We start from the raw sequence: 72,089 nt of genomic DNA, 5'->3' as shown, positions 1-72,089 counted from the left end.
AAATGAATAGGAATTCAAAGATATAATTTCAAAATGTTTATAAGGTCAATACCATATGATTCCTTGACAATTTGCTGAAAGATAATCCGAAATGGATTTTCTTTAAAATTGCATAAAATAAGAAGTGAAAGTTTCCTTCCAGCAGTGCATAGCTATGACCTTGAATCACATAAATTAATCACAAATGAAAATGCAAATGAAATCAAACATGGTAAAGAAGAGCGTTTAATTGCTTTATTTCAATCTTCGATTATTTGTAGACCACTCATCATTTGAACAAGTAACGATCCACTTTGGTGTGGATACAATACATGTCTTAACCAAGAAAGCCTGTTATAGAATAATAATGGTTCTGCGGAATTTCCTTTCAAAATGCAAGTTTTTTTAATGTTCAAGTTTGCATTTTTAACTTTATTTATATCAAGTTTAGTTTTAAGACAGTTGAAAAACTGATTAAATGCAACCATGGGTTTGACTAAACTTCTTTGAAAAGTAATTGGAGAGTAAGAAAGTGATGATTACATACAACAAAATAAGTATCAATAGAAGGTAGTTATTCCACGTCACTCAAGCATAGGGATTAGTCCTATATACCAAAGCGTGACACAACATCATTAAAGAGATAAGTAAATGTGTTTTAAGAAAAAAAGATGCAACTCTACCCCCTAAAGCTCTAAGTCATTATAACAATTACAGTCCAATTACTTTGCAAGAATAGAAATAGATTAGCTCTATTGAAAATCCAAAATGTTCACACTATCTGTTAAGACCTATTTGTCATGAGTGAGTGAATCGCTCAGAGGTCAGGCATAATTTTCAGAAGACACGCCTAGATGTTCTGGCAGTGTATGCATTAGCCAGTTTTCTTCAAAGATAAGATAAGGAATAGCATTTGTTTAAGGTGGTATTTTAGCTTGAAGGGTTGTAATTTAAGTGTAATATAAAAATGACTACCGCACTTCAAAGTGATTCAGTTTGCCTTTTCCCCGTTGTGGCATAGATCAATATCTCTTTTTTTAGTATAAGGAGTGACCGTAGCATTTGAGGTTTGGGTTTATGATTGTAAAGTTAAGGTTTGGTTTAGCGTGATAATCAAATTTTAGACAATAATTAAGTTCTAAGATTGGAATTAAAATTTAGCTCGAAATTACACTGGGTTTCTGATCAAGGCCAGAGTTGAAATTATAATACAAGTAGGTTAAACATTAGGTCAAAAGATCATGGGTTTTTAATAATGAAATGGTTTTAAATGATGTACATTGTTAATCAAAGGTTTGAATTTTGAATTCAAACCATGCTTAAAATCAGACAGTGATTTAAAGTCCATTGAGAAAGAGCCGAAAGGCCGACTGTAGGAGTGCTAAGCTGACTACATTACTTCTCTTCCCTGTCAGCTAGCCATGCATAGGTAGCCTTATAACAGCCTGTCATGTCAGTGACCTAGAAACAGCTATCATGGTCAACCCATTCACACTCAATGGGCTTGATATGATGTCAGGTACACTAGTTGAATATGGAGTCATGGCCATTTCAAATCAACAGAAGAATTTGTTGCTAAGATTGGCCTATAATGAAGATCATCCGAAAGCATAAAATGAATGAATTGCTCCTTGGATGCATAAGCAATTTCTAATTCTTCAAACAACCTTTTCTTTTACTGAAAAACATTAAACAATTTTTAAGCAGCGGCAAGCGATGATTATGTTTAAAATGTTTTTTCTATACTCTATTCTCTAACAAGGACGCAATGTTTCCCCAGATTATGAGCTGTTCATACATGTATGCAGGATTATAAAGGATTAGAGACTAATTTCTCTTTTGATGGGCCCTTTCAAGGCTACTCTAGTAGCAAAATAATTGGCTCAAAATGGGTCACTTTTTACTCCTCAAACCTTCCTCTGATTGGTCAATTAAGTAAACAGACTTGTAAACAGGACAGTTTTCTTTTATCTAACTATCCGTCCTTCCTCTAATTTTCTGTCTGGATTTGGGCATGGATAGCAGTTTCCCCCGACAGCATTATGAAAGGTAATTGATGATAATCCACTGCATCTAAGATATTAATACCGGCTAGGGACGAATTACTTTCGATTAGCGATATGTACTACCTAATTGGTATCCCTTTTTTGGTCGGCACACCTTTTGATACTACTCCATAATATGTGTCTCTGAAAGTGAAAAATAAAAAGCAGGTTTATTCAATTTGAATGACAAAAGATGAAAATAACAAAAATAGATCTGGATGAGTACACAATGATTATAACATATTAATGTGGGGATTTTTTTTCTTCAATTCGCATCGGTCATGACAGCTTAGATAATATGCCCTTTTTATGATAAAAAACCTCAGAATAATGACATTAGATAATTTCATATTCTCAACATTCATCTTCTCTTCTTCCACTCGCTCTCTCTCTCCTATTCAAATAATTATTTTCCCTGCCACGTGTCCAAAAATCAAATTATCACCTAATACCAAAGTTATGTTTTGATTTATTTCCGTTAGTTCAGGTTCATGTTACCTAACTGACACAAGAATGAAAAATATGAAATCAAGTATAAAAATTATATTAAAAACTTTGTTAAGATCGGTTGATATTTACATGTAATTATACATTAAGTCCATGGAAAACCAGATACTCATGAATACTTATTGATCTATTTGAGTTACAAGTCAATTGATTTAGAAAGTACATCTCTAATGCTCATCTACCTAGTCATTATGATATCAGATTTAAACCCTTTTGTCTTCTTCTAAATTTTCTTTAGGATGACTTTCTTCAGTAGATGTAGAGTCACTGATGCTTAAAATGCTAATCATGAACCATTCACTGTAGTGTTTTAGCAAACGTAACTTTAATCATTTGTGTGGTATACCATCATCAAGTGTCAACTGTCTTATCTTATTTTTTCAATGTTAAAAGCCTGTGATTGGTTGGAATATAAAAGGTTAGTCCCTGACTTAGTGTAATAACAGCCAATCAGCTTCCCTGCTGTGCTCAGTAAGCATAGTACTCAGTCTAGTAGGGAGCCAATCAAAACACAGTCAGAAACACCATACCAGACAATGTCAACACTTTTCACTAAAAAACAAGAATTTATAGCACTTGTCTTTTACCAAGGCTTTCTGTATTACTGTAACATTGGTCTCCTAAAAAGCAAGTTGATTTTTGCCTAACTATTGACACAATATTTGATGGTGATAATGATGAAGGAATTAGCAATCATATACTTATATTTTACCTATGATGGCCAGTGGTGGTGATGGTGAATGTGATGATGGTGATGATGATGTAAAAGAGAACTGTTGCTCGGCTAGCGCCATGAGCGTCTACTGACGGTGTGCGCGCTCTACAAATATACACTATTATTATTATTATGATGATGATGATGGTGATGAAGATTATGATGATGATGATAATGGTGATGATGATGATGATGAAGATTATGATGATGATAATGATGATGATGATGATAATGGTGACGATGATGATGATGATGAAGATTATGATGATGATAATGATGATGATAATGGTGATGATGATGATGATGATGAAGAAGATTATGATGATAATGATGATGATGATGGTGGTGTCGGTAATGATTTTGATGGCCATAATGACGAAGATGGTGATGATGATAATATGTGGAGGAGGGGGAGAAGAAGGAAGAGGAGGAGGGACATAAAGAAGAAGAGAACATTAATTTTAAATTTGATAAGATTTTTTGTGATGTTGATACTGATGATGGGGTGATGTTTCCAAGAGGATATTGGGGACAATCGCAGTTCACTTTTTCATGACTACCTAAAAAGTTCTAGGCCTGTAAACTTAAGGAAACTCAAAATAACACAATGCAAAAAAGTATGTGACCTTACAACATTTCCATCCATCTGCCATTTACCTCATACATGAGTTCTAAATTACAATTATTTATTAATTCAGTTATTTGTTATCTTCACAGCTGGAATATTATTAAATCACATGTTTTGACCGGAAACCGTGATATTACATCCCATGTTCTAATGGTCACTGCATGGTCAGATGAGATCAGTCTGGTGAACACTTGTTAGTATTTGTCATCATTTGTGGTTCCCTCAACCTCTCCTGCCAATGGTCACCTTTAAAGGTCAAGATTCTCGTTTGAATTATTGTGAACTACTATATGAATGTCCCATTATAGAGTTGATCACATGCTCACAGAGCATTGAAAGCATGTTGTATATCACAAGAGGACAAAAAAATTCTATAAACATAACTGTAAACATTTCTTACTTTAAATACAAAATAAATAGTGTGTGTGACATTATTGGCTCCCTCACGATTTTCAATGTGTAAGGCATGGAGTTTTGATATCTCCTGGTGTAGAACCTACTTCTTTTGTAACAACACAAAAAATGATTTTATGATTCTTAAAAAAGTTAAAAGAGGTCAGGGTAAACTAAATCTAATATTTAAAAATGGATCATTGTAAGACGGCATGGCATTAAAAAAGCTTTTGAAATAATGAAAAGTTACGCTGAATATTCAAACTTGAACTAATTGAAACCATTTTGCTTGTCTTGTACAAGTTATATTAAAGTATTAATGTAACTTAACGAAAAATTACACAACCTATCCTCTTCCCTCCCTATGTTTCACAACAGTTCATTTTCTAATGTTCAACACTATAAATATGAGTACTGTTAATATTATTGTCTCTCACTCATTTTGGTCAAACATAAAAATCTTGTTTTTCTCTTCCTTATCTACTCTCATCAAACATTGGTTTGATACAATGGCCATGAAACATTGCATTCAAACAAAACAAGTCATGAACCTCCCCATGCAATGACCCATGGCTACCCTGCATGACCTACATAACCATGGTAACAGGGTCATAATGGCTTGAGGTCAACCCTTGTCTGGATCTAAAAGGCAAGCATGAAGCCAAGCTAAACCAAAACAAGGATTATGACACCATCCATCTGTCTACCACCTGTCTACATAACCTTTTATAAACAGAGCTAGAAAACTTTGTAGTTCACCGTTTTCAACCAAATATAGCAGTTTTGTGGTCTGATATGAGAAGCTGTGTGCAAGATGAAATATTATTTTGAGCTTTCCTGGAGTTTCTTCTGGGAAGATAGACCACAAAATCTGACTGCTCAAAACAAAATTATAAGGTTTTATTTTCATTTCATAAACCCAAAATAAGTAGCCTAGTGAAAATAAAAATGTATGCAAACCCATCTCACTGAGAAATAAATATGTGAATAAATATTGCAGAATGACAGATGCCCATGCAATGCAACATCATCTACCTCAAATGTCTTTTTCTTTTTTGGGAAGTTATCATATTGTACTATAAAATCACAACAAGATCGTAATCTATGAAATGAGAGCTCTCTTCATTATTGAGTAATTTCAATGAAACCTGAGCTGGAAATATTAGACCCCTGTTACATCTGAGAGATTCCCTACCTCGGGCCGGCCCGGGGCCCACCTCGGGTCGGAAAGAAATCAGATGTAAACATCCCAAACCTTCCTCGGGCCACCTTTTAGCGAACCTACCCGAGACCACATCCAGAGGTAGTCTCGGGTAGGTATCGGGCCGGCCCCGGTCCACCGATTCGTAGATGTAAACGCACACAAGCTTTCGATCTCGGTCCGTTCGCCAGCTGTCAAATTACGTCATAGCGCGCGCTATCCCCTCCCCAGCCCCGTCGTTCTTCGAATGTTTTGCGGCATGCGACATGTGAATTGTTATTGATAAAGTCTTTGATTTGAGGGGGAAAGATGGCCAACCGTCCTGTATTCACAATTGGTCGTAAGTTTCCAAAGTGTAATTGCTACTCTCTTCCGTACGGATATACACTTCCTGAATTTTGTATTGTTCCTCTCAATGTTTGGTCCAACCTCTTGACATAAAAATTCAAAGGTTTTAACATTCACTCTAAAGTTTTCTCTGAAATCTTCAGCTGTAAACTCCTCGTTCACCACTCGTTGCCAGAAATGCCCCGATCGGTACTTGCTCCAGAGTACCCTGTCGCTTGTGCAGCCGTAGCTCATCGCCATTATCAACATCATCGCCATCCTTATTCTCTGCCGACGCCTTTCATCAAACCTTCTCACTCTGATTGCCCTTTCCCGAAGAATTTGCTTACGACTTTCCCGAATCAGGGAATACACATTAACATTTTTTATAATGTATTCGAGGGTCTGTACTTTTCGGGGTTTTAAATATCTAGAAATAACAACTAACCTACGCTATCTGATCGCAACCAAATGGCGAGCTAGCAGCCGACGAGTGTAACGAAATGTAAACAACTTCAATTAGCGCGCGCAAATTATTCAGAGCCTAGATCGAGAGCGCCCTTTGGTGTCAGCAATCGGATACCGCTCAAAACCGTATAGGGGAGGGAATGAACGCTGTGATGTAAACAGACCACATTTCGGACTCGGTCCGTTCGCGAAGCTAATCCACCAATAATCCAGTCAAGGTTGCAAGTGGACTCGGTCGGGTCTCGGGTAGGAAACTTTCAGATGTAACAGGGGTCATACTTTCATGAATAGATAGTCTCAACTTCAAGAAAGGAGGAAAATAAATGGTGAGGGCTAGACACATACAGACATCTGGGCCCTGTAAAGTAAAGTTTGGCGATTGATCATGAGGTTGACTATTACAACTGGGCCCTAAAGAGTTATGATTGATCCAATCAAGCGTATCTCTATGGAAATACATCAGTGTCATAATTTTTTGTGCAGTAAATTTGCAAAATATCCTTTGTAAACAAAGGAGAACACCCCATATTGTCAAGAAATCAATGAATTTATGGATATACATTCTTATCTAGAATTTTTTTTTAACAAACATGCTTTTGATATGTTGACTTTGCTGGCTTTCCATAGTTGCAATTGATCGGATCAATTGCAAATCTTTGTAAGACGGGCCCCTGATCATACACAATAATCGATGTAATCAATCATGAATATCAGTCCTGTGATCAATTGCTGAGCTTCATGTTACTGGGCACGAGACAGATGTAGACAGAGATTAAATTCAGTAATTACAAGACATGTATGATGAAATGAGAGTTGTTGGATTTAATGAAGAAAGAGGCATTGTGAAAGGAAGCAATATCAGAAGGGTTTCTAAAGAGGAGGATAGTTGGTCTATGATAAACTTTGTTTGGGAGACATGATTTACTGGCCTTTTGAAACTTTATTTAAAGGTCAAGTCCACCCCAGGAAAATGCTGACTTGAATAAATAGAGAAAAATCAAACTAGCACAGTGCTGAAAATTTCATCAAAATCGGATGTGAAATAAGAAAGTTATGACATTTTAACGTTTCGCTTATTTTTCACAAAACAGTGATATGCACAACTAGGTGAGTCAGTCGATGATGTCCATCACTCACTATTTCTTTTGTTTTTATTGTTTGAATCATACAATATTTCATTTTTTTATAGATTTGACAATAGGACCAACTTGACTCAAATATATAGTATTAAGCAATGCTAATTCCACATGTTCAGGGAGGAATTAATCGTTGTATCACTTGAAAATGAGGAGAAAATTAAAATATTTCATATTTCATATAATAAAATACAAAAGAAATAGTGAGTGGATGACATCATAGTCTCCTCATTTGCACACCAGCCAGGATGTGCATATGACTGTTTTGTGAAATTAAGCGAAACTTTAAAATGTCATAACTTTCTTATTTTACATCCGATTTTGATGAAATTTTCAGTGTTATGCTTGTTGGATTTTTCTCTTTTTATTCAAATCAACTTTTTGTTGGGGTGGACTTGTCCTTTAAGACAGTTTAAAACACAGTTACATCCTTCATAACTTCTCTTGACGCTGTTAAAACACCAGTTCAAATGCATGGAAAAGCATTTTACATCATGGGGAAAAGGCAAGAGTGGGGTAGGAAGAAATGATAAAACAATGTTACTGAGGCATAGAAACATCATCAAATGGAGAGAATATTTAAATGTTTTCCCACATATTCATTCATCAGATAACATTGCAGCAAAGAAGGGGAGGAGAAGCATTTTAAGGAGGGGGTGGTTCCAGATGAGAGACATGAACCGTCCTTCTCCATCAAAGTTCATTTATCTGTTTGGATAGAAGACAGATGGTGGGATGGGGAAAAAGGAAATCCCAAGAGAAGCTCTCTACAACTATTGATTAAAAAGACTTTAGATGTCATCAAAGATTAGATTATTGGATTATTAACCAAGTGCCAATCACATCAGAGTGACAGGCAAATTGCTAGACATCAGACCTTCTAAAATAAAGATGAACTGATATGTAGAACTGAAATAATAATCTTATAAGGGTTTGTTTATGCTTCCATTGCGAGGACAAAATCAGCGTTTTCAAACGTCGTTTCAGATCGCCAATCGTAAACGTGGTTCTGGGAGTGCTGTTTATACTTAACTTTTCTGAGGAGAAATCACCAGCTATCTTCGCATCGTAATTTTCGTTGAGCAAAAAAGCAAGGTCAAATTGGGCGCGCCCTTTTTCAAAAGTTTTTATTCCGAGTGTTGTTATGGTCAACTATTATTTATAACATCAAACAATTTCCGATATTTTAGTAATTGCATTGGCGTTTTGAAACGTCGTTTAAATGAAAGTAAGCATAGACGCAACCGTGTTTTGGACTAATCACGTATGGAAATGCTGATTATGGCCTGAAAAGTGGTAACATAAACACGCCCTAACTCAAGTTAAAAGAGACTCTCCGGTTTGATATTAATAAGTCAACATTACATCCACACTTCTTGCACCAATTATTTGCATGAAAATACATAACACTACTAATTTTAAAAAATGTTCATTTTTTTACTTTAAAATATCAAAATATGACTTGTATTTTATGAAACAGAAATTATTAAAAGTCTCATGGCAAGGATGTATTCCTAAAAATGAAACAATATTAAAAAATGATTAGCAAATGAAAATCAAGTTCAAGTTAGTATAAATATATATTTTTCAATGGCCTGCATATTGAAATTACACATTTAACAAATTATTTGTCCATTAATGAATTCCACTGTTCATCCCAGTTTTTTTGCATGACTTTCTGAGAATAAAACATTAATAATAATATTCATAGCCAGTTTCATAAAAAAATGCTTGTCAGTCTACTCTAGCAATCACAAGAAATTTCCCAAGGCAATGTAAACATTTAATGTATACATTTTCTCTTACAACATACAGTTATCAGGGACAAATCCAGCATTAAATGAAAAAAAAGTCAATCAAAACAGATTTTGAATTCTTCACATGATTAACATTTCTCAAATTAAAGCTTAAGACTTATTTCCTAACATGAAACTATGGACTGTAATGGTAATTTAAACTTTATTATGTTTCCCAAATGCTCAGTACTAAGATGTTTACTGAAGTTTTTTTCAGTTATATACTTTAATTTGAAAGGTCAATAAACACTCTCCCAGTAGAAAGTTGGCTGATATCCCAGAACAGATACACCTGTGCCTGATTTAAGCTAACCTTTAATGAGCATTAATTGGATTGTCGTAGAGCGTGTAGAATCCATTTTTTCTCAAAAGGATTGTATATCATTAAGAGATAATTGCAGATATTTATATTTGAAAGTGTTTGAACTAAAATTAGCACAGATGATTTTTTTTCATGAAGTGTAATATATTTGCAACCAGTGTAATATATTCAACTCGATTGATCATCCAAGCTGAAAATTCTAAAAAGAAAAAAGTCTTAGACTGGCCAATTATGCTATTACATACATTTTCCATATACCCCAGCCCATACAGACACAGTCTCTTAAAAGAATTTTCTTACAAAAATAGATTAACTTACAGAAATAGATCTTTACAATTTAATTCATTAGCAAATGAATTCCTTTGCAAATCAATGATTGCTGCCTTAAAGATATAATAGATAGCAAACTGTTCTTTAGTGTAGAATAACTGATAGACCTATATAAAGTAACACAACATCAGTGCATTGGCTCTATCAACTCAGGCCTGTATAGTGTACAAAATATTTTCATAATTCTGAAGTGATCCATCCAGGGCTAGAAGGAACTCCTATGGTATCAGCATCTAATCAGAAACTGATGAAGGGTTGGTTTTTCTGGAGGATTAACAGACTGCTTTCAGCCAAGTATTCTCTTCCTCTCTCCCTAACCTCATCCTCTTCCTCCTCCTTCTCTCATCAATATTGGGATCATCAAACTTGTGAAGTTTTCATAGAATTTGTAAAAACCAACAAAGTGTCAACTCAATTTAGCATACTTACACTGATTTTTTTCTTACTAAGCCTTTATTTGTTAGTTATGAACATTATGAAATTATAATCTAAATCCAAAAAATAAAAAAAACAGACAAGTTTTACTTCTTAGTTTGAACATTTTAAATGTACCAGATTTTTAATCATTTCATCCTTCTGTGGTATGAAAGCTGAAGAGAATTTTTGACTTCAAATAATTTTATTGTGCATATTTTGGAAGGATTTCAATAAAATGTAATAATTTTCTGCAGTTATTTATAGTTCTAAATCACATGACACCATACTATCAATTACCTTTTTAACCAAATATATTGATACCTCTCCTCTCAAAGCTATTAAGAAATACTATGTCTATCATGAGACTGCGGAAAACACAATTAGCTATTCAGAATATTCATAAACTCACTGATTTCCTTAAAATCATTTTCTTGAAAGAGACAAATTTACGAGGCCTGAAATCCCCAGGAAACTCTATCATATCGTTAAGGGGTATCTGTACTCTACCCATTGTCGGGGGTAATAATTTGAACCGCTTTTGGGCTTATTTTCAGGAAATGTACAATTTCCTATGATGTTTCATGCGCCAACTATGTCTGCGTCCTTTAAAGTTTCCTAAAGTTTATCACAGTCCATCAATAAATCTAACAAAATTACTGCAATGACAGTAGAAAAAGTAATAGTTTAATGAAATTGGGATCATAAAACTCTTAAATGCTGATGTGTCATACTTCAAAATTAGAAGTACTTTCCAAGATTCTACCATTCTGTTTTTCATGGAGACATAGATATGGATAACTCGAGTGATTGTAGCACAATCAGTCTTATATTTACACAAATTATACAAATGAAAAGATGAAATGATAACGTTGTCGACTAGATAAGATAGATTGTGGGTAAAATATAGCTTTCTAGCTCACAATGAAATGAAAAGATGATAAAACTGTTACAATGATCAACTGGACATGGTCCTCTGTATTGACAGCCTCTGACAGCTGATGAGCTTTCTTGTGACTGATGTCAATATCTCTTGAATAAAAAGAAATTATTTCAAAATATTAAGTTTCAAATAAAAAAGAAAACAGCAACTCACTCAAAGTGACACCTCACACAAAGTATTACTTTAATTTGGACAGAATTTTGACTCCAGTGAATCTCCAAAAGAATATTCAGATAGATGAAACCAAAGTCGCCAAATTTGGAAAATGATGTAAGGCAAAGGGGGATTAAAAACTCACTCAATTCATTTTCCCTGCGTGATACATTAATCATCAAAACATGAATCACATTGCTTCGTGATTGTGTCAAAGTTTTGGACTGAGGCCAGCTTGCCTGGAGGAACAGACTCCATAATCAAAATTAAAGAACACATTTCTACATTCCTGATTTGGTATTAAAAAATGAATAAGTGTGAGTATGCGGTTTTACACATATTTTACCATCATCCAGTCATCACAGTCTAGTCTTGCCCTCACACAATCCATCCACATCATCCACTCCCTGGGGGATATTCAAGCAATGAGCAATCAAGAGTAGGTCAAATTGTTTAGCAAACTAAATTGACATTTTCAACCGCATCTCCTGGTATACCCAGGTAACACCTGGGTGAAGGGTGGCAATTGAAGACTACTGTCTAGCCAGAGGATGCTTCTGCTATAAAGTGGAATTTTGGTTCACAGTCCTCTATACCTCTACAAACTACAGAAAGTTGTACAGCTATAGACTTGCACTTCAGACACTTGCTAATTGAATCAACTGGAGGAAAAGATATGATCTGGAAAGTCAGGGCTAACATCTCTACAGGTGTAATGTAGTCTTAACCATCTTCTTATTCAGACCATGGACCTTCCACGTTCAGGCTCTGTATTATCAAATCAACAAAATTTGGATGTGCAACATCAGGGCGAACTGCCAAAGGGTGACACTGCCAGTGAGAAGTGTTTCCTGTCATTATGTAGAGGAACCATTAATCATCTAGAGAGCCGTCAACACTCTTCAACCTGTTGCTTCATAAACAATTGGAAGGCTACCAAGCTTCATCACATCCAAAAATGTCACATCAAATTAAGAAAAATAATGACCATCATTTTAAAAATCTGTTCACCAATGCCACCCATCTTTATAAAAGTTAAAATTGTGGTAACTTCATCATCCAAGGGTAACTTCCAGTGTTGGAGGTCTCAAGACCAGTATGTTTCTTCTTGGTCTTGGTCTCGAACCCCAGGCTCGAACCCTCTCATCTTGGTCTTGGTCTTGGATGGTCTCAATTTGACTACAACACTGCTGACTACCATGGTAACAATGCTCAACACACAATCAAGTAAGTTTTAACTTTGTTTTCCGAATAGATAGCAGTAAAAGCAAGAAAAACTCACTTGATATTGTAATTTGCTTGAGCAATTGGAAATTTGGTATCATCATTTTCAATTGTTCTATCAGTCATGTGTGCATTATGAATGTTGAGATGGGCTTTAAATGAAAGAAGGGAAATACATCTTTTCATTGGTGTACATCAAATGAAGCTAATAATATGATCATGATGGCAAAAAATTACTGAATTACAATTTTTTTCTGGGATGCACTGTATTTGACAGACATTGTCAGGGACCTGAAGCATAAAGATGAAAAAAAAAATTGTAATCAATACACAATTTTGCCTCAGACTTATCATATGAATGATTTTATCTTTGACATTACATATCGTTGATCTTATTGAAAATGATGCACTTTATCATCACCTACCTGAATGATCACCATGTATTGGATACTGCTGCGGATGCGGTCATTTTGAACCCTCAGGTGCTCTTAATAAGGCTCATCATCTTCAAGGTCTAATGTTATGTAATCAAATGTAATGATGCTCTGTTGTCATGTCTTCAAGACTACGTCAGACATCCAACAATGAGTAAAGCGCAGAAGAGAAAGACAAAGTAAGAAAGAGAGGTGGGTGAAGAGAATCCAAGCTGTAGAAAAGGCAAAAGGTGGATAAAAATACAATCAAACAAATTCTGGAGATTGGGAAAATAATGATTTAAGAAATTAGAGAGAGGAGAAGGATTTGCATAGAAATAAAGCAAGACTGGGAAGACAGGGGAGTAAGAAAGAGAGAAAAGGAGAGAGATAGGGAGAGAGGGATTCTAATTCAAAAGCAAGTAAATTCAGTTTGAAAAAAAACTTTAGGTGCAAGAGAAAATATATATATTTAAATACAGATATGCATATTATTATAACCTAAAATAAAAAGGTATAAAAAATCCCATAATGCCAAGGAAAATCTCTTCCTTGGAAGGAAACCCAATTCTGCAAAGCACTTTCCATAAAGACAAGACTGTATTCAAATCCATACTGAAATGAAAGAGACATAAAAAATACGCTGGTTGTCACGAAAATTTGATGAAGGTTCGATATGAGAAGAAACCCAATCAGAGGCAAATTGAGAAATGGGAATATTTTCATCAAGATGAAGCCTTCATGTTATAAGAGTCTAATGGGTTAAAACCATGCATGGGGAGAATCTTCATGCATAGCAATAAGCATCATCAATACATGATGGACCCATTCACATGCTAAAATTAATCAAACGTTCTCTTTTTTATATGATTGATTGAACAAACATACTTGTAAATCATAAAACTGAGTTTGATTGTAAAAATCTGAACTGATCATTCCTTTTAATCCATTATGTTGCACACCATGATAATGATGATCCTTATCAGAACACACACATCCTAATTAGGTTGGCATAAATCAATGTACCTCCTCTGTCAATAATGGTATGAAGGGTGTTTTTATTTCAAGAATATGAGAAGGTTCATGAAACTACAATTTTGTGAGATTTTTAAAATTGCAATGCCTGTATATTATGACATCAGCTCTCAACATCATATCCGATACTCCAGTTGACACATCGACCTATCCACATTGGAATGAATGATATTTATAATGTGAAGAGGGCAGTGATATGAAACCCATTCTGTGCCCCATACCTATCATGTTATCCTATCATAATCCTTGAAATCATCACAGATTGAAACGAGATGTCACATTGTTATGCATCAATCAATACATCAAAAACATGGTATTCTACAGGAAATCTACATAAAAATACATCTAAAATTTCCAAAGGCCCATGAATGTGATAAACTATACTATGTTACACAGCGATATCATCATTAAAAACATTAATTGGTTGCTGTTAATGAGTTTTTATTTTAATGGAAATGTCAAAATAATATAAAGAGAAATTATTTAGAACAAACGATTTTAGGCATAGAAATGACTCTGAGGATAACAACAAAACAGGAGGGGGTGGTCAGCTTACCACCCCTCCTAAATTTTAGAGTACACATAATGGGTACTTTTTTTTAACACTGAGTGTAAGGAGAGGAGGAGAGTACATTTACATGCAACACTATTTTGTTCTTGCAGTCCCTACACAAAACCTTGCAACATCACTACACAGTAAAAAACAAGGTTTAAAATTTTATACAATGTTGTGAACTTTACAGTATTTGTTAAAAAGTTTGAACAAGTGTTTAAAATCTTCATATGTTTAATATCTTTAATAAATTAGATTGTTTACAAAAGATAGCATTTTATGAAAATTTTCAGTGTTTTTACCGGGGGGGGGGGGGGGGGCACTCAGATTATATTTTGATGGGGTGTGCCTCATGACACCCTGAAATGGGGGTCTAAGGAACTGACTAAAAGTGTAAAATACGGGATCTTGAAAACTGAATATATACCAGGCCATGTGAAAAACAGGGTCTATGGAATGGGATCGCGGTACTGTAGAAACTTTGCACGCTAGCACTGTGCATGTATTTGTGGGCGCTATCCATGCATGGAGCCGATAGCGACTGAGTTGTGAAGCCGTGCTTGGAGCTCGCGCTGCGACAATTTTGGCAAGGCTGGGGAACTGAGATGTTTAGTACCAGAGGTCTTGCAAGCTGGGCGGGGCGGCTTCTGAACAGATTTTTTGTCATTCGGAGTATCTAGAGAACTGAAAATTAGGTCTGAAAAAGGGTGTCATCAAAACGTCACGTTCCCGTACCACCAATGTATGCGAGAGAGCCCCCCCCCCCCAAGGGATTTTATGGTGAAACCTAGCTTCAACAAGACTTTGGATTTCAGTCTAGCAATGATTGGGCTCATGAAACAATCACAATCAGTAGGCTATAGGAACCCAATATTCACCCGGATGGGGTGTGGCAAAATTGAGATAAATGTCTTGCTACAGGATTTTACTGCTATGGCATTGAAATACATCTTTCAATTTTAAGAGATGTCTCTACTATACCTTCTACAGCAACATGATAACATAAGTACTAATTTCATTACATGATCAAATACAGAGAGGGTTTTATCTGTAGCATTGATAGAGATGAATGAGTGTTAATTCTGTACCCCTCGATATATGAAACTATGTACTCTTCACATTCTATAAACGTTTGAAATGCTGAAAATTAATAACTGAAAGCCTTGACTTCATGCATCATTCTATATGGCTTCTCATCATACCTTTATCATTCATTCCATTGAAAGTATAACAGGAGAGGAAACATAACTAGGCCAATACAGCGCATGATTGATCAGAGTTAGGATCTGTTCACATATGATGATACACAAAGATCACTTCACATTAAATATCTGAACATGATAAAGATGATATTAATGATAGACGGTTAATAATGATGTTAAAGGTCAAAGATAGAAGTTGCAGCAAACAATTATATCATGAGAAAGTATTTAAAATCAAGGTTAATTGACAAAATATCATCATATATCTAGATCTGGTACATTAAAGGGCAAGTCCACCCCAACAAAAAGTTGATTTGAATAAAAAGAGAAAAATCCAACAAGCATAACACTGAAAATTTCATCAAAATCAGATGTAAAAATAAGAAAGTTATTTTAAAGTTTCGCTTAATTTCACGAAACAGTTATATCCACATCCTGGCTGGTATGCAAATGAGGAGACTATGACGTCATCCACTCACTATTTCTTTTGTATTTTATTATATGAAATATGAAATATTCTAATTTTCTCCTCATTGTCAAGTGATACAACGATAATTCCTCCCTGAACATGTGAAATTAGCATTGTTTAGCACTATATGGTTCAGTCAAGTTGGTCATTATTGTCAAATCTATAAAAAATAGAATATTGTATAGTTCAAACAATAAAAAACAAAAGAAATAGTGAGTGATTGATACAATCGACGGACTCACCTAGTTGTGCATATCACTGTTTTGTGAAAAATAAGCAAAACTTTAAAATGTCATAACTTTCTTATTTTACATCCGATTTTGATGAAATTTTCAGCACTATGCTAGTTTGATTTTTCTCTATTTATTCAAGTCAGCATTTTCCTGGGGTGGACTTGACCTTTAAAGTAAACTTATCTTTGGGAAATCACGAAATCTTAGCTCAAAACTGACAATTCTGATGATCACTAACACAGAAATGCATATATGTGGGACAGTGTATTGCGTTGAAAAATACCCGACACGTGATGGAATTCAGTGCTTATTTGCTGATTTCTCAGCAATTAGCATTTTCTTCCAGAGCCACTTGGCACATATTTTTTATCCATACATACATGTACAAACACTTGGGTGGTAATTTCATTGGATTCTGTTCGAACTTATTTTGAGATCGTTACCACAACTGGTATTTATCTTTAATGTCTTAAAGTATTTTCCTCTATTTTCCATTCAATATACATTGAAATACAAAAAAACATAAAAATATAAATAAATCATCAAGGACTAAGTATTCACAAACTTAAACTATCAACTCTACCTTCTTTTCCTATCCTCATAAACTCATCTTTATCATTACAAACAATATCTTAAACCTCACAGTATTGATAAATTAATTAATTCATTGTTTAAAGTTCATTTATTCAGTCATTGCTAAAGTTTAGACCCTGTAATCATTTTGTTGCTGTTGTTAATTTGCTCTGAAGCGCTTGGAGCATCTTATTGACGGAAACTGTGCTATATAAATCTTATGCATTATTATCATTAATGTTATTACAGCAAACCTAACCGTAAATGGTTAACTGTGTTTTATGTGAACAAGCCTTTAGTGAGCTCTTCTCTACATGATATAGAGATCGTTCATCAACCTCTTCACTATGGTTCATATATCCATTACCTCTATTGGCCAACATCCATTCTTCATCTCTCTCATCATCTTTCATACTCAGCTCATTGAACATTAACCAGAGCCAACCTCCCATTAAAATGCTTGCTATGTTTGCATATCAGTCGAGACTGGAAAAAACAGTGCTGTTAAAGCCTTCTGACAAATGTACATACACCAATTCTAAATTACCGTTATCTAGTCAGTGTCATCTTTACAAGTAGCAATTTGTGGGGGAGAGGGAAGGGGGTGGGGAATATTCAGAAGATAATCTACATGCTGTAATCTGGCTTTAATGAAAATTTGAAAATGCCATGTGAATCTATGATTACATATAGTGATATGGGTTCATTAATTATGTCCAAACCAAGACAATGCCCTGACTGATAAAAGGCAATTAGGCTTTGCTGAATACTGAGGCTTAATTGATAGAGATTATTCATCCATCTGTAGCAATGGATGGTCAACAAACACAATGGAAATCCCTGCATATCATATTTTTATGATGGCATACAAAACTAATCAAACATGCTACCAGGAACATCTAGGTGCTTGGGAATCTACACCAAAAATGTAATAAAAATATCTAAATATCAGGTTAAAAATGAAAAATCTCCAGTAATTTGCCAGTGTGTTGAATTTCACCATAAGGAGAAATGTATCCTCATACAAAAGTAACCAAAATATTAATTTTCCCTGCATGGTACATAATAGTGAATGCTCAACCTTGCTAGGGGAAAAGAGAGACATTGCTACATAGGACTTCCCTTAGTCTACCAATTAATAGCTTAGAACTTCCCATCAATATGATGAAATTCAAAGTTCAAGTTATGTTCTACTCCCTTCCTTCCTCTCTACTTCTTCTCTTACGCTCAATCTGTCAGTATGCATCCATTCTTTGACTCTAAAAACTTACATCATCATACATTCATTACCGGGATAATGTGCAGAAATGTTAAGTCCCCCTCCTGGTATACATACTCTAACTGCTTATGATCTTTGAGATGAGAGACATGACTGATGGTCCATCATGTCGCACCAAGCACATCTATAGAGTCATATATGATTGTATGCTTTATAAATATCCCTCTCCTTTTCTATCCCTTTGTTTTGACCCTCTTTCCTCCTTCTGTCTGTCCTGATCCCCCCTCCCTCCATCTCTTTTCTTTAGGATACCTCACCTTCTTGATAATAAAGTTGTCATCTTAAGATGGACTTGTAATATTCTCTTTCTTTCTTACTTCTACAAAAATGTTTTATGTATCATCTCCCCTTACACCCTCTTCCACTGGATTTGTTTTCTTCTCTTGCTTTTCCTCATCCACAGTATAACCAACTCCAATTTGAAGAGGATTAATGATTTCACAACTTTCATAACTTTTCTGCAACTGCAAATCTAAAACTGTACTTGGATAAAGCTTTACCAGAAAATGTTGCCCCCCCCCCCCTTTCAGTTATGAAAAGTATTTCATAAATTGCAATAATGAGAAACGGCAAATGTATTATTTCAAAGTTCAAAGGAAATCATGGACGGGATTTAGAAGATACTGTAATGATCTCGAGTGATGGGGTTAACAACATAGGAGCTAGGTTCATACAAAAAACATCAACTTTAAAAGCTTATATACTTGAACATTGTTATGAATATTACTCATTTTAAAATCAAGTTAGCTTGAATTTTTAGATAACAAATTATAATGAACAGCAGGGGCGGATCCAGGATTTTCCAAGGGACGGCACATTTTGCCTAGCAAAATTTGACAATAAAAAAAACCAAGGTTCTCACTTTTTTATGAATGACATATTCCCCATATTTGCTGTGCCTATTATATGGAATATTAACATTAAAAATATTGACCATGAATCTCTTGGGGTTGGATAGAGTAGATTATTCATTCAAAACAATGATACATATCATTTTCAGGTACAAGCGTTTGCGTACTATAACCTTCAATTAGTTGATTTGAACACGGATTAAATATATCATATCTCATATCATTCCCAAAATTACTGAAAACAAACTTCCATTTTCATGTAATGGAGTAAGACCAACATTGTAATTCCCTTCTTCATTGTTAAATTTGTATCTTTTTAAAGGATATTATTACAAATTAAAATATCATTATTTTAAATTATATATTGGTTCATGCTGAAAGAAGCAATGATTTTCTTGTTAAACATCAACGTTTACAGAAAAATCTTATTAGAACAATTCCATGTGAACATAGCCACTGCAATCACCCATAGAAAGGGAGTTAAGAAGGGAGATGATGGGGGTAGATAACATATAATGATTACTTTGATCCCATATGATTCATGTCTATGTAAATCACCACATGCTAGAGGAAGGCCTTGGCAAATATCAAAATGCAACTGTGATGAAAGGAGCAAAGAGGCACAGAGGTTGAATCCAGTCAGAGACATTTATCAAATGTAGTTTTACATGTAAAACATACTAAGGATCATTAAAGGTAATGCAACAAGGTGAAGCATTCCAAGCCGCCCCCCCAGAACAATCCGAACAGGTTGTCAACATCGTTGTGTTGAGGTGATAACGAGATGAATCAATATGCTATAATTGAATGGTCATATATTAGACACAATTATTTGTGCAAGACCTGTCAAAATCTAAACTGCCCTTAAATAACCAGTTCTTTATCAAAAAGTATAAAAAGATGAATCCCAGATGCGTCTAATGGTGCCAAGATCCTCAGACAATCTGGACAAAACTGAAATATCATCCAGACAAGGATCAAGTTACGTGATGCAATGGAAAGTGAGAGAGATAAAATAGGTGATGTAGACAACCTGTCCTGGAAATAACACTTTAAAATCCATCTCTTACTTTTTGATCCTGTCAATTCATATTCAATTACAGATCAATATTAAACAAGACACCTGTCATTTAGGGTTTAATTCCAGATTATATCAATATGGACTGCATTGTTTCTCCCCTTTTGCTCCTATCTCTCCTTTGCACTACTTTTCTGTTTTGGCAAGTCTAAATTTTTAAACAAAAGATACCATTCTCCCTCTCTAACCCTCCCCTTATCCTTCTCTATTTGTTTTTTCTCTCTCTCTTTCCATTTCTCTTCATATCTCTCTTTCACACCAATGCCTTTCTAAAAATGTGTTGTAAAAAAAGCTGCAATCAGTTTAATAACCATTCACTAAGTTTCTCACAACATACAGATTGATACAAAACAATATTACTCTATCATTTCCTTAGAGCCTTTTCTATTCCTTCCATAAAACAATCAAATTTCAACAACTAAACTGATGTAAACAATCAAATCCATAAAATCAGGAAAACAGTCAATCCCAACTTTCTAATTCTTCTCATTCTCTCTCTCTCTATCAACCCTGTATCATTCTTTATTGGTTCCTAATCCCACTTTTCCTTCTCTCCCAAGTATCTGATTCCTAACCACAAAGACAGAGAATTGTTTTCAAGACTGGCCTTCCTGAGTGGCTTTCATCTCAAACACCTTTAAACAATCTCAAATCATCTGATTGTTTTTATCCAATACGCCAGCATACGTGTTTCCTAAGGTTGGTCACTTCACACATGTACTCTATTACCTCTTTTCCTCCAACAATAAAATGGATAGTTCACAGTGTAGATTAAAACTATAATCTAATGATCTAAGATATAAAGTCTGAAGGTCGCTTATTGTTTTATGATAATGATATGCCAAACCCATTTCCATTTATTCACTCATAAAACAAACTTGTTAAAAATAATGAACAGTTAAGCTGGGTGCAACTGATACTTTCAAATATGACTATCTATTTGACTAGAACATTTGACTATGAATTCTGACTAGAACATAGCAAGAGTTTTGACTTTCATTAGTTGCACCCTGATGACCATCCATATTTTTTCAACGGCATTGGTGAATAAACAATGGTAAGAAAAAAAATCATGATCACACTATTGAAAACATTATACTGACCATGTAAGACAGGTAAAGGGAGGATGTGAGGTGTATGTTACAACCAAAATAATTCATAGAAATATAAGTTAACTAACATTTAGAAATAGGGAGGTTACTGACTTAAAAGTGAAAATGTAAGTTGAAAATGTTAATGAAAGGTATTCTTCATGCAAATGCAATTTGATGGTTATCTACTCAAGATGTCGACATAGAGATGATTACATACATTTATAATTATCCAGGGGCCGCGGAACGGTTTTCAAAGTGGGGGGGCTGAGCCAAAAGTGGGGGGGCTGACCATGCTAAAAATCACAATCATATGGTAAATTTTACGTTTTTGTACACGGTTTTGCCCCCCGCGGCCCCTGTTATCTAGGCATTTATACTAACTAGGTTTAATTTTTAATACATAACTGGCTAAAACAAGAATCGGATTCAATACACAAATTGTATCAACTGATTTTCAGATCATTTTTACTAAAAACTTGGCAATTCTGGACACAAATGTGTCCGTGTAAAAAAAATTAAATTGGAGAGCATAATGTACAATGATTTACTGAAGAGTTACTGGGTAAAACTTTAAACAAATCCTCAGCATCAAAGACCAGACAAATGATTCATTAATCTTTGAAGGATTATCATTTATATTCATGACAACTCCAGACCCTCACCTACCCAGCCCCCATCTTTCCATTCCAGACAATTTATCTATATTCAATACCAACATAATCTGTTTATATGTCAAATTCTTTCAGAAACAAAGGACACGTAAATCCATCAGTCAACAGGAATTATGAATTCATGAGAAGAAACTTGACTACCCCTAATGGCATGCATGATACCAGTGGTTTTTCTTTCTTCGAGGACTCCAAACATCTATATGAGAGACAGGTTTTTAAGGGATTCCTCCTCACCATGATGAGTAAGTGGAGGTAAAGGCTATGCACCATTAAAGAATCAGTCTCCAGTCTCTTCTTAAGACTCATGGGGGCCCACACTTCAGCTTTAAAGAAGGGAATGAGTTTGGACTCGATCTAAAAGTACACAAATTTCCCTTATTTCTATTTGCTTGAGATTTTTAACTCTGGTAGTTCATCATGTAACTATCCTCAAATATATAATTTGCAAGATCTGAAAAGATTCTTTTCAGCTTTAATTCTATTCAACAAAAAATAATCTAATGACACCAATGAGCAAATATATATATATATGTATATTAATGAATGATAGTTTACATGTACATGATCCTCTATCAATATTTTATGTTAAACTGGATTCTGTATATATACAAGAAAAATAAAGCTTCAGTCAAGTTTCTCAAGCATTCTGTATTCTTTGACATTACATCACATATTACATGTAGTTTATCATTTCTGGAAGTTTTTTCAATTGTTTTGATAAGCATTGAAAACAATTATTTGCATCTGTGCTAGAGTTGACCAATGAAATGATAGCAGTTACAATAATGAAAATGATGAACTGATTCAATATTATGTAAATGTAGATAACTCAATATTGGTTCACCTGATTTTGAAATACTTTTGAACTTTATTCAATTTCATATCATAATCTAGACTTCTTTAAAAAAATCAACCATATCTTATTTCATTAAACAGTAGATCCAACACTGTCAAACTTGAAACTTGCAAGTTACAATAATCCTTCATGTACTTTATTTCCTAAACACTGACTCTAGTTTTAAAAATAGGTGGATTTTGTTTCATTTGTTTAATCTCCATAGTGTAATTTTTTAAAATCTCATGGTACAAGTATTGTGCAGACTTTAGCTGTTGATAAATGTAATATCTTTTGTCACATATTGTCTACCAAACAAGCTGTGGGACCGTCTACAAAACAGTAGATTTGGCAACTGGTTGAAGAACAATCCTCTAAAGATCAAAATAAACCCAAACTGAAACTGAAACTGATCTAAAACCCAGAAAATAAGTCCATGATAATTTACTTGATATCCTTAGTTTTATCTCTAGTTTATTACACCCTTCATTGTCAGTGTGAGTGAACTTTAATAAGACCATGCCCATCATAGAATCAATCCAGACAACCCTAAATCTCTATAGCCCTAACCACAGCTAGGCAAGGCATCAATCTGCCTATCACATGATGATATACAGGGATCTAACATAAAGCCAGGAGATCGTACAGCTACAGGGTATCTAAATAAAACACTTCCAGTGCAAAAGATTACAGAGTGACTCACTCTGTCAGACAGTTTCAACCTTTAGGATGATTTGATTGAACACATCAAAAAAGAAAACATCAATTTTCCTCTTTCATAGATATTTTAATCTTTTTGCCAGATTACCAAAATTGACCAAATTATTGTACAACACTTTCGGCCTACAGTGTCTGTAGCAATTTGCTTCATGGGAGATCTGAAGATTCGTGTTCAGTATTTTAAGTATTGAGAGGCATTTCTGATAAAAAATCACCAAGTTTTTGTGAAATTATATTTTATGCTTTTTTTTATATGAGCATGATATTTGAGTATTAAAAATAGAGAGGTACAGACTTAACAAAAACATGTTATAGAATGAATATGGCAAAAATCTAATAGTACACATACAGCAGTTATAAAGTGCTTTAATATTATTTCATCAGGTTCTTACACTTCTTTGCGTTGCATTGTAAAATATTAGCGCATTGTCATATCAACTTTTTTATGACATACCATATACATCAGACAGCTGATTATGAATGCATTTAGAAGACCATTCTAAAAGCCAACCCATATGACAAAGCAACACCACTATTCCCACAAAATATAAATTTAACCCCTTCCCCCTATCCCATTCACGAATGACAGTGCACAACCACTTTCATAAAACAAGCATAGTCATCTCATTCAGATAAACCGGATTATTAAAACTCAAAGGATTTGTGAAAACAATACAAATTTAGGCTAAAATGTTACATTTCATTTGCCTATCCTGCCTACTATGACTCAGGTTTTGCTTTGCAAAAGAGCACCTTTGTCCTTTAATAAAATTATATAAATTGCTGCATTACAGAAAAGATTTTCATTGGTTGACTCTTGGATGACGATGCCCTTATAGAATAACTGCAGTGAAATCACATAAATGCGTACAACAATGCATACTTTGTTTTCTTTCAAGGCTGCACAGGAAATAGAGAGGGCAGGAAAAGACAGTTACATGTACAATATTGTTTAATTTGTTCAGTTACTTTGCATTATTTGGGATGGAATACATTTGTCTTATCTGTAAGGTGAAACATAAGCATGAAACTCTGCCTCACTTAGCCCCACTTTAATGTTTGGAAACAGATATATCAATGCACACACTGACATAATTTTCTCCATATGGATATTGTAGGAAACGAAAGATGGGTTTACCAGTTTACAAGCTCAGAATGGTATTACAAGCCAAATTTTAATTTATTTGTCCAAATATTCATTAAAAAGATGTAGATTTATGTCAAATAGGGATTTATATAATTTTTTCATCCTTTCAAACATAAAATTAAACCATCATAATATACCACAACGATTAAAATTATTCCAGAATGCATGGTGTATCCAAATTTACACCAAGGCTCCCAGTGGAATTAGAGTTAGTTGTTTAAATGAAGCATATCTTGAGGAAATAGTCAGATTTCATCACGTCATATCAGGTTCCTTGTCAAATGCAAGTTCTTGACCGTGCTGCTAGCCTGACATCCCCCCCCCCCTCCAATAACCTACATTCAGACACCCATGCAAAGTAACAATAAAAGACAACTTTACCAGTCACTAGAATAAATTAAGTGACAAATTAGGGCGGTTGAGGTCATAAATGACAAATTAGTAACATTACTAAAATCAATACTGGATTTTTGCCCATGAATGTTATGTAATTATTCAACACCCAGCAATAACTCATCTATCATGTACATGTTTATTAATATACAACAGGTTGAAGGTGTTTCATCTCTCTTGCTCTCCCTCTTTCCCTCTCTCTCTCTCTCCCTCTCTTCCTCCCTCTTCTCATTTTCTTTCCCTCTCTTTGCATAAGTCCATCAAAAACTGAATTCTATGAATTTTAGATTGCAATTAATGATGCTATTAGACTCACCACGAAAAATCAATTTGAATAATAAATCAGACAAATTAATGTTTAATCCTCTATAACAGCAATGTTTCTTGTAATTTTAGCATTACATACATATATCATGTCTATATTTTGATATAAATAGCTTGGTAATTTTGTAAATGTGAATGTCCGCTATGGGTATCATTAATACTATGAATCTAGGTCAGTGACTGTGTGAGGGGTAGACAGTGGGAGGCTACGCTATGAACAAACCAAGTATAATCCATATCATGTTCTGAGTATGTAAGAAGATGATAAGATTCTGTTTGCAACATGAGATGTCATGCCAAGAAGTATTACACAAAACATCTCTAGAGAGGGGTTCTTTGGAGTGTTTCATTCAAATGTACTGTACAAGTGTGGAGGCTGTAAGTACTGAAATGTGAAAATGAATAGCAAAAGTAATTGAATGAGGGTCAAAGATATAAAACTAAGAACACCAAAGAGTTTTTTTCTGGTAATTGTTATTTATACTGTTCATAGAAATAATGCATTTGTTTCAACACGATAGATGTTTGATGGTTGAAATTTTTACACATGTCAGTTTTACATCATTTGAAATCATTTTTTATCTGTTCAATTTTTTTTTTCTAGAGAACCTAGCTCAATAATTCCATAAACTTTTAAAATAAAAATGAGGTGTTTTTTATTGTGCAATGGTAGTTTTAATCATTCATCAGTAACTACTGAAGAAGATAGCTGTAACATTAAATATAGCTGGCTGAAGATGCGGCTGGTTGAAATGTTGTAGATATATTTTGGATTATGGTAATGCATATCTTTCTACACATTATTCATGAAAGTCCTCCATTTAGAAAATCCTCTCTCGTTTTGCACAAACTTTTTGCCAAAGTGGTAATAGATGAATGACTTCCCTACCCACATTATACCAAGATATCAATCCTTTTGAGTCTCTGCAGACACTGTGCCGACTCCTAGATGAACCCATCGACTCCTGAATTCTGTAATACTCATTGCTTTGCCCATGGCCTACCAGGTACCAGTATGCGATGGGTTAATAAAAGTAGGGGTAGCGGATGGAATATGGCATGGACAGAGCAGGAACAAGCAAACATGAAATGATGCATGGTCGTAGACATTACCAATACTCTTAAAATAGAGATTGTGGTTCTCCCTCGCCTTCAAATCTACAGGGAGAATCAATCAAGAAGCAGATACGAAATCACACAAGTTTGCTCTCTAATTTTCTCTTCCTCTGTATATCTTACATGCCAAATTTCAGTGCAAATTCAGACAAGCAAGATCTACTGTATAGCGATATTGATTCTACAAGGTTATCTGATAATTCATTACTTTTATTATCTTATATGAACACATAATAATGTGGAGGTTTCAGCATTACTTATAAAGGGTAAACACTCAAAGAAAACAAATCTGTTTGCGAGGAGCTTGTAACCAAGTAATCTCTGAAAAAAGTATGGGTTAGCTCTAGCACTGTTTTTTTAATAATTTTGTCATATTAAGATATTAATTTTGCAGAACACAGCTTTTAATAAAGCATGCACATTAATTTCACTGTATTGGTGTGTAGTACACACTACACAGTATAATTACTCAAATATTCATAGTTTTATAGGTGTCTTTTTTTACAGTTCATATTATATTCAGTTATCAATAATCAGACATGAAGTTTAAATGAATTTCTAGATTCAAAAAGTAAAATAAAATATTAAAAAAGTGCTTTATTTTTCAAAATTTCCTAAGACAAATTTGTACAAATTCCAGATGTGAAGTAGGCTTTAGAGAAACATTTAGCCTTTCCCCTTCTGGGCAAAGCAAAGCAACCCACGTAATGTGATGTTTGCCTTGCCGTAGGATGGAATGAAATCTGAGAATAGTCATTCTTCCTCTCTATACCTTCAGGCAAATCATGTGTATTCTAGGAAAGCTGTAAACTTGTCTCTTTTACAAGATATTGTGATCTGATGCTGCTGGATTCGCAGGAATACTGGTACTTTACTCTTATACAGACCAATACTCTGATAGTGACTAATAAATGACAAGATGTGAACGGGTAGCTGGTATGACCAAATAAAGCACACAAATGTAATTAAAAAAACATGATTGATAGCATAAAACACAGAAAAATCAGTTTGAGTGTTGCAAAAAATATTGGCATAGTATGCACTATGCTGTATGTTTGAATATCTTGACAAAATAACATACTGAAAGATTTCTATCTTCGAAGCAGATGTAAGCTACTTTAACATTCACTAATGACTCAAATGTAATAAGTATTTTTGAGTAATTAAACTATAGGCCTCGAGTAAATGGATACCTACAAGCAGAAAAACTGTTCAGGGAATAATTTTCCTGGTATCACATCGCAATTTGCTCCACATTTTTGAAAGACTGCTATGCATAAAGTCTTTTATATAGCATATTTTTACATAGGACTGTACATTACTTAGTTGAGAGCTTTTCTCTTATGACCAAAAATGCTATTCAAATTTGTAAAGCAAAATTATTCCCTGCTGTTTTAGAATTCTTGAGTGACATTGAGGTACCTGCATAATACAGTCAGAGAGTGACCTGTATTTGATTTTTACCCTATCAACATCTCATATTTTAAGGATGAAGTAAATACCAACAAACATGATGATTTGTTCTTTTTCTTTTGATTGTGATTTGTCTTCCATTAACAGTAACTTTGCTCCCCTGAAAGGAAACCAATAATAAAACATATCATGACTCTGCTAACAATGTATTATAGAGTTGCCTAAAAATTCAACTCTGTTTGGGGTCATTTACTTTTAAGCATGTGGAAAAAAACACTAAATTTCTCCTTGGTCCTGTAACACAAAGGTTAGCGATTGATCGTATGCTTGATTTTTACGATTGATTGTAGACTGTAGTCAATGCAACAGTCATAGAAAAATGTTCTATGATCATTAAAGCTTTGTGTTACGGGCCCCAGAATTGCATTGTTATCTATCCGGGCTGTAGTATTATCAAATTTTCTAGAACTATGGATCAGCCCTATCTTATGAAGATAGTAAAACAGGCAAAGACTCATTTTCAAAATGTGAATTTATTAAATTCATATGGAGAAAATAATGATTAAAATCTTCCCAACCATGCACACCAATATCATGTAATGTAGCAATTAACGGTATCTTACAATGTTGTGGAGTATGTTATGTTACATAATTTCCTGCAATGGACTAGTTATCTAATGAAGATAGCAAAAGAGGTCAAGGCCCCATGACATAAAGCTTAGTGATCGATCATGGGACTTCTAAAATTGATTGCATTGATTATTGTGTATGATCAATCATAGATATCAGCTTTATGATCAATTACAAAGCTTTATGTTACTGGGTCCAGAGTTGAAGATACGCGACCCTGTCTTAATGGAGGAAACTTATATCAGGGGCATGTAAATAAAGCTTAGCGGTTGATCCTGGGGCTTCTACGATTGATTGCATTGATTATTGTGTATAATCAATCATAAAAATTACCCCCTAAGCTCTAAGCTATGGGGCACAAAGTACCTTTATCCTTTTGAGAGATGGTAACTATTTATAATGTGTACACTCCTGAACCACTGTAACACCTCCATTCATGCTATGGGCCTGAGGGCAATACCATGCCTCATTTAGGGGCATGGAGCTCTCACAACTAATGCATTCAAAATGATTTAATGAATGAAATATTACATTCACGGATCAAATATGGATGGTGAATGCAAATGAGATGACTGAAGTCATTCACAAAAGATTGGTAGTACCACAGAGCATCAAAGGAACAGTTAAAATGATCAACTTGATTACCCAGAATGCTGTGTCTTCAATTAATGTTACCCAGAGCCTGCGTTTCTGTTAGCATTCTCTAGAGATGTGTAGATTGACTTGATGAATTAAATATTACCTCATGGATGGATTTTTTTTATCAATAAAAGGGGGGGAAATAACATGAGTGAAACTCCTTTCCAACTGCTAAATCATTTACAATTTTCAAACAGAGCATTAGCCTAATATCCTCATTAATATCCCCATTTCTGTTTATTCTATCAAATTGTGCCGGTGCCTGGGATCGGGCTATTCATGCATTACTGGATAGATTGGATTTATGAATTAAATATTCAATTTACAAATGAAATACTAATGATGTTGCATACCATGTGAGCAGCTTGATGAAAGGTACCGGAATGGTGTGTTTTTAAAGTACATGTACCTGATAGAGTATTAGCCTAATTAGACTGTTATTGATACCCCTACTGTGTACTGTATTTCCTCACAAGTCTGAAATATTATGTAAAGTATCAACAATAGGGAGAAAGTGAGATGGGTGGGGTCAAAGGAGGGGGGGGGGCAGTATAAAAGCAAGAGATTCAAAGTTGGAGATGTTCACAGGCTTTTTGGCACATGTAAAAATGGAAGGAAAATAGCAGGGGAGGGGTGGAGGAAATGTGAAAAGCCAGATAATTTTTTGTGTAGGTTAAATGCAATAGATTCTTCTTTTTAATACTCACCGGCTTATGTAAAGTACTGCCTACAGAAAGGAAAATAAGAGAGAATGCATGGAAGCGGGTTGGAAATATAAGGGAGGGATATTCTCAGTGAACTTGAGAGAAAATGAAAGGGAAGGGGTGGTGGAGGGTTGGTACAAAGAAGGAGAGGTGTTTTGTATATGCTATAGATTCTTCATGTTCACAGGTTCATGAAAAGCGCTGCCTACAGAAAGTAAATGAGAGGGTAGCACACATCCACAGAGGTGCTTGGTAAATGAAATAGATGGAAAGCATCGCCTACAGAAAGAAAAACGAGAGGGGAGGGGTAGAGGAGGAAACCAGCCATAGAGGTTCTTAGGATAAATCCAATGGATTCTTCACAGGCCTTACTGATTGTAACTTGATGGTAGATTACTTGACACCTTGTTCCCATGTTCAACTGATACCCAAGTGCATAGTAGCCTGGGGAAAGATTGTGAACATTCACAATTCATGCACAAACCAGTCATGGTAGGGATTTAAGAAGCGGAGGAATGCTATCCCCTCATTCCTCATGAGACATACTTAGTCCTGAGCAGAATAAAGAAGTGGGTTTAACAGACCCCTTAAAGCAGTGTAGCTTCGGGCATCGAGGTACTTTAAAACATCAACCATAATAGATTCTTTTCCTCAAGTTTCATTCGCTGTTGCAAGCAAAAAAAATTCTGTACATATTCCTTTCAGCTAAAGTTCCTTCTTTTATCATGAATATACACCATGACATATCCAAAATTCCAGGCCATTTTCGTCATAACAGAGTGGAAGTACATAAGCTCCATGTTAATATATTCTAATTGATTAATTCTGGCGGGTTCCTGCCTCTTTATACGTAGTATAATATACCACATATAAAATAACCTTTCTATAACCTTTTAAACTTACACAGGTGCTGTATGATCAAGCTGTTTTACTTTTCTAAACAATTTTCAAATCATATTTCAAATCTAAATCATGTAAGTTTAGCTCTAGGTGAGGCATAGTTCAATGTGCTTTAATTAGATCTTATGTTCCAAGTAAGTTTGAAGTAGTCTCTAATTCACAGTCAAGAATTATGTAGGCCTAATGGTTCAATATTCAAAGATCAAATTGATACATGATAGATAAATATTTATATAGAGTTGGTGTTTTGCACAAGATCATCTTTAACTTTAATATTTGTTATCAAAATGTAATAATCAATTCCTCTACCATTTTCATGGTGTGATACTGACTGATGCCCAAGCTATATCTGATGATTACAATTTTCTTTACCTGTAAAATATGCTATTCTTTCTAAGGTCTCTAAATGATTACAGGTACCCATCTCAACCTGGGTGGAGAGTGAGAATAACATGACTGAGATAATTCTTACCTTTTCCTCACCATGCTCAGTGTTCTCTAAATCACGGGTTCTCTCTTTCCATTCTTCACTGGATTTACTTCATCTTCTACATGAGCTCTATGACATAGAAACAGAGCGACATCATAATCCTATCTCTCAAAAAAACTTTTTAAAAAATGAGAGTGACATTTTACTTTTTCATGAATACATCAAATGCAATTTAAAAAAAGTGTCCTGAATGGGCTATAGTAACGTGATGTTGGAAACAATGAAAAAAAATCTCTAATATGTTACATCAGTATGGCAAGGATTTATAATAATGGAAATAGTTTGGTGGAATGGAACTATTAAAATAGACAAGTATGGGCCTATTATATTTCTTTATGTAGTCTTTCAAATAATAAAGAGTGCATAAATCACAGATGATGCATGGCAGTCTATCAATAAATAAAATTATTGACATTTTTATAACTGGTTAGACGACTATTAATATAACCATGGCTTTTCAGCACAGAAAATACTGTGATCTTTGACTTCAATACTGCAGTTATCTTTTGATAAATCTGAAAGTATTTAAAAGGTTTTTTTATCAACCATTCATTCTGCATTCCAACTCGTTATTCTAACAACAAAATGAAAAGATGATTTCATACAAATAATCTACGAACTGATATTGCTTGTCTTGAATACACTTGGGACACAATGGCATAGACTTGTATTCAAGGTCAAATAAGATTAATAAAAGTTTTTATGATGATTCTACATCAGAGTATTTGACCATAAACATATGAGAGAAAGGAAATTTTTCCATATTTTTATGATCTTGTGCATGAAAATAATGATCATAAGGAGAACCATATACTGTATATACCCCACTTCCACTCAACGATCTCCTCTTCCATATAAACCTAATTCACTATTTATGGATGAACCCATTTCAGCCAATATCATTAATCTCCCCCATTTCTGCAGCACCTAAATTATCTTTACAGCTCCGCCAAGATGCATCCAGCATTACATCACGGTATCTACAAATTAACGTTGATGGTCGACTACATGGGTTTCTGTCGAACCGTAACAGGGATCAGCTAATTTTATAGGAAATCTAGTTATATTGGCTTCCAAAGCTAAAAGGGCATAGGATTATATGATAAAATATGGATATAACTGCCCTCTGACTCCCTGGAGATGGTTATGGCTAGTGCAAGAAGGGTTTTAGTGATATGTCTCATGACAGGCAGGAATGACCTTCTTCCAGTGAGGAATATGGAACGCTTTAGATCTCTGGGGTGTATAGGTGAAAGACATAAGTTGAAGTATGAATCATAAATAGGGGGATACTCAGAGGCTGGAGTCGGTTTGGAATTCATGATGTGGAAAGATCATAAATTGATTCCACAAACCATCTTCACTTCATTCATAGCATAGGCCTTGGATGCTCATAAAGTTCATTCCAGTAACTCATCCCATGACCCATTCGCACTGGGTAAATACCTGTACAGCAATCGCTAATCTACACATGCAGATGAATGTAACAGCATTGTGTAATGTGACAAGATATTGTGGAGAAATGCAACTGAAATATACATTTAAATTTTCAAAAAAATGTATTGCAAAGGGAAATCAGAGAACATTAACCAAAGAACTGAAGATGATTTACCCTGAGCATACGCCTGAATTTGACCAGCTTTTGGATTGACTAATAATTCAGCCAGGGAGGAGGTTTTACACTCATTTAATAACAGTGAGACAAGATATAAGATGAATTTATAAAAATGCAATATTGTTTTACACTGGTGCATGTATCTCTAGTAGGCCATGACCATCATAGTCGACAGCATCTTTGCATTTCTAAAATTATTCTGTTTTATTCATTTTACTGTAACAACTACACAATATTAAAACTTTGAAGATAAAAATACTACCGGTAGTAACAAAAAGAAGATTCCATTTTAATGAATGGAATAGGACATGTTCTTTCGCATATCAATGGCAACTTTCCTCCAGTGTGAACTGACCATTTCTCATCCTATATTCCTAGTCTAAATCAGCTGTCTAGTGATGAGTCATCTAATAATACAAATTGGTCCTGCCTCCATCTCCTATCATTATTTACTATCTCTCACAATTTACTCTGTGCTTTCCTCCATCTGCATTTAGATTAATAATAATATATAACCACATTTTATGATAATTCTGCTCTTATATTTCATCTCTATTTCCTTTCCCCATTTTTTCTACCCATTCTCTTTTTTATAATTATTTGTTTTCATCTCTCATTGTTCACTTATCTCCTTGTTAAACCTTTGGCTTTTGCATACATTTGCTATCTACATGTACTTGTATGTACAAGTATGTCTGAGAGCGACCACCCCCCCCTCATCTCCTTGTTCCTCTTTGTCTCTATTTATTACCCCCCCCCCCTTTATGGATTTTATATCAAGAACTACTTTGAACCCTACACTGTTAAAAAAACCTGATTTTACAGAAAAAAAAGAGAAGATTTTGCAGAAAGCAATAACAGAATCATTCTGTAAATTCATTAAACAGGAATTTTTCTGCAATTTAACAGAACAGGGGGCCATTTCATAAAGCTGTTCGTAAGTTAAGAGTGACTTTAAGAACGACTGGTGATCCTTTCTTACGCGCTAAACCATCGCCGATTCAATATACCACTTACCGCAAGAAGGGATCACCAGTAGTTCTTAAAGTCGCTCTTAACTTACGAACAGCTTTATGAAACACCCACCTGGTCTGTTTAAAAAGGGGAAAAGGGTGTTTTATTTAAGGAAATTTGTAAGGTTCCATACACCAAATACCAATTTCCTGTAATTTTACATGATATAATGTAAGATTACGCAATCTGGTAAGATTACAGGTGTTCTCGAGACTCTGCTGCAGGAACTTCTTTTATTTTAAGGATAAATTTTCTAACAGTGTAGTATAATTCCTTTACTTCGTAATTTTTTGTTCCAGGGGGGGGGGGAATGTTGATTGATGGCATCAAAGTACCACAACTCCTTCTATCCTTCTTCTATTTCTTTTATTAGCCAGTGCTACCAACCTGCTGAACAAGAACATTTCAGTATTTTAAAGCCTGGAAATCAGTATTTTCAAAGAAATACTGCAGGACAACACATAAAACTGAAACTTTAGAAATCTGTACTTTAAATGAAACTACCGGCATTCTTATTTTTCAACACTAATTACTAAAATCAGTACCAGCTGGCAGCTCTATTTTGGTGAGGAAATCATTATTTTCAAAGACATACCATAGGACACATAAAACTGAACTTTAGAAATCAGTATGTTGTGTGAAACTATTCTTCTCATTTTTCAATACTAAATACTGAGAATCCTCTCCGTTTCTTAGGGTGCGTTTATCCGCCACTTTTTTACCCTAAAATCATGATTCAAATCATGATTCTGCAGAATCACGATTGCGTTTAGTCGAAATTGGATATAATCATGATTAGAATCACAAACATGAAACACGAAAAAAGGGGCGTTTGGAAAGACGTTTCTGCAGAATCACGTACGAAAATGTTCGAATAAACGATATCGTGATTACAATCATGATTCTATGACCTCACTGTTGTGTCGGGCTACTTTCGATTTGACTCTTGCCAAGCTCAAGGCGCTCTATATGCTCATTGTATGTACATGATTATGTACTACGCATGCATTTCTTGTCATGTTCCAAGTTCTGTGCTGGTCATCACATCGTCCACTACTTTTCATTTTTGGTCATGTCTTCAACTTCAAGTTCTAGTAAATGAATTATTAACTGGACAGACAATGATCTCAGTTGTTGTTGAGTATACAGTATCAATATTAAATTGGATCTACGCTGAAATTCACTTCCGAACACCATTTTGGATAAACTAACAAGATGAATAGAATGGACCCTATATGATAGAAGTAAACAAAATGAGGTATAGACTGAATTCTGGAAGCAAAAGATTTTTCGAGAGCCGAAACACGTGCGAAAAACTTCCTCTGTCAAACTGCGCACTAGTGATGCGCACTGGATTGGCCCGAATCTGAGGAGAAACAGCATTGGAATGAAGGTCGTCTAAACGCTGATTCTGTGATATTGTGATTCATGTTTGTGTTTTGAATCATGATTCAAATCATGATTCTGGCTTGAGGTCGCATAAACGCAGCCTTACTCTGTTCTGTTTTCCCCCCTCTCTCTGTCTCTTTCTATCCAAAATCCATCTCTTCCTCTAATTATTACCACAATCTTTATTCTTCCGGTACCCCATCGTGGATGGCGTCATGCTAGAGACAGTTTGCAAGCATCACATAATGGCTGGGGAGGGGAAAAGGAAGAAATAAATCTTTGGGGGGATAAACCATGATAAACTGGTGCTAGTATCATCACCAACGATCCTGATTAATTTGACCCAATAAATAATATGTTATTATAAGCATCTTCCTCAATAAACAATCATATTAAGTCGTTGAGTAGGCCAAGTCATGAAGATTGTATCCGTGTTTTCTTCCAGAAAATGGATAAAATCAAAGGCCGTAAAGAAATTCCTCTTCCATTTTATTAGTTTTTTTTTTAACATTTGCCCATTTATCTCACCCTGGCCAAGTGGACAAGTTAATAACCACTAAGAACAAAACATACATTAATGCTCACTAGAAATTGTTGGGGGTTTTTTTACATTCAAATCAATGCATTTAAAATGCTACATTTTCATACGAATGCTCACACAGTTATGGTATTTGGCTTTGACTTCTAGCCTGTGCTTTGTATTACTTAACTTAATACGTATAATCGATCCTCACAAGCCTAATAAAGTTGACTAATTTGAATTAAAATCTGATTTCACATGAATTCTACCCAAGAATATATTGGTGCTACATACTTCATGAATGAACAAATACACATGTGTACTTGGATCCATCTAAAAGAATGTATCAGATGTATGTATTTCATTCACAAGGAATGGTCTTAATTGTTAATCAATTACCCCTGTAGATGGGCTGTGCAATCAATGGTCAAACCTCTTTTCCACTTCTCCATATGATATCATATCTATCTATCACTTAGTTTCATCTACCAAACTCATCTTATGATGAGGAATACATGTATGTCCTCTCTATGAGGTCACCCCATCTATCTTGTCTTGATTAATTTAGTCTAAAATTAAAGACATAATTCACTCTACTTACCTGTTCAATCGTAAATTAATTTCCTAAGAATTTCATAAAATCATTCAAAATCAACATGAGCATAATTATGGAACATGTGAATTAAGTAATTCGGGTTGGATGTCTATTCCATCGATAGGTTTTAGAACAATATTCTGCAAATTTCATGAAGGTCTGTGAAATAATTCCAGCGTATGGACGGGAGGCTATAAAGAGATCATCTTCTTTCGATTAATCTCAAGGATTCATACATCAAAGTGATAGGTGTGTAATTAGTTCAACTTCTTTTCTACAGTGAGATCACCTTGCTATCTAATTTGTCATAATCCAAACAAACCAGGTTTACATTACATGATCCAAGACGGAGAGGGAGTGGTGCTTGTGAAACAGGCCCCCATCCTCACTAGCCCATATACACATAAACTCCTTTTCCACTTAACTGAACAAGATCCTGATCAGAAAGGAGTGGTGCCACTGTTTGTGAAACATGCCCCCACCCTACAACCCCGGCCAATCCACAAAAAACACCCCTTTCCATTTCAAGGAGATTTAGGAGTGATCTTCCGCTGCCTATTATACTAATGAAGAATGGTTCATCAAGATGTGATCATAATGGCTAAGTTATGATCATCCCAGCTAATGAATATATAACCTAAATAAATGAGGTTTAAATTACATGCTCATGTGGTGGATGAGGGTTTGGAACTGTTGTCCCTAAGGGGGGGACCTTTTATGTAGGAGGGTTGGATGTCACCCTTAACATGCTCATTGATGTACAGAGCAGGTTTTTTTAAAATAATTTAATGATATTTCTCTCAAGAGACCTCTGACTCACCTCAGCTCTAACTTTATTCAGGCTTACATTATGTGTTTATTGTATGTATTAAGGGCGGCAGACTGAAAATAAAGGTTTATAAACAATAATATTGATTATTCCCTACTTTTCAAATCCCCAGGAACAGACTTAAACTTCAGTATAAAGGACTCATTATCAATATAAAAGTAGTTTTATTTGATTGATCAGGGAAAATAATTGTTTCTCCATGATTTTATTTGAATTGATTTGATATAATACTTCCTCTTAAACACTTCATTCTAACATGAACCAAATGATAGAATAAACAGAGGTATTAAAATCAATGAAAGAGAATTATAAAAATAATAATGCCAAATAAATGCAGGACATGCATATAAGATATAATTCCTATGCATATCATTAAAAACATTTATCAAATAACCCAATCATTGAAAGAAAGACATGTATTCATATTGTTCTCTAAAAACAAGTAAGCATCTTGTCAAAAATGTACTAAAAAGTAAAAGAGAAGCTTATCGCACAGATTTTCCTTTTTATCATTACTACCAAGATAGCAGCAGGCCTATATAAGAAAGTTCCAGTTTCTGTTTATCGTAATTCTCGTACGAACTTGACAGAACAGCGTTTTGCTGGTAAATGCCAAGCTGGTGTATACATAGGAAACATTTTACGTCTATTATCGGGCATAGTAGCTGACCTTATACATAGATAGCAGATATTACTCTCTGGTCTTTTTATCGAAGTGGAGACAATGGCAGAGCAGGATTCAAACTCACAACCTTGCGATTATGAGTCCAATGCACTAACCACTAGACCATACGACCCATTTGATTCTCAAGAATGGAAAAATTGCTTGATTTTAAGGTCTGGGCATTAAGGACTCTATCAAGCTAAAAAAAATTGAAAATTCTCCATCTTTGAATTCACAATGAAATCAGGAATGCATTTCCACGTTGTGCCATCATCTGTCTTATGAATTTCGATTCATCATTGTATTTGAGTGAATGATGTCGGATGATAATTGGGAATTCTCTTTCCCCATTCCAGCTTTCCCTCATAATCAATAACCCTATATTGAGGAAGTAGTTATGATAGGCAAACTAAATCAAAATTGAGTAATCAGAGGATTGTATTCCAAACTTAACCATCAACTAAATCACAATTGGATTAAATTGACAAATCACGTTACACTTAAGACATACAGGTATTTCTGGAAAGCTCAAAAGAAAAGATTCCCACAATAAAACTCCAAAGTAGATTTCAAAAGTCTTTCAGTCCCATTAAGTATTTGGTAGTTTTAAAGTAATGAAATCACCATCAACTCAAGCAAATCTAATGAGTTACCATCTTCCCCTGACTGCTATATAAATGCAATATGACATTAGCATTGACCGTTTGACCATTAGATCATGCTTTAATTTCCATAGCCATATGCTTTCTGGACATGCTGATGGTCAAGTTGAAGCTGACCCAAAGGAAGTATATTAAATTTCTATTGCTTCCTGTCAGTTATTGCTTGCCAAGGTAGGGTGTTTTATTACCCAACTCTCATGATATAGGCCTACTTTCTTATCAAGCACGTTGGAGCACCATGGTGAAGTTGTGCAACCTTCAATCTGAGAGTCTTGGGTTCAAATCTCACTGGTAGCACCAACATCATTTCACAAAACATCTAACTACCATGTCTATTCTTGCTATTTTCCATTCATTGGTTAAATGCCAATGTAGTATACTCAGCATTTTTAGCTATGATCAAAGCTCTTGCTAGAATGCTTCCCAGGGAATGGAGAAAGTTTGCAGGAAAGTAAAAAAAAAAATCTAATGAACAATAACTTGTAGTAAACTTTTACTGCCACTGTAATTATTGTTATCATTCCAATTCTATGTTTGAAAAGTGATACCATAGAGCTATGCTTTAAAAAAGATGTAATGAAAAACGCTGTAAATTTTGTACATTTTGGAATCATCATATCTATACTCAAAGCATGGAGAAAGAATTTCATCTTCCTGACTGTATTATAATAATTAACTAACAAATATACAGATTAAATATTTCAAGGGATGAAATTTCTCTGTTTCCCCTTTCTTTTTTTTTCTTCTTTTTTTTGGGGGGGAACTAGATCGTGTTTTATTACATGATAGATGAATAAATAAGTTACATGTATTTTGTATAGGTATCCATTGTCTTTAAATGACCCTAAATTCTAGTTTTTAAATTCCTTTTTGCATCAAAATTTACAGGTAATTTTTTTTTGGAATGACTTCCCTATTTATAATTCAAAAGGCATTATCAAAGTGTAACTTAAAAACCGTAAAGTTCCGTTTTCAATTATTACATGTACAGTGTATATCCTTCATTTCACTATACTGATTTAAAAATGCGCAATTGAAATAAACATCAACATTGCCAACTCATCACACTGGAAAGAGGATGTCTCTGAAAGTGTCAGATTTGACAGTGTTTCAGGAGTTCTCGGAAAGCTTCCTCAAGCATTTCTCCAGGGACTTCCTTGACACCTCCAGAGTACCATCAAGTCATCACCACATTCCATCATGATGGAGGATAGTCGGGTACACCAAGAGAAAATGCTACTTCATTATGACTAGCCAAGTTAGAAACAGGACTCTGCCAAAAAAGAGACTGTAACGGTTCATGATTAACTCCAAAATCATTAACAATATTAAATTGAGACATTGGTCACGCCAAGGAGTTGATAGTAGCTAGCGTGTAAGTCCAGTTGGATGACGGAAATATTAAATGGTCATTCATTAAAGGAGGTCAAAACAGATGGGCTCGTCTGATTAAGAAATTGCTGCAAATGCAAAGCTAGCGGAACAACCCCGCCCACACTTTTACCAACATAACCCAGGAATAGAAATCATTGCCTGTGAGAAGCAGAAGGGCTAGAGTGCTTCAATAGAGGTACACTGCCCTTTGGCAGCCATTTCCTCTGTACGGATTATGTTGTTGAATATCTGAAGATCTGAACGGAACTTGAACTAGAGTTGAGGTCAAGTCAAACACTTCATTATTAAAGGCCAGAAAGACATTTAATAATTACAAAGACCATCTACCTCTGACATGATTCCTCTAGCAGCATCCATAAATATCTGGCCAGTGAGATTGGTGTTAATTTGCAGAGTTCAAGCAGAACATTTGTAGCCACAGAAGGGGAATATGGGACACAAGAGGTGATACTGAGTATTGTCTTGCTCTTTCTCTTACTGAACTTCCCCTACAACATGCATGGGTGGTATATCTGGTTGGTGAAATTGGTGTTGATTTGTAGAGTTCAAGCAGAGCATTTGCAGGCATGGTTTTGTGGGGGACATAAGGGCTTAAGTTGTCATATTGAATTTTCAAGCAAGAATGGTATCAATAAATAAACCTATCTGGCCCCCTGATACATGTTGAAGTTCCAGGAGAACACATCAATTTCATGAGCTCTGAAAGCATTTTTAGTCTGATACAGAGTTTTATTGCCTTTTTAAAGCTCCAGCCTTGGCTATACAATGTTGTGTTGGGAAGGAGAAAAATAGATTAAACAGAATGGTGAAAGTTTGAAAGAAATCGGACAAGCAATAAGAAAGTTATAGCTGCTTTAAAATTGAGATCACTAATGCTATGTAGATTTCAAATTGGCAACTGGGTAAGCAAATTATGACAAGGGGCAAGGACAACTTTCCCATAGGCCATGTACTTTATTATCAGGGATTTGTGGTTTTCACCCAAGTACCCATTCCCCTGAGGAAGTAATCTAAATATAACATAGGTAGTATATTGTTTTATGTCCTCATGAAAGAAAAATATAATTTGAAATATAAATTTTGGGAAAAATTACATTTTAGCCAAAATATATATTGGAGTGCATGAAAGAGTAGTCCTTGCCTTACATCACTATGACATCCCATATGCGACCAATTTGAAGTCTCCATGGGTATAGTGATTACCAATATTTACAACTTTTAAAAATTCATAACTTTCTTGTTGTTTGTCCAATATTGTTCAAACTTTCACGTATCAACTTGTCTGATTTTTCTTTTCCTTATAAAAACAAGTTTTTATTTGGGTTGGATTCCCCTTTAAATCCTGAAGCATGCATGGATGATATCTGGCCTCTGATTGGTGTTTACATGAAGCAGAACAATCTTCCTGTCATCATTAGCCAGTCATTACACCTCTCTCTCTCATCTCATTTATCAGAGCCAGTCAGCCAGTTAGTCAGGACATGGTTAGGTTGCTGGCTCCAGCAGGCGGGAAATTAGATTTCACCCTCACTTGCATCAACTCACATTCAGATCCTATACACCTCTAATGTATATACCCCTCAAAAGGATGCGTTTATGCTTGCCTTCTCGACTGAGCGTTTAGAAAGTCATTGTAAAATCAGCTAAAAAATCTACTTCACATGGCGTAAGAGTAAGGTTATTATGAAAGCAGTTTTGAGTCACTAACAATATAAAGACAATTCAGCCACTCTAATTGATATATTACTTCCTAAAAACAAACTAAAGATGTACATTTCTGATTTCAAATACCCGGTATATAACATGTGTGATAGCTCCTTTCACCTTTTTGATAGCAAAAAAAAGCATGAATTTTTTTTAAAAATAAATTTCCCTAACAAGTGGAATGCCTCTGGCCGTCTCACCTGCATCACGCGATTCAATATAGCAGCAGTGCTGATTTTGAAAACTACTATAACTCGCACAAGATGTTCAGTGATACTTGGTTACTCGTATTTCCACGTTTTATGAACTAGACCAACACACTTTCAAATTTATGGCTGTAATTCAACAAATACCCCAATTTGGCCAAAGTTCATTGACCCTAAATGACCTTTGACCTTGATCATGTGACCTGAAACTTGCACAGGATGTTCAGTAATACTTGATTACTATTATGTCCAAGTTTCATGAATCAGATCCATAAACTTTCAAAGTTATGATGGTAATTCAACAGATACCCCCAATTCGGCCAAAGTTCATTGACCCTAAATGACCTTTGACCTTGATCATGTGACGTGAAACTCATGCAGGATGTTCAGTGATACTTGATTAACCTTATGTGTAAGTTTCATGAACTAGGTCCATATATTTTCTAAGTTATGATGGCATTTCAAAAACTTAACCTTAGGTTAAGATTTTGATGTTGATTCCCCCAACATGGTCTAAGTTCATTGACCCTAAATGACCTTTGACCTTGGTCATGTGACATGAAACTCAGGCAGGATGTTCAGTAATACTTGATTAACCTTATGGCCAAGTTTCATGAACTAGGTCCATACACTTTCTAAGTTATGCTGTCATTTCAAAAACTTAACCTCAGGTTAAGATTTGGTGTTGACGCCGCCGCCGCCGTCGCCGCCGCCGTCGCCGTCACCGTCGCCGTCGCCGTCGGAAAAGCGGCGCCTATAGTCTCACTCTGCTATGCAGGTGAGACAAAAATGGATATCCTCTCCCTCTCAAATGACCCTTACATAAGTCATTTCTTTATTCAGCTTAGATGACACACCCCATTCGGAATCAGATCTACCCCTCCCCCTCTCATCTGGCTGCACCTTGGGGGTTGATGCCACATTTTTTCTTCGGGGGGGGGGGTACTGGTATAATCTTATAATAATCAAGGTTGATTATTGAAGGAACTCATCAATTAGAAGAGAAACTCTGTTTCCTTTCAGTATTCAACTGAAATGAGTGATAATTTGCTTTCTAAAACTTATTACAGGTTGCAACTTGTACTTGCACAAAAAAAAAACTCAGAAAGGAAACTTAATTTCATACATGTATGCTCAGTACTGAAAGATGAATTTAAGAAAACATTCAACATATATAAATAGCACAGGTAAAAACATTCACAGTGCTGAAAGGATAGCAATGAAGTGACATTAGCGCTTAAGTTCCCTCATATAATAACTTCATGTACATGAACCCAGAATATTAGCTCTCATTATTAAAGCTGTGTTGTAATATAGTTTCCTTTGGATTACCACTTACAATCTTTAAAGTTGAGTGTATAATGAAATCCTTCTGAAAAAAAATATCCTGAATAATGTAAAAATAAAATGAATAAAAAAACCAGGGTAATACATGAATTATACAGACACAAATGGATGGAAAAAATTACAATACAACTTTTTGCTGAAATAAGCCAGTATGACTAGGAATTAAAATGAATCAAAGACACAAACAATTAGCTCCAAACCTGTAATACATTTAAGATTATTCAAGCATCATATGAAAGAATTAACAATCTCTGGTCAATGCCAAAAAAAAGGATGCAAAATTTTGTCTTGGAAATCAACCTGGTTTTGAGATTATTATCATTCTGTCTGGCCCCACCTATTGAAAGAAAAAAAAGAAGGGTTTTACCAAAAATGTGCAGGAAGCCAGCGTCTGGCATAATCTCCAACCATATTTAGTGAGAAATCATCCAATAAAAAGACTGTCTGAGATAAGTTGACCTGTTCTTATTTTCTCTGTAATCCAATAGCTTCCCTCCCATGAAATTATATCCTCACTGTCATAATCCCCTTTCCCAAACCTCATTATAAACTGATCAATAAAAATGATATAAAGAACTAATAATAAATCATAAAAAAGGAACAATTATAAAGGATATATCAACAAGTTTTAATTGTATTATTTCATGAAATTGACATGTACCTAGAACATGAAAGAAACCATCAGCTCCTTGTAGATATCGGGGATAGCATTATCATCTATTTGTAATCAAATGAAATCATGTGGCTAATATTCATCATTTTATCCCTCTCCATCATTTATCTTTTTTATCAAACCTACTTCATAACATCCACCTCCCATTTCTCTATTTTTATTGAACCTTGGAACAATCTTAAACAAAGACATCCTAAAGTGATAAAAGCAGTACATTAAATGCATAAAAAATACCCATCCTGTTTTTTATAATTATTTATATTCATTATAATCATGTACATTCCATCGACATAAGTTTATGACAGGATTTCCAGTGATGATTTTTCATCACAAAACATCAATTTAAAGAGAAATTCCAGTAGTTGCAGCAAACACTGATTTCATGATAAAAAAAAAAACAAGGCTTAATTATCAGTATATCATCGAGGATCTAGATCTGGTACAGTTACATAAACTGAACTTTGTGAAATCTTGAAATCTACGCTGAATAATGTTCAGACTGAACTTCCCCAACACAGATAAGCGCACGTGGGACAGTATATAATTATTGCTTTGAGCGTCGGGCCCGACGCTCTACCCGAATCCTGTGCTTATTTGCTGATTTCACAGCAATTACACAATTTCTTCCAGAATCCTTTGGCACATGCGTTTTATTTATACAAACAGACACTTTGGTGGTCATTTCATTGGATTCTGTACGAACTCAATTTGATATCGTTACCAAAACTAGCATTTACCTTTAAAGCAAAGCTCATATAAAGCGAAAGTATCTTTTTTCTACCTAGATGGACGGCTCCTTCTGGAGCCTGCAATCTGGAAGTGGAAAGGGGTTCATGAAAGATGCATCATGGATCTTTGATGAGTTGTTTCCTTCTATATACCACTGAATTCACTCAAATTGGAGTTGCCATGACAACGCAAAATATGCTAGCTCCACTGGCTTTTTGAAACAAAAAGGGGTGGGAAAATCCATCAAATATGTGTGATTTTGTCTCACTTTGCTCCAAGGTTGCTACACTTATTCTGTCTGTGGGTCGATTTTGTTCCATGATGTTGTGGAAGAGAGAAACGATGATCACTTGTTGATCAGTCAGCAGACGAGATTCTCACACCTTCTCATGATGGTTATTAGCAGGTGTGAGACGAAACAAGAAGACCATGTTCACACTTTTTCAACATCTCAATCTTTGTGAAGATTTGAATATTACCCTCAACAATAAATCCTATTAACATTGTTGTAATCCTAAAGTCACACCAACAAAAGGCTGATCAAAATATGAGTTCATTTTTAATAACATACCATTGGTTGGTTTGGAGTTGGTTTCATTCGTACAAGCATGGACTACACTCTAAATTTCAAGGATTTAAAAAAAATCCAGATCACTGTGAATAGTGACCAGCCAAATATTGGATTTATTTTTAATCTTAAGGATTATCTTTTAAATCTCAAAAGATTGAAATTGAAAATTTTGAATCTTTTAGCTTTATCTTTACATCCACAAGGTTTAAATCTAAATCTGAGATTCACAGCCGATATAAACTTATTTCAAATCCTTGGAATTTAGAGTAACCTCATGGTCTGACAGTAGAATTAGCCAAGAGGAGACAAGAGCATGTTTACTCTTTTCAGATCTCAATTTTGGTGAAGATTTAAGCATTAGCAATATTGTAAGCTGGTGTGTGAGGAAACAAGAAATAATCACATTTAACTTTCTTCTATTGTCCAGATCTCAATCTTATGAATATAAAGCATTAACTCTCACTTCTATAAATGCTCAGAAAAAACTTGAGAAAAGAAAGTTCAAGAACGTTAAACTTGAAGTTCAGCAAAAAACAGACAGAGCTAACTCTTCATCATATCATCTTTCATACCCATCGCCTCAGGTAATGCACTGGAGAAATAAAATTTCAATCACTACAAATAAAATCAGGTTTATGATTTGATTCGGTCTTGAAAGAGGAAAACAATTCATTTCATAGTGTAACATGATTTGAACAAATCTGTCAACAAAAATAATTGGTGAAAGGCTTAAAGGTTTTGAATTATGAGCTTGAAGTTTACCATATATCAGATTATGCCATAACTTTGTAATAAAAGTCAAAATGTATTTTCAAGAATATACTGCTTTAGTTCTTTCTCATTCCAATAAAAGAAAATATAGGCCTACAACAGAAGACAGAAGATTTAAATTCAGAAGTCACAACTGTGGTGATGACCTTTATTTTTTTGGGGGGTGTCATTTTTTTTCAGGAAACATGCCCCCCTCCCGAACTATGTAAACCTTGGATCCATCACTGCAGTGTAATAGATTGACAATTACTTTACCGTACTTTAGACTTTGTTTTATATAAGCTGATTTTATTTGCCTATAACATAAATTGTCCTCCTAGTTTCATCACCAACAGTACTCCTCCATTTAAACACTATATGTTTACAAACCTTGATTGAAAATCAAAAGTTCCATTTGATTACACTTTCTCTATTTTATTATCTATTCATGAGAATTTCCCCCTCTATAATAATAATAATAATCCGCATTTATATAGCGCTTAACACATCGGAACGACGTCCCTAAGCGCTTTACAGATATATTATTACCCCGGTTATCGGATCCTTGCATGCCCGCATACAATGTTTGCACCTTCTCCACTCCCTGGGGAGCATTCCAACAAGAGTTCCAAGACTCAAATGCTAGGCATACTACATACATACATACATCTATTGGTAATGAAAGTACTGTAGGCTATCATCTTCACAAAAGACAGCCATACAGAACATAAAGCTTCAAAAAGAGACATTTTATTAGAAATGTGGCAAACCTAAAAGCAATATTAATGGGCTTTTTGCTCCCCTCAACTAAAAAAGGTTAATCGGATCCCCTTTTTTCAAAATTGGAATCGGAAAGTGGAAATTTGGATAGAAATAAGTTTGATCAATTCAGGATCCAGTGTTTGATTGGTTTCCTTCCTTTATTCATGAAGACATGGCGATACAGACAGAGGTACTCCAATCAAATATTAGTCTTCAATCATAGACTCTATACCAATAGTTTCTATCTGTTGTCCTTTCTCTTTTCTGCCACCCCCCCCCTCCCCTTTGCATAGTGACAAACGTTGCTAACTGCATCATCAGATGTTGTCAGAAGAAGGGGAAGTGACCAGTCTTTCCTTTTCTTTCTTTCTTTGCTTCTCTTTCACAAATTGTTTGCTCAGAAAGTTGAAATGCATATTGTGGTCTTTTGTTATAAAATACAATCAATCATGAAATTTTTCTAATAAGTTCCTCTTTCTACAATTTCAGTTTGGTACCTCTTTCTTTTAATCTGAAAAAGGGAATTCAACTTTAAGTGAATATAATTCTCTATCCTTTTATCACTTTTGGGCTAAATTTGGACTCGGTATTTCTTAATGACATGAAACAAAATGACAGAATCAATCTGAACCAATCATCTTCTATTCATTGCATAAAAATATAAAATCTGTTCTCCATCTTAATTTGACTGGTCATTTAGGTCTGGAAGCAAACACACACAACAAGTTCTCTTGTGTACCTGATAGAACCACCTCAATGGCCCTCTGGATTCTCGGACATCTTCCAGATGACACTAATGGTCTAGGAAATTAGGAGTGACATCAGAGACTTGTATTCTTTCAATGCTCTCACTAATATCATGTCAGTATGAATTCCGTCTGTTCTAAGATATGATTAAGCACGCTTGTAATGATTCCGGACCAATTGCTTCTTGGCTGTAATTCTAGACGAAATCAACTTACAATCTTCTCCTCAGAAGAACAAGATCTAATAAAGGAGACATGATATGAATGCAAAGTGGTGAAAAAAAAGGAAAAATAGTATTATGCCCAATGTAGTTTAAAGTTATAAAGAGACAGATAGAATATTTTGGTGCAGGTGTTTTGCACCCTTTCTTGTTTCTTCTTGTTTTCTTACTTTTTTAACCTACATTTCCTTTGACTCTTCAGACAGAATGTATCACTTGCGGTTTGACTTCTCTTATGTCTAAACACCTTCAGGGGACTGCGGGTTATAAATGATGAAAACAAGTGCAAATTTCTTTTGTTGTGGCATCTGGGAGAGGCTGCCTGTGAATGTGAGGTTCATGGGTAAGATTTTTTGTACACTACTGTTTGTGGTAGGGGTAATCCTGGTTGTTTCTCAGCATAGAAGTGTGGGGCGCTAAGACCGGTGTAAGAATTCACAGAGGGGTAAAGGCAACACCCCTGGGGATATTCGCACACATCTAGGACCATTAATGGCTCATATAATATCACAGCATTGTACAGGTACTCTCTCGCCCTGTACAATCCTTGGTGCATTTGCCATGCTGTTAGGTAAATAGGCTTTTATTCTCACATGAGCCGCCCTGAGGAGAAGGAATGAGGACAAATATTTGGCATCATTTACTACAAGAGTGACTAGAATATGATGATTCACGCAGACAGTTACATTAATATCTGAGATAGAAGGATCAGAACGATGGGGGTGTACAGGTTTACAATCAAAGAATATCAAGATTAGGAAAGATTTGGGGTCTAAAATTATTACATGTCCTTGAAATATGAATATTTCTAAGAATTTGCTTTCCTTCTTCAAATAGACTGTGAATCATTGGCTTGAATACAGAAGAGTTTTAAAGGAAATACACTATCTCTATAAGGCAATAAGGTTGGAGATCCGATAAAAAGCAATGCAAACATTCAAACAATTCTTCTTCGTATTTGGATACAGGTATGACGTTTTGAAAGCAAGCAATTTTAGAGATGAAATAATTTCTTTAAATGAGACAGTGACACAAGCACTCAAAAATTTCAAGGTGACATCCAAACAAAACTATCAGAGAGAGGTTAAATAGGTAAGATATCTATATGTGATACAATCATAAACTTAAGAATACATTGCACATGAGATTAAAACTCAATCTAGAGGAATTCATTAAATAAGTGGGATGCAAACATCCTGTTTTGCTGAAGTCTATTTTGAAACAAGTTGGCATAACTCTAGTAAAAAGGAAGAAACATGGTAACATGACTCTGCCCTCCAGAATCCATGCATTACTGAGGCAAAGAATGGTTTCAAGAGGGGCAGATCGCTCCTATTTTTGTGCCCGATTCAGCCGGAGGGCTCCTCGTTCAAGACCACGCAGGGTTTATTTTTGTCATCGCTGATATACGAACTGGGAAGGAATAAAAGGGAAAGGTAGAAATAATGAAAACTTTAAGGTGAGTCACTTGTAAGTGATGACAGTTTCAATGATTCTATCAAATACTCATAACCACTTTCTTCCATAAAACAGTCTGCCATCACATCATCTGGCCAACAATCTTGTTCAAATTGCTTCACCTCAAAATGAGAAATTTTTCAAAATTGACTTTAAGGGGAAGGGGGGGGGGGACTTGAAGGAGAAAGAGCTGCTACAACTGTAGTTGGAGAATGTAGCATTTCCTTATATACCTGCGCTACTCAATGTACAAAAATATCAGCAAATGTCAAGGTATAATATATACATGTAAGATCTTCAGTCTCTAATATACCAACTTTGTAATGTCTTTCCATTTCCAAATGCGGAAAGTAATCGCCACTGCCAAGATCAGATAAAACAGTATTTCCTTTATTAGTCTTTTGTAAGATATTTCAAAACAGAGTCCTTCACCAAATTTAGCCTTCTATTATGAAAATTGCCTAAATAGAAGCCCCAAAATCTATTTCTATGAAGCTAACAAAACATAAAAGTATATAGGCCTACTTTCCAGTTTAACTTTTCAAATGATCTTGACGGAAAGGTTTGTACACAAAACTGTTGTAACCCATCAAGCACTCTAATCAACACCTTATAGTGGAGACAGAAACTTGAAGCTTTCCTTGTATTTAAGCTAAACGTCTGCTGTATGATTAAGACAGCATTCAAGTCTTGAGTGGATGGACAGGTATCCCCACAGTAAAACAACATTTACATAGACAAACCTGCAAGTGATCAACTAAATTTCAAGACATTACAAGAGGATGCTGTTGTAACCGCTATGCCACAAACTTGAGACTTTCAATGTTACTTGATCTGAAATTTACTCTCAACTGATATCAAAACAAACTGGTATTTGAACCTAAAGGGAAAACACCAAGATAAATTACTATTGATTAAATCCACACGAATTCCTCCTTCCAAACGCATATCATATTTCATACATGGGAAGTGTTTCACCAAAAAAGTAATCAGTGATTTTTCACTGACAAATTTGCCATGAGCCAATCACACACACGGATTTTGGTAGCTTATTTTAACAAAAGTCAGTGAAAATCACTGCAATGGGGGGTATGAAATGCTTACCAGACAATAACTTTAAAATTTGATTAAGTTTATAATCAGCATCTCCATTTATGACAAACCAATAACCATAAAATCTTTTGTTTGATTTGAAATCTCAGAATTCTTAACAAAAGACACTGCCGAGACAAAGCGGTAAAATCAAGTCTTTCCAAACTAATTAAATCTAAAGTCATGCGGTTTGGAGTGTGAAGAAACAGAAGTTAGAACTACATTATTGATTGATGCGATGTAAATCATATTAGAGTGGAAAACCTACCTGAGGTACCTCTGTAAAATAAAAAGCAAATCAGAAGACGTTGGCTGCAAGCATTTCATTTAATTCACTTACATACGGTGTGGTTGGTTCATTGACATGTATTATTCTGGTTTGTTGATTGCCAAATTCAACATAACAATGACACCAATCTTTTGTACGGCCAATGCCTCTGCATTTTAGATTGGAATATAGCTTGCTTCTTTTTACAAGAAAAACTGTAATTCTCGATATTCTTCTACACTGATCCAAGTGTCAAATTGAATAAAAATGAAATTCGACTTCTCCAAATAGAGCATTAATATCCTAAAGCTTATACCCCCTCGTCCACTCCCTCACTGCGGGTGCCACCATACAATTCATTGATCAGCCACTATAGTTGCATTTACTTTATCACATATTTTTATATTTTTATCATAAAATACCAATACATAAAACTAAAGCCCTTATGACATGAATAAGAAGGTGCAAAGTAAGGGGGGGGGGGGGAATAGATAGGGGCTCAGGAGATTTCAACCCTGAAATGCTCAAAATGAGCCCTGGAAAATCCCTATCAACTGCAATTTTAAAGCTAAAAATAATAAGGCAGTATAGGTTGTGAAAAGCAGCCCCCCCCCCAAAAAAAAAAAAATAATAATAATAATTATAATAAATAAATGAATGAATGAATGAACAAATAGATAAAAGAATAAAAAATAAATAATAAACACAAACAATATATATGCAAGTTTATTTTGAGCGCAAGAAATCTACAATACCTTTTCTCAATAATTGTTTTTCAATTAGCATTGGGTAACAACTAAATTCATTTATAATAGACATAATTAATCATTGGTATGAATTAAGTTAATTTAGATGGAAGTAACACATGTTTGACCTGTCAAACCTGCTAACGCTTCGTCTTCTGATGACAACTGGATGTAAATTGAAAGGTCAAGAAGTTGTGTGACCTCTGTCCAGCTAACTGGACTGAGGTCAGATTCAAACTTGATAGCTGTGAACCAAAGAGATTGACTCGCCATTAGCAACAAAAAAGATTTAGCAATATATTTGGGGGTGGGGATTTCTACAACTTGTACTAATTAACATATATTCATCAAAATAGAAAAGGATTTGTGCTATTAAAGCTGCCTTTGAAATCAGTTTAATTCACAATTATAAAAAAACAAAATATTGAAATAACAATGTGCAATGTTTATGTAGGCCTAAAAATAATTATTGTATTGTTCGTAAGTGCTAGCTAAATAATAATAATAATAATCATAATAATTATAATAATAATCATAATAATAATAATAATACAAGCTAATATTAAAGAGGTGATGTATTTTGTATTTAAATATTAAAGATAACATACCGGTAATCTAATACACTAATTAATGTAGTGTAGGCCAAATGAAATTTAATCATAATACACACTTGCTTGCAATGGTTGCTTAATAGGTAAATTCTTTATTTAAACAAAAAAAATCTCAGAGTGAAAGTTGTACACTGTATGTTTACATTTAATTATTGAAGAGGGGGGGGGGGGTAAAAGTAAAATAAAATGCACCGTCTAAAGTGGTCTCGGAATATAAATTATCTGGGTTGGTACCCTATAGTTATAAGACACAGCCTATTACCAACAAAGTATTGGCCTTGTACAGTTGGTGTCCTGTCCACTAGGTAACAAATAATCATTCAGCAAATAAATAAATCGCTCAATTAATATATCAATCAAAATTGAGTCCATGAATACTCTGGGTGGTCATGTATCATAATAGGGCCACAATTTAACATGCATGTTGCTCAGGTAGTATTACTTTTTACCAGGTATTTCACTATTAAATCAATCTTTAAGAGGAAACACATGTCTTTATGTTAAGCAGAAATACAATTATTTTATGGTTTGGATGACTATTGTAGAGAGCTTTATGATGATGCATGTTGAGTGTTGAGGGAGTGATGTTATTATGATTAGGTGTGAAGTACAAACAAACAAGTCTCTTACTTCTGCTATGTCTAACATGAACCACAGGTGTATGTCTGAGTGACAGACAGGTAAGTATAGGTTAGAGAGGAGATAGGCAGGTGAGACAATTTATGATCTGAAATGAGACTATCATAGAAAATGAATATATCGGAGACAGAAGAGGTGGAAAGAAAGAATGCATAGAGATGGAAGGATGAAGGGGTGTTAATAGATGGAAGGAGAGAAGGGAGGGAGGAAAGGAAGGAAGGAGAGATGAGAAAAGGACGGGGAAGAAAATACCAAAATAGAAAAAATAGTTAGGGGAATAGAAAAGGGAAAGCCCCCAAAATAATAACAAGTGAAAATATTGAGAAATTATCTAATTTTGAAACATTAACACAGTGAGAGAGTAATGGCAAGAAACAATATCTTTTTGCTATTATGTATTTATTTATCTATTTATTTAATTATTCATTTTAATATTCGTTTATTTATTAATTTATTTTATTCCATTTCCAGGCAAAAGACAAAGAAAATATGTACAAGAGGAAGAAATTACCACTGACTAGTGCCTGGGGATGACTAAAAGAAAAACTAGTTTCTGTTATGAAGCTCTCCTCACTAGCAGGGGTGTATAAATATACATGTACAAAAATAAAATTGGTATAAAATGGCAATAAATATTTAAATGCATTACTTGTTAAAAACAAAGAACTTAATAATAAAGAGTGTTTGTTTCATGTGCAATTATAATAAATCCAGTTAATATGTAACTTAACTTTCTTCTTTAAAACTATTAAAAGGAAGTGTGTTAACTACTCAGTATGACCTTTATTTGTTTACCATACATACTATAGGCCTACTTCCAGTGATAAAAACTAAATAAAGAATATATTAGCTAAATGGTAGCTGACCCCTGCAGTTTCATTATTTGTATAGATTCTGCATAGTCAATATCGTTATCTAAATAAATTGTCATTTATAATTTGATGAATTATATACATGGTATGATATTTTGCATTTTCATTTGAACAATACATACAGACACCTGCTGCAAAAATATATTATTTTATCACCTTAGACCAACCTTTCAAAAACACATTCACATCGGGGGATTCATATTCCAACAATGACAATGTGTACATTATCATGAAAACAAGTCTTTGTCCATCAGTCTTTTGTTAAGTCCTCAATGCTGTTCCTAACCCCTAGACACCATTGGTGTGAAGTTAGACGGCATGCTGTCACATCAAAAGACTTTTCATAAATGTACCAACTTCCCCCTGAAAGGGGCCAGAACAGTGCCCACAGCAGCATGAACAGCGATCCTGCACATGCTATGTGGGAAAGTCAACATGCCTAGACAGGAGAGCAGCCATGCTTGCTTGCTTGACAAACTGTCAATAGACTTGGTCAAAAGAAATGAAGTTTGAACATTTTGAATGAGGGTAATCATTGATACAAATATTGAACTTGTACGCACCCATCAATCCACAGGTGGCGACCATGTTTGATTCATTCTTCAGCTTTCTTGAAAAATTTGAAACGAGATCCCCTTCCTGTCTGACTCCAACTTTAACCTACTTTTTTTCGTCTTTTTTTTCTCTGAATACATGAGTGACTGTATAAAATGGGACAAGTGAGGGCAGCATCACAGAAAAGTGAACAGTCTGCTCTTTATTGCCTGGCTTATCAATAGAAATATCACAAGAATGATCTTATCTTAATTGTGTACATTAGTGAAGACCATAAAGCCATGACCCATTTAACAGCTAAGTGAGTTGTGAGAGGAAAAAGGTCATAAGTACGAATGTTTCAATTTAGTAATTCTTTGAAAAGTTGTACTTCAACTGATACTTTCTCTATCACATGTGAAGCTTTCAATACATCTGTTTGTTCGTCGTTTTGCCACATTGTACATGTTTGGTCATAAATGAACCCAAAACAAGTCAGTCATTTAGGCTCAGACAGATCCACATATACATGTAAAGCTATGAATTTACAATATTTGAAGTAAAATTAGTAATGATGAAGACAAATTATATATATCAAAGTACACATAAACAGATGACAAATTGCATGCATCTTTTCATGTTACAAAGAAAAATATCTTATGCACCAAAATAACAAATGGGCCTACACCACAGAATATACATGCATTTTAATTCATCAAATTATTCATTTATTTTTAATCAATCTCACTTGCTGTGCATCAAATGCAAAAGGGAAGCTAACACTGTTCTATACTCTCCCATCTTACAAATACACTACCAAATATTTTCCTTCGTTAATGTGCATTTATACCATAGATTGAAAAAAATATATGAGGTATACATGTAGTTGCAAATCATATTGCTTTCTATTTTTTTACTTGCAGTACCAAAAATTCTGAGCCAAAAATGCAGAAGCCATTTTCAAATGTCATCCATATCTTTGCAATTTATGACTGTTTGCAGTGCTGAAATTGGCTGAATAAATTGAGAGCGACGCGGCACATACATCCATATTAGGGTAAATGGAGAGTATGGTAGCTGGTGGAAATCGAGGAAGGATTGGGGTAATCTCTGACATAGCTCTTCCTTACTCCAAGGTTTATTGGAGAGTATCCCATAATGCATTTCAATACTAAGAAAGCTTTCTAGTCAAGGGCAAGGTTCAGTTTTCATATAAATCACATCGCTAGTCTGTTTTAATGCACACATTTATTTTTTCTCAATTCTAGTACTACAACTCCTGCCTGTGACCTTATAAATCGATAAATATTTTCCTTTATATTCATATGCTATTTATATGTGTTTTTTTATTGTAAATTCAATGTCAAATCAGACTTTGGGGCTGCGAAATTGAATAAATATAATTTGAATCTTGAATCTGACAAATGAAAAAAATTCCTCAAGGTTTAGGAGAAGGCAATAATTTTTTAATAAGGTGCTCACCAAACAAACGATGTACATGATATCACCCGGTATAATGAATGGATTAAATAAGATGTACATGTAGTACCGGCCATGTGGCGTGTTTTCCTTCTGCAAGAAATTTACCCACATTGTACTGCACTCAACCCAGGTGAGGTGAATGTGTACATGTACCAAGCAGGATTAATTCCTTGAAAGCACTGAATGCTGAAAGGCAGCTTGAGCTGAATCCGGGGTAATATAATAACAGTGCGCCTTGAAATAGATTATTTCTAGATAGTAGGCGCGATATAAATGCCCATTATTATATTACTACAATCTACCCAAGATGTAGACGCATTCTACAATATACACATTTCATATAGCCTCATCTTTAATTCAGAATCATCTGCAACCTTAAAATTAGTTATTCCACAATAATGGACCCCTCTTCCTATAACCTTCCATTTGACCAGTGACCCATCCCACTAAATTATTCTCATATGGTCCAACTACATGTATGTCACTTATCTGGATGGACGCCAGTCTCAAGGCAGCCAAATGAATGAGGTTGGACATCACTTCAGATTACCAAATAGACTTGAATATATCTACAGCATTTGTAATGAGCTATTGATCTAGTATGACTTTTCTAATACAAAAATACAAGGCCTATACTACAATCTACTCAAGATGTGGACTTATCATTCTAAAATACAGGATCAACATCTCATTTTATTCCCTTTCAAGCAGGTGTACTTAGTTTTTTTTATACATGTTTTTTTTTTCTTATTCCATTATCAGGATATTAAGATTTTTTCATATCTTACACTATCATGGTAGTTACCAATTTTTGCCCACTGGAGTTGGGAGGTGACCTTTTGAAGCCAACTAATGTTGTAAACATAGGTCATTAGTCATGCTGTATATCATTTTAAATGTTGCCTATTTCCCATGTCAGTGAGAAGTAGGTCATATCACTTTTATATTTCATATCTATAAAATCAAACTTGATTTACCGAGTGTTATCACTGCACATGTATCTGTGATTGCAGCAATAAGTGTTGGCATGTGAAATTGAAAGAGCTTAAATACGTAGTAAATACCGGTGCTGTGTATGTGCCTGGAAGCAAAGCTGAATGAAACTTCATCCATCTGAGAGAGGAGATTAATGATCTGGTTTATATGAACCTCATGCAACAAAGTTTCTGCTTCTCAATACTTGATAGCTTCAGTTACCATGGATGCATTCACACTGGAGCATTCTTTGGAGAAAACTTAATCTTTTTCATTCATGCAGATTTTTTTGTGGAATGTGGAAATAAACTTTGAAATTTGATGTACATTATAAAAGAAGAGTGTTATATAAAGACAAGTTTCTGCTTTTGAATACTTGATAACTGCAGCTTTAGACTAGATGATTTACATTCACACTACAACTTTCTTTCCAGCATAATAGTATTTTCAGGCTGGCTCTAAAATGTAGGCCTAGTTCAGAATTTTTGTCAATACAATAGTTCCAACATATTAATCTCAGAGGGTGATATTCTATTAAATTCTGATAAATAATGGCTATCCTGGGGTTCCATTAAAGTTCATAAGAAATGCTAAATTTTTTAACAGTGTCTTTCATCTACGTACATGTGCATTTGTTCTGACTATTGAATCATAATCACACAATTAAGAGCAGACTAGCACCTTCTCCAATTCCCCATCTCAAAGGGATCTAACAAATTAGTTTAGGTAATTATGAACAGTGCCTGAGACTCCCTGTCACCCATAACATATAGGTTTAAAATATATGCCCCATGAAAGCTTATAAAGGATAATTTAGATCACGTGAACATTCCCTGTGGCATCTAGAGTAAAAGATACAAAATCCTAGCTCTTTGGTGAACATGTTTACGTATCCCATTGTGAATTTTAATATCAATGGCATAAATTAAAAAAAATAATAATCCATAATCTAGAGATTCAAAATCCGAGCTCAAAGAGAGCTCATCCAGAATAATTTTGATGAATATGAACAGTGGTCATCATCTAGATCTTACAAAGTGAATGGTAGAATGGTATCTTCACTCATCCCTATCTGAAGCAATAACACCATTCCTGATTCTAGAAGCTCATAAAACTGTCTCCATGTGTATGTTTATATGTCAGCATGGATGTCAACCCTACTCCAATGAAACATTCCAGATGGGATATGGAATCCACACATCTACAGACGTGTTCATATGCAACAGCAATTGATATATCAGTAGGCTACAGGGTAAAAACTAGTCTGGACAGATTATCTTTTTTTACTATACGATATACTGCAAACCGAAGAAGGTGTTTTATTCTGAATCGCTGGCTCAGTTGCTTGACAATTCTCCTTGATTGTAACTGTTCTGATAACCCCATCTTCAGCAGTTTGCAGCGGGTGAGATGAAAGTAAAAATGGACAGGCCAGACTATCTGGTCTAAACCTCTATGGAATGCTGGGCTTCATAATGTTATCATATTTGTTCTATATCAATGGCAGTTATAATGTATCAATCAAATAATTAAGATTCATGATATTTATTCATTTTCCTATTCTTCCCAAAAAGTTGACAACTGGCACTCAATAAAAGTGTGGTTTAAGCTAACCCAGGTTCAACTAAACCATGGCTATCAGAATAACACCCAAAAAAAAATTTGGATGGGACTGAAGGAACTTGAGCAAGACAGTCTTGTCCATGATTGATTATTATTCCCTAAATGCCTACACTCTGAACAATATCAAACAAGTGTTGATAAACCTCCAATGTTATCATACATGAAATAATTGGATTATACTCATTTTCTCAACCTATGTTCAAGAAGGATCCAAAGCAGGGTGATAGCCATTGTCAAGATCACAGATACATCTCATTCAAGATCCTTTTCTACTCTCTAACGTTGAGTTCATACACAAAACTTTTGATCAAACAAAATGCCAGCAGTGTTTAAAAATTTTAAAGTTTAAACAGCATTTATTTATAAGCAAAAATAGATCCCTATTATTTTATTAAATACATTCAAAGCTGTACACGATAGGCTAGCAGTTAAAACTATGACTTGAAATTAGTTTCTATACTCTTGTGTGAACCTTACTACATGTATATAAGAGGGAGAATGAGATGAGGTTTGGCATAGATATGTTCCCTGGGAAAACAACAAACATAGAATAAATGGCACATGTGTGCCGCAGTGAAGGATAAGATATGGTTGAATGGCATGTGACAGGGTATTATGTCAATTCTAATATCATTTCATCTAGAATTATATCTATTTCAAAAAGATCATATCTGATATCACCAGAATACAGGTTATTTTGAAGGGGGGGGGGGATGAGAATGAATTGTGATTACTACAAATTAATCTGAAAAAATGATCATAAATACTATTTGAAAGCTTCATTAATGTGCAGTAATTTAAAAAATAAGAAAATACATGGGTTTTTTAAGGAAAACAATTAAACTGTACGTCGCATAATTATAATGTAGGTGTACAGAGTCAGAGGTACTGCACTTTTTTTATTTGGTTGCAAAAATCATGGATTCTATCTAAACAAAACAGAAAGTGAATTGATTGGCAGGCAGATGTACAGTTTATTGTAAGAATAGATTATTCTTAAAATCTATTTGTTTTCTTTTAGTGTTCAAAAACAAACCCCAAAATAGCCTCTTCCACCACCATCAAACACCACTAGTACCACCACCACCAGCCCATGTTCCCCTCATCACAAATACATGAGTACCCTAGATCAAAAGGACAGGTTCTCCCCGGGACCTCCCTAAATTGTCAAATGACTGTAGCAACTTATAATGGAACACATAAATCTGAAGACCCTGAATACTACCCTCAGTCATTTTAAATCAAGAAAATGATGTGAAAGGTTATGATCCTTAACATCACTCTATTTTTTTTTAGCTATAGAAGAGAGAAAGCAGAGAATAAACAAGTGTTCTTTTACCTGTATGTTATACAAGACAAAAAATCTCACAAAATTTACACACATGGACATAGGTCTTCATGTAGTACGTCCTGGGGTGGATCCAGGATTTTTCAAAAGGGGGGGCACATTTTCCCTGAAGAAAAATTTGACAAGCAAAAAAAAGAGAAAAAGGTCTTCACTTTCAAGGGGGGGGCACACTTGTGTTTTAACAGCATTTTTACATTACAAATGTTTATTGTGCCTCTCAAAAGAAGGCCGGCTATGCCCCTCCACCTGGATCGGCCAGTGAGTACGTCTGACACAGCAAGCCAAACATTGAATGTAATAAAATGTAGGCTGAAAAAAAGTATGCTGAAAATCACAAACAAGAAAAGCATGGGCACATGTATTATTGCTTGGGAAATACCTACATACATGTACATTTATCTGAGTGTCTAACTCCCATGTTTAGTACTTCTAAATAAATCAAGTCATTACTCATCTTTTTTGCAGAATCATTTTGTAGTATAACTTTCATTCATAACAATGATTCTTTTAGAATTCATATTGTCACTATGACAATTAACTTCTGAACTTGATTTCAAAATCTATACACACAAACTTACCTTTGAGCAGATTGTACAGTCAGTCATAGTCATATAGACATACTTCAATCAAGGTTCACAGATGTTTCCTATATATGTCAAAATAGACAAGATAAATTGTTTAGTTGATTTTGTAAATCGACTCCAATTATATTTACACTATGATATCTTCCTACTACACAAAAACATTGGCCTTGGATTAATAGCTGAGATTATCTACGATGAGACGTCCCCAACGAGATAAAAAGAGTTCTACTAAAAGCCCCTCGCAAACCTAAACATACCTACCATCCAGGGTAGAGATCAATGCCTATCTCAGCTAATGACGTCTTTTCTGCAGAAAGTTCAAAGATAAAAGTAGAAAGTCAGTCGTTTGTGATTAGTGTTAAATGTTTAGAAAAGGAGTCAACTTCACTTAGGAGATATAAATTATATATATTAACATAAAGTATATCACTGAAACGAAAAATGGATAGGAGAATAAGATTACTGTTCTTGCACTGTTTTTTTAATACCCCCGGGGGGGGGCCACTTCCATTCACGAGTGGATACCATGCGCGACCATAGGGTCTCGAAAAGCACCCTAAACACGTAATTTCCATATTCTGAAAATGCACCCCTTAACAAGTATTGGCATGTGAAACCCTACCCTTAACAAGTATTGGAAACAAAACGCTACTCTTGGCAAATATTCCCTGAAATGAACCCCTAAACAAGTACAGGAATGTTTTATTGTTACGGGTCCTTCGGTCGTCGGCTTTACCTTATTTGGTTAAGTACGACCCCACCTTCTACACCTCGCGCAAATCGGACTCTAAACATGAAGTGTTGGGGCAAAATGGACATCCTTTAGAAAACATTTTAATTTTGTTTTATCATTCCCACAAATTCGACCCTAAACACGTAATTTTCCAAGCGAAATAGACACCCTTTTTTCATTATTTTTGTGTTTTTGACACCCTTATCACGTTACGTACGTACGTAACGTGCCCTATCGTGAAAAGGACATCCTTTTTATGTGTTTTTTTGGTCGCGCATGGTATCCACTCGTCAATGTAAGTGGCCCCCCCGGGTTAATACCAGTACTTAAAAGGTAAAGAGTTGAATTTTAAAAAATCCTACAGGAATTAAACTCACTTGTGATATAACACATTTGAATACATGCAAGTATTATTTTTGAAAATGAATATTATTCTTCTATCCTATCACTTTCAAAATACCATTAGCCTACTCAACTTAACTCTTCATGGTTTTTAATACTTCCCTACTGAAGTTTTCTTCTCCTAATAGACATATTCAATTGGTCTTTCTTTACAAATTCTTTAGAGTTCAAGTCCACATCAAAAAAATGTTGATTTGAATGAACAGAGAAAAATCAAACTAGCATAACGCTGAAAATTTCATCAAAATCGGATGTAAAATAAAAAAGTTATGAAATTTTAAAGTTTCGCTTATTTTTCACAAACATGGCAAAAGCAATTTTGTGTCTCGCCCACTTATGAAAATGACCAGAAATATCGTGATTTGCGAGGGCACGCAAGAGAATTATATCGAAACTGCATTGTGAAATGACTGGGATGGAATAACACTTGTCATAAGAGCCTTACACGTAAACTTTAATGTTGACCTGAAAATGACCTTACCATGTGACCTCCGACTGCAGCATAACATGCAGGTCCCCCAAGTCCATCTACCATCCAAGTTTGGCTTGAAAAGCGACTTACGGATGCGGAGTTAGGTGTCATAAGAGAGTCTTGCATGTAAACTATAACGTTGACCTGAAAATGACCTTTGACCTTACCATGTGACCTCTGACTGCAGCATAACATGCAGGTCCCCCAAGTCCATCTACCATCCAAGTTTGGTTGAAAAGTGACTTATGGTTGGGTATAGTTAGGTGTCATAAGAGAGTCTTGCATGTAAACTTTAACGTTGACCTGAAAATGACCTTTGACCTTACCATGTGACCTCCGACTACAGCATAACATGTAGGTCCCCCAAGTCCATCTACCATCCAAGTTTGGTTAAAATGCGACTTACGGTTGCAGAGTTAGGTGTCATAAGAGAGTCTTGCATGTAAACTTTAACATTGACCTGAAAATAACCTTTGACATTATCATGTGACCTCTGACTGCAGCATAACATGCAGGTCCCCCAAGTCCATCTACCATCCAAGTTTGGTTGAAAAGTGACTTTCGGTTGCGGAGTTAGGTGTCATAAGAGAGTCTTGCATGTAAACTTTAACATTGACCTGAAAATGACCTTTGACCTTACCATGTGACCTCCGACTGCAGCATAACATGCAGGTCCCCCAAGTCCATCTACCATCCAAGTTTGGTTGAAAAGTGACTTTCGGTTGCGGAGTTAGGTGTCATAAGAGAGTCTTGCATGTAAACTTTAACATTGACCTGAAAATGACCTTTGACCTTACCATGTGACCTCCGACTGCAGCATAACATGCAGGTCCCCCAAGTCCATCTACCATCCAAGTTTGGTTAAAATGCGACTTACGGTTACGGAGTTAGGTATCATAAGAGAGTCTTGCATGTAAACTTTAACATTGACCTGAAAATGACCTTTGACTTTACCATGTGACCTATGACTGCAGCATAACATGCAGGTCCCCCAAGTCCATCTACCATCCAAGTTTGGTTGAAAAGCGACTTACGGTTGCGGAGTTAGGTGTCATAAGAGAGTCTTGCATGTAAACTTTAACATTGACCTGAAAATGACCTTTGACCTTACCATGTGACCTCCGACTGCAGCATAACATGCAGGTCCCCCAAGTCCATCTACCATCCAAGTTTGGTTGAAAAGTGACTTACGGTTGCGGAGTTAGGTGTCATAAGAGAGTCTTGCATGTAAACTTTAACGTTGACCTGAAAATGACCTTTGACCTTACCATGTGACCTCCGACTGCAGCATAACATGCAGGTCCCCCAAGTCCATCTACCATCCAAGTTTGGTTGAAAATCGACTTACGGTTGTGGAGTTATGTGTCATTAAGTTTGTGACGGACGGACGACGGACGACATTTGGATCCCTAAGTCTCGCCTTCACCTCCGGTGGGCGAGACAAAAAGTGATATGCGCAACTCAGTGACATGCAAATGAGACAATCGATGATGTCCCTCACTCACTATTTATTGTTTTTTATTGTTTGAATTATACAATGTTTGATTTTTTACAGATTTGACAATAGGGACCAAATTGACTGATGCTAATTCCACATGTTCAGGGAGGAATTAATTGTTGTTTCACTTGACAATGAGGAGAAAATTAGAATATTTCATATTCAATATCATAAAATACAAAAGAAATAGTGAGTGGATGACATCATCAGTCTCCTCATTTGCATACCGACCAGGATGTGCATATAACTGTTTTGTGAAATAAAGCAAAACTTTAAAATGTCATCACTTTCTTATTTTGCATCCGATTTTGATGAAATTTTCATATTCCATATAATAAAATACAAAAGAAAAAGTGAGTGAATGACATCATCAGTCTCCCATTTGCATACCGACCAGGATGTGCATATCTGTTTTGTGAAATAAAGCAAAACTTTAAAATGTCATAACTTTCTTATTTTACATCCGATTTTGATGAAATTTTCATATTCCATATAATAAAATACAAAAGAAATAGTGAGTGGATGACATCATCAGTCTCCTCATTTGCATACTGACCAGGATGTGCATATAACTGTTTTGTGAAATAAAGCAAAACTTTAAAATGTCATAACTTCCTTATTTACATCCGATTTTGAGGAAATGTTATGCTTTTTTGGTTTTTCTCTTTTTATTCAAATTAATTTTTTATTGGTTTGGACTTGTCCTTTAAATAAGTATTTGTTCTCAAATGTTAACTTTATGATCAGCCACCCCAAAACAACAGTAATTTGAACTTTGACACCTCTTTTTTCTACACTTCTTGGAAGTCTAACTGAGATTGCAGTGTGCAAATTTCATGCTTGAGTGAACCCCAAACTTCAATCCTTGTTTTCTTCTTATTCATTGAAGCTCTCACCTTAATTTTTTCTACATTCAATCAACTAGTTGTGTGGGTTATTGCTGATCAATTTTGACAAGGTATCATTTTAAAGCTTTAGGATGTGTGTTTTCAATTCAATAAAATATTATTGGGTGAACAATTGTTGGTTTTGAGGTGGCAGGTCACATTTAGTTTCTCATACTCCCAGCTAGCAGCTAGCCAGCTACTATTATCTTCACTGTATTGAGTTGAATGCAAAAGGTCTACCATGCATTCACCAACAATTTCACAATGCATACGGGTATACAAACTTGATCACATTAACAAATCCATATTACTCAGAGTACCCGTCGTACTATCACTACTTTCCAAACTACTACAAAATGATAGAGGTACAACTCACATCAACATCAATATATAACAAGAAAACAAAACATCAATTTCTCTTAAGTGCTCAAAATTCAAGTCAAAGAAGGATTTCAGTCACTACTTAAATTAATTAAATGGAATTTAGATTTAGCCAATATTCCCTGAGCCTACTTTGCTCTAATGAAGAATGCTGTTCTTCCACCCCAGTAATGGAAAACAAATTAATGTCGCGGTACTGCCAACAATGTGCGTCCTGAAGGTCAAATGGTACATATAAATCAAATCTATATTGATATTAAAGCTGGGACACTCTTGCTGTTTAGAACACAGGAAATAGCATCAAATATTTTACAGAATAAAATTATCAGACATAGTATGTAGCATTTACATGTAGCTTAAATTTCCAAACCATGCACTTCCAAATTGCCAGCAGTAGAATTTTTAAGGCCGAAAAGCATTTCAAGGAAGTTATTTTTCAATCAAAAGAATGCAATTGGGGAAAAAATTATTTGAAGACACTTGTATTTCAGAATATGGCCCATGTTCTTTACAGCTGTTTTCTCACATTAAAGGTAAATGCTAGTTTTGGTAACGATATCAAAATGAGTTCGTACAGAATCCAATGAAATGACCACCAAAGTGTCTGTTTGTAAAAATAAATAAAACGCATGTGCCAAAGGATTCTGGAAGAAATTGTGTAATTGCTGAGAAATCAGCAAATAAGCACAGGATTCGGGTAGAGCGTCGGGCCCGACGCTCAAAGCAATAATTATACACTGTCCCACGTGCGCTTATCTGTGTTGGGGAAGTTCAGTCTGAACATTTTTCAGCGTAGATTTCAAGATTTCACAAAGTTCAGTTTATGTAACTGTACCAGATCTAGATCCTCGATGATATACTGACAATTAAGCCTGGTTTTACAGACTTTCTCATGAAATCAGTGTTTACTGCAACTACTGGAATTTCTCTTTAATGTTTAATCAACTTTAGGTTCAGTAATTTACAACTATATTTATTTCCCAAACAATTACAGCTAAACAACCCTCTATGAGAAAGATAAAGAACATTTATATAAAGAAAGATGAGCATTTTCAGGAATGATATACTGGTGCACCTGATTCTCATTTAGTCATTTGTTGTAAATTAAACAAAAAAGAGGATCTCTATAACAGGAAATGTATCTTTCTTTATCCTAAAACCTCAATTTATTTTTCTAGGATTTTGTTTCACTGTTATTTAGTCTTGTAGTAGATTTCCCCTTTTTTTAAGACAAAAAAGCGTATTTGCAATCCGATGCACTTTAATGAAATATTGTAATTTTTATTTGAATGGTTTCGGTTGTTTTTCAAACAATCCTAATCCACTTTGTAAAATATTTTTCTTTCCACTTTAACATTTAACTGTACACCACAAGTATGTAAAATGACTCTTTTCCATCCATTAAACATCGATTTACTGGCAATCCAATATCAATCCTAAAAGGTTTAGGTATGCATAGAACAAAACAAAATGCATGGGGCAATTCCATCGAGAGAGAAAGCGTATCTTAGTGATGAAATACAGGGCCTACATTCATGTATATAGCCTTTTCACTTTCACTCAATATCCCTTCCATGGCAATAGAGAGGGCAATAATTTTGTATATTGCACTCAAGTGGAATACCACAACAAAAGAGCTTCTACACTACATCTGCACCACTATTTTTCATTCTTCCTGGCTGGGGGATAGTGAACACTATCTCACTGACTGAATAGAGGTCCCAGGAGGAACAAACAGTTGGTCTAGAACTTGATCCAGTACCTGGGCCTAATTCCCTTGGGGCCGATATAAAGTAACCAAGTCAAGGTTTGGTGAAGGGATAGGCGTATTGTGACAGGAGGTAATCTGATTCTCCAACCCTAATATTTATGGGTTATTTGGTATCACCTTCATGTTGATTTTACCACCCATTACAGGGTCTCAGTCATGTTTGGATTCATACTTCTTCTTGTTTATTAAACAAAAGATACTCCATCAGGAAGTAGATCACTCCTTTTGATATCATATTTTGTGAGAAAAAATACAATTCTTGTAAAGTAAAAGCTGTACTTTATTGAAATTTTACTTCTAAAACTATTCTCAATACAATTTGTTTTTTACACGTTTATACTTCATTGAATTCTTTGGACACTTTTTCATGCAAATGTTCATTTTTTCTGAATTTCATATAGTTGATATATACTTTCTAATTTTAGGCATGTAGCATATTGGCCCATCCCCATAATTACTCTATATTTTCAATTAAAACAGCAGGATTTAACTTTTTATCGTTTTTCAATAAGTGCAGTGGAATCAGCTCCATATAAATCAAATAGGACCTACATGTACTAGTATCACTGAGTATTCAAACGAATGTGATTTTAGAATGGTGCTCTGCCAGAGTAAAAAGAAGTCTGAAGAAAAGGTAAAAATTTTACAAGATCACTAACATTCATTTGTTCAATGACACCTACCATACTCATTTTAAAAAGCAGAAGCCCTTGATACTAAAAGCTTCTTTTTGTTGACCTTTTCATAAAGAGTTCTGGTAAGACCTCTAAAATGTCTCTGATATAAAGAATAGTTTTGGGGGAGGGGGTTGCAGCTCACAGGGCCATGAACAATCTGTTGTTATTTTAGTAGCAAAGATAGGCATCTGTGACACTATTCTCATATTTCCATATTTGCCCCATTTGAAGACAAGTATTATCAAAATAGGAGAGTGGCAATGGAAACAAAGTTATTTACCTTTCCTTGAATTCTTCTGCCAGGAGATTTACACAGAACAATGCTTTAAGCCTTTATTAAGCCTTTAAAACGCATCATGAATCAGTCTGCAATTTGTTAACCATTGTGACTTCATCGACTGACCGGGATATCTACAGGATCACCTCACTATACCAGATGATGATGATATATAAGATGACTTTATGAATTCAGGTTATAAACTTTATTGCAAAATCATATTCTTTATCATTTTAGGAGTAGGCCTAATATATCTTTTTTGTGTGTTTACATTGTAATCTCCCTAGTAATCTGGACATTTTTGGAAGGACTTCAAGAATACAGGGAAAAATATAAAACCCGGGAGAAATTGGCTTTCATAACCAATCTAATAATTTCTTACACATGGTCAGTCTTGACCCAAACATTTATTCAAAAGGTCACTGTTGTCCTTTTGATGTGACCTTTTAGTGAAAATTGGTCAAAACTCAAAGGATTAATATTTAGCTGGGATACTTTATTGAAAAGTTAATAAGTGACCATGCTATCTGACTGATTGAATGCTAAAATGTCACAGAGCACAGAGGGTTGAGATTAAAATGACTGACATGTTTCCAATTAAATGACATTGACCAATATGAACCACAATATACAAGAAATTGACCTTTTGGGTTTTTATAGAGGGTAGACCTAAATTGAGAGTACACAAGTATGTTTTTTTTTAAATCAACTTGTAGAACTGCAACCACTAGATCTAGATGTAGACTCTATAGCCAATATGGCCATAACTTTGGAAATTTTGTTTGCACATATTATCTCTACTGTATAGATCTAGGTCTAGATCTTTTGAAACTTATTTCCTACTGAGTCTACTCTATAGCAATGATCCCCCTTTTCATTGATTCTCCCTCACATGATCACAGCACCCACCCTCAACAATTTTCATTTTTCTCGCATCTTCAATATTTTTTTCATTGATTTTCAAGATTTTAGGCCTAGAGGTCTACACACAAATCAGATTGATTTAAGAATAAATTTTAAAAGACCTAGATAGAGTCTAGATCTAATACTTAAAATGAATGAATAGAGGCAAGAAAGAGGGTAAAAAAAGAGAATAGAATAGGCCTCACATTTAGATAGGCCTAGACCTTGTATACAAAAAAGTCATTTCAGACAATATAATTGACTTTATTGTGGCAGTTTAGTACAAATACATCCAGGCCATGCGGAAGTTACACTCTCTGTGCACTGACAACATATTAATTAGGCTAGACTCTGTCGCACAAAGTTTTAAGGCCAGACATGGTACGTAGGGAATATGGTTTGACTTTGATTGAATAGCTGCAAGCGAGCAAAACGTTTTTTCTTAGGGCCTTACATGTACATGTACTATTTGTAGATTAGGCCTAGGCTATGACAAAAATATATTTTTTATGGATTATTTTTAACATGCCTTATTCATAAAATATAAATTCTTTCCTTTTCTTTTTTTTTTGTCGTAAAACTTTAGTTTGTGGAGGAAATCATGCATGCCCCTACCCCCACCATCCCGGCATCTGTACGGCAGTGAATTTGACCCAAACAAATAAGAAATCATGACATTACCCCCCAAGCCACGGTAAATAAACGGTCTATTTACCGCGGCTTGTGGGTAATGTCATTTCTGACTAAGTTAGACTAGACAGACGCAACTAGCTCCAGGGCCGACCCCGGGCATTACCCCTGGGCCCTGCTGAGGGCTTATTATAATCACTCGGGTCGCGTTCGCGTTCGAAATCACTCGGGTCGCGTTCAAAATCACTCGGGTTTTGGATTTTTGGCGATTTTTTTTTTTATTTTGATGCAATTTTTTTTCTAACGGTGTCTTCATGGGACAAACACGCTGGGCAAATAAAATGAAATTGAAATTCTAGTTTCGTTTTAAGCCAGCAAATGCCTTAAATAAAATGCATCATCTTAAAGGCGCAAGTGCAATTAAAATGTAATAGAAGTCGCAAGCACGCGCGATGATTCGGAACATGTTATTAAAATGCTTTGGGGAGCTAACGTTTTCAAATCAATTTATTACTATCTTCAGAAATTAACTTTTGATAACCAAGAACAAATATAAAAGAAGCGGGGTCCGCTATCACCACGAGGTTGAAGAGAAGTGTCTATCATCATAAAGGAGGTAAGAGAGTAGTGCAGTGATGTCCGTCGGTAATACGACATTTAAAAGTTCACGGCGGCGTCCGCTATCACCACGAGGTTGAAGAGAAGATATCTATCCTCGTAAACATCGTCAGAGATAATACTGCGTCTTTCTCCCTGATTAATGCGACCTCTAAATAGCTAGCACCTCAAAAAAATCTTGAAATATGTTCTGAACGATCACGCACTGTAACTAGATCTACGCCGATATTTTATATCCGATTTTTCCTTAAAGGGGCATGATCGAAGATTGGCAGGTGATCGCGCCGATTGTGGTAAAATCGGGTAAAATCGGGAGCCGATTTTAAAATCGGTTAATTAGAACAGGTACAATTACGATTTTAAAATTAATTTAAAATCGATTTCCAAAATCAATTTTAAAATCGATCTAAGATCAATTTTAGATTAGTTTTAGTATTAGTTTTTAAAAGCCCATTCACATTTTTACTGATGCTGACGAAAAGTTAGTTTGGTTGTCAGAGCATTATTTGTCCTGGGTCTAAATAACTATGTCCGATCGAAGGACCGTTTTAATTTCGGAAAGGTAGGAGAGATACAGAGAGAGACTGAACCCCGTTCAGCTCAACGTATACGTTTGGCACGCGAGCACAAAGAAGATTAATTAAGCACATCACCTAATGCAATGTTTCGAGAATTTAGGTAGGGAATTTTTTAGGTCTCCAGTTACTTAAAACATGATATGGCCATTTTATCTATAAAATAAGACAAATTTTATGAGAAATAGACAATAGTTAAGAGCATAATTTTAAAACGCCTATCGGAAAGATCGTCCTCAAAGCTCATTACGTATTAGACAGCTGGCAGCCGTCTGTTTCGAGTTTTTTAACATTTTTATTTCTCCTCGTACACAGACGGCTCGCTATGGTGCAACCATCATTACGGGGTTAACAATGCAAAATCCCCCAGACGGCGCTCATCGATTTTTGTCTTTATTTCATAAAAATATATGGAAAGAACTGTATCAAATAAATATTATTATTCCGTTTTGTCCTTAAATGCACCAAAAAAAGATAAAATAAACTTAAAAGGGGAAAAACAGTAACTAATTGCTTCGGCTGTCGCGCAACGTCACTTCCCCGTTTTATTGGAACTTAATGCATAAACATATGGCCATTGAGTCCCTGTACAGATCGAGATAGAACTCCGGTCTCTGTATTGGTGAGTGGAGCTAATGGAGTTCAGCGGAACAACGAACATTACAGACTGGAGACCGAAGCTTTTGGTCTAATTACGTATATATGCATTAAACCACGGATGGCTGGCTATGCATACCGCTGAATAAAATACTTTCGGACGAGCTGCAGACTGACTGGCACTGTAACGTGGGATCTAACTCGGCTGGACTCACGTTACCTTGCTCCATGCTACCGATATATGCACGCCGTGTCCGACCGTGGCCGGGTCCCGCCTTGGGGCCATTGCATGCAGGCATACATGTCCGTACATGGGAATGACGATGTAATATCGATGTGGCAGATACGGCAAGTTCCGACTCGGAGTCCTCGTATAAAAACTGTAGAAGTCTGGATGTATTCTAGGATAGTTGAGCCACATGGCTGATTTGCTTGTTTGTTAAACTTATGTTAAGCAGTAGGCGAGTGCCTTTTATTTAAGGCACTTGCCGGCTTAAAACGAAACTAGAATTTGAATTTCATTTTATTTTCCCAGCGTGTTTGTCCCATTGAAGACACCGTTAGAAAAAAAAATCGTATCGAAATAAAAAAAATCGCCCAAAATCCAAAACCCGAGTGATTTCGAACGCGACCCGAGTGATTTCGAACGCGAACGCGACCCGAGTGATTATAACAAGCCCTGCTGAGTGCTGCCTGCTGGCGTTACCCAGGCCAAAACTGTTACCATACTTCCTTGTCTTCTTAGCATTGACGTTGAAAAGATGTGTTGTGTATTCAGTTTGTTTGATTTCAAACATAAGAATAATATTCGAGCTAGCTCATTAATTATACTAGTTATCCAACCTAGCTGAACCCAGACTTAGGGAACCAGACTGCCTCACCTGCGACTAGTATTGACCACATCAAACAGGGCCGCTATTCTTTCCATACGACTCCATTGATCCCAGGTCGCTGCCATGCGAGAGGTCATTTCAGGTCACTCATGTCTTGTGTTTTTTTTACCTGGGTTAATAAGGCAAAACAATCAGACAATGTAGGGTTGCACGGGTAGCATGTGGCTTCACTGCTCTGATACCCACTCTGATTTATTATTTCTTTTTCATAACTTCATTGCAGGCCTACAGCCTTTCTGGTCTGAAAAGTGCGTCCACACCCCCTTTTTTTTTTTTGGGGGGGGGGGAGGGGTAATAAAAAGGGCCAATGTTTTCTTTTTGTCTGCGTGTTTTTTTTTCTTTTGGAAGTTTGTTTGTTTGGTGTTATTCGGGGGGGGGGGGTGTAATGGGTGTCCGTCCGTTCGTCATGCATAGAACCCCTATATTGCCTGCTATTGCTAATATTCAAAGAGACCACTATAGACATAAACAGGAAGAGAGCTCACTATTCATAATGATATTATAATAGGCCAATCAGATCGGTAAGAAAGTCAACTAATCATAGCCTAATAATTTGTATCTTTAAACTCGATGATCATTATTCATAAGGTTCATTATTCATAATGGCCAATGTTATCATCAAATAAGAGGGTAACTGATCATAGGTCCCCCTTTTTAGGCCACTGATCAAAGTGACTCAAATCCAATTTATTAGTATTTTGATTGTGAATATGTTATGTTTATTAAGATAATACATATACCGATGTCATTCTAGCAGTGGTCCTTATTAGAGGGAAAAATGAGAACCCTTCTTTTATCAATCTAATAT

This window comes from Lytechinus pictus, chromosome 5, assembly GCF_037042905.1.
Source record: "Lytechinus pictus isolate F3 Inbred chromosome 5, Lp3.0, whole genome shotgun sequence".
Classification (NCBI taxonomy): domain Eukaryota; kingdom Metazoa; phylum Echinodermata; class Echinoidea; order Temnopleuroida; family Toxopneustidae; genus Lytechinus; species Lytechinus pictus.
Note: the sequence above shows the minus strand (reverse complement) of the source record.